The following is a 72,089-nucleotide window of genomic DNA, read 5'->3' on the forward strand; positions in this document are numbered from 1 at the left end:
CGTAGGGTTAAGGCCGAGCACCAGAGACCGCATGGTAAGTTGCAGCCCTTGGAGATTCCTGAGTGGAAGTGGGAACAGATTACTATGGATTTCATCACCAAATTGCCGAGAACTGCCAGGGGAGTCGATGCAATTTGGGTGATTGTGGATAGATTGACGAAGAGTGCACACTTCCTTGCCATTAGCGAGAGTTCATCAGTGGAGAAGTTGGCGGAGTTATACGTGAGAGAGGTAGTATCTCGGCATGGAGTGCCGATCTCGATTGTTTCAGACCGTGATGTACGCTTCACTTCTAGGTTCTGGAAGAAATTCCATGAGGAGCTGGGTACTAAACTGCATTTTAGTACCGCATACCATCCCCAGACAGACGGTCAGAGCGAGCGGACGATTCAGACATTGGAAGACATGCTTAGAGCGTGTGTGTTAGACTTCGGGGGTAGCTGGGATGCGTATTTGCCTTTGGCTGAGTTTTCCTACAACAACAGCCATCATTCGAGCATTGGTATGCCACCTTTTGAGTTGTTGTATGGTAGGAGGTTTTGGACTCCCATTTGCTGGGGAGAGGTGGGACAGAGAGTGATGGGCAGTACAGAGATCGTACTCCAGACGACAGAGCAGATTCAGCAGGTTAGGCAGAGGTTATTGACCGCCCAGAGCCGACAGAAGAGTTATGCGGACAGACGCCGGTCCGAGCTGGAATTCCAGGTTGGCGACTTCGTTCTCCTGAAGGTTTCTCCTTGGAAGGGAGTGATCCGGTTCAGAAAGAGGGGCAAGTTGGGGCCCCGGTTCATAGGTCCATTTCGTGTAATTGCAAGGGTAGGTCGGGTAGCTTATCGGTTGGAGTTGCCAGCAGAGTTGGGACAGATTCACAATACCTTTCACGTATCACAGTTGAGGAAGTGTATAGCCGATGAATCGGCAGTGGTTCCGTTAGAGGATATTCAGGTAGATGCGAGCCTGAATTACGCCGAGAGACCGGTAGCTATCAGGGATCGGAAGATCAAGGTTCTGCGGAACAAGGAAGTACCTCTGGTGTTGGTTCAGTGGCAACATTGGAAAGGATCGGAGATGACTTGGGAGCCGGAGCGTGAGATGCGGGAGCAACATCCGGAGTTATTCGCAGAGTGAGACTTCGAGGGCGAAGTCTAGTTCTAGTGGGGGAGAGTTGTAACAGCCCGGAATTTCAGAGCAGGAGTGAAGGCTATTGGAACCTTGAAGAATTTGTTAGGCAAGAAGAGGAAGGGTTTTGGCCAAAGGAAGATCAAGGGGATCGAGTTCTGAGGTTTGGGGACACAAAGAGTACGTTTTTCAGGGAGTCTGCAGATCGGCGGATCGAGTGCGAGTGATTTCAAGAGTTGATAGTTTTCATTACCACGAGGTGAGTCTTCTCACTATACTACACCCGGAAGGGTTTGACTGTGAGACCGGAAGGTCGGATATGATATGTGTTATTTATGCTATAAATAGAAAGGTAGTTGCTATGCATGCTATGTGTGTTTATGGGCCGGAAGGCAATATGTTATGTGACAGAAAAGTCAGGTATGATATATGATACATGTGTTATATGTGTTAGAGTAAATGTATTATGTGCTGTATATGTTTATGGGCCGGAAGGCAATACGTTATGGGCCGGAAGGCGATATGTTACGGGCCGGAAGGCAATATGTTATGGGCCGGAAGGCGATTATTTTACGGGCCGGAAGGCGAAGTGTTGTGAACCGGAAGGTCAGGGCCTGGAAGGGCGTATGTGTGTAAGTCGTATACTGGGGAACTCACTAAGCATTTATGCTTACAAGTTGTTATGTATGTGTTTCAGGTACTAGCGAGGACCGTGGGAAGGCGCCGGCATGATGCATACACACTGCTGCTATTTGAGATCTTGGGGGTTTTTATATATGTATTTGATATGAAACATGGAATAAATACTATTGGTTGAATGAAATCACTTTATTTTAAATGAAAAATTTATTTGAAAATTTGCGTTGTTACAATAGTGATCATGATTACAAAGACGTGAATATAAAAAAAAATGCCAAAATCTGACTTCGTATGAAGAAAATTATGATTTTTCAAAGTTTCTCGTTCAACCCGATACAACAATGTGTATTATAAAATATGAAATGGAGGTTGATTGCCCATTAGGCAAAACAATCTAAACGCAAGTTGATATCCTCATAAATACAAGTCTGTCGATATAGAGAACGTCGATAAATGAGTTCGTACAAAGGAGTTATGAATCTCGCAAGGTCTTTTACAATGTAATTTTTATAGTTTGTGAAATTAATGAGAATTAGTTGTAGTTGTAACATCCCGAGATTTTGCAAGTATTTCCAAAACCCAACACTTACACGCAGACTGATTCCCACTAGCACTAGCAACCTTCGCAAAAACACATTCCCACACTGATCATTCTGCTCAAAAGTACTCAATCCTCAGCTAACCATTCCTCAGACTGCAGATGCTACCCGACATTCAACCAACGCCATATCTCCACTAATACCCTCACGAATGAAATCCATCGATAGCTCGAAACACCAATCCATAACCATACCAAACCTTCAAGGAACAACGGATACCAAAACGAAAACCCGAACACTAACCCATAACCTTACCAAACCATCACGAAACAACGGATACCAAAACGAAAACCACTCGACGAGACTAGCAGATAAAGGATACTCCACAATAATCATAAATAGACAAGACAACAAGAAAGAAACATACCCGTTGCAAGCTGAAAAGCATGACCCTAAGCCCTTGGGGGCTCCGATCCGCTCTGACCTCCATCGGTGATCCTCAAAGTGGCCGGTGCTGGAGCCTGCACCGGTCCTGCAACAAGTTGTGGACAGTTGACCCTCAAGTGTCCAACCTGATGACAATGATAACAAATCCTCAAATCCCGGACTGGCACTGACTGCCGACAATCCCTCGCATAGTGCCCCTCCTTTCCGCACTTGCGGCATGTACCACCGGACCGACAAACTCCAGCGTGACCCCTCCCACACTTTCCACAAACGTGGCTGCCCTGATCCCATCCTGGAATCAATGGTCTTAGACTGTTTCATCGCCGGCTGCGACTGAACCGGAGCTTGCCTCAGCTCACGCAACTGCAACTCAATCTCTAACTCACGCCGCCTGGCGGCCTCCTGCAACTCCAACAAGGTCTCGCACCTCTGCGCGGACACAAACTGTCTGGTATCTCTCTTTAGCATACTCAGATATCGGGACATCTGAGCCTGCTCCGAAGCGAACTAAGGGCAAAACATTCGCCCTCTCAGTAAACATCCTGGTGATTTCCGTCACCGACTCTGAATCCTACTTCAACTCAAGGAACTCCTGAGCCAACCTCTCCCTCTCGCCCTGCGGAACATAACGAGTGCTGAACATCTCTCTGAACTGATCCCATGAAATCGCAACCCTCTGCGCATCCGAGTATGCCCCGTGGTCAATCTCCACCAATCCTTTGCCCCGAGCCTTAACAGGTTCAGAGCACACCTCACCCTCTGATCAGCAGGGCATGAAAACGTGAAGAAACACCCCTCCATGTCTGATAACCATCTCATAGCAACGATCGGATCCTGAACTCCATCAAAGGTGGGAGGCTTCGTATTATCGAAGTCCCGATACTTAAAACCTCTACTAGCTCATCCCCTTGCCACTGCTACAGCCGTTGTAGCCGCCGCAACGGTCGTCTCCGTGAAAGCTGCATAGCGCTCATCAAAATACTCCACCATGGCGGTCTTGATCGACCCAAACAGTTCCGGTAGCTCGGCCCGGAACAATGCAGCAACCTCATCGTGCAGGATCTCACGAATCCTCGCATCCAACTCGCGCGTACTCATCTGACCGATAACCTCAGGCGATACTAACCCGTCCGCAACTCCTTCTCCTGCACCTGATCCTAACCCGGATCCACTCCCAGCATGCCTCGAAATCTCCATACTGAAAATAAACCACAAAACCTCAGACTCTTCCCACTATCCCGGGAACCAACTCTCAACCCAACCCTAGAGGTCATGGTTTCCCTGATACGCGTATGGGTCCTGTGCTTTCAGTAGTACGGGCCCATACTACCTTCCACACCTACCCATATTTGTATGAAGTACTTCCACAACACCCTAGCGACAAATATACATAACAACGCTTTACCCTCACTACTAGAGGAACACTGAAAATCTCAAGCAGAGGAAAACCCTAGGTTAGCAGGCATCACAAAACAGGCAACATTATCATGAAATCCTGAAGATCCCTAGCCTAACTAGCATGCTGTTCTATCAAAGCTTAATAAAACAAATATCATGAATGGTAATTTGGGGTTACTTACTGGCTCCGGCTGATCGTACCTCCGCGTCCTCCTTTTACTTAATTTGAAAACCATTTTAATTTCTCTTTTTAAAACCCTCCTCAATTTGAGATTGGAGTCACACGAGTGTTCCTCCAATTCACTCAAACCAAGGCTCTGATACCAACTTGTAACGACCAAAAATTTCAACATAATTTAAACTTTTCAAAACAATCCATTTTAATAACATTATTACAAAAAGGTTTTCAATACATTATTTATCAGAGTATTCCCAGGTCCATTTCATAAAACATAAACGCGAGGAACGGTACGATCACGCCTTTACCTTGCCACAGTCTCCTGAAGAACCTGAAAAACATTAAACCACAACTGTAAGCCCGAAAGCTTAGTGGGATACCCCCAAAATACCAACCACATATATGCCCTTCTAGGCTACGACCTTCCGGTCCGAAACATATTGCCTTCCGACCCATAGCATAAAAAAGCATACATAACATTACAGAACATAGAACAACCATGCATATTGGGTTTACTGTGTGACTGGTCCGCCGTATCGGGCCTTCAGTCCACCGGATCCACCCTCCGAGTCTAGTCATGTCCTTCGAGTCTACAGTGTGGTTGGTCCGCCCGCACCAGGCCTTCAACCCACCTGGTCCACTCTCTGAGTCTACAGTATGACTGGTCCGCCCGCATCGGGCCTTCAGTCGGCCTGGTCCACTCTCCGAGCCTCAGCACATCTGGTCCGCCCTCGTGGGGCCTACAACCTATCCGGACCGCTCGCTGGGCCTTCGGAACAACCGGTCCACCCTGGGTATCTTGGCTACAGCACAAAGCAGGACCCGCCTCAACTCATCTCCAGTCCAAAAAACCATGTGCACATAACATACAATCATATAACAATCATAGTCAACAAACCGATCAAGCAGATCACATAACATATCATTACCCTAACCAGGTTACCGACCTAACCGGTCACTAGCATAACATCACTCTACGTATCGGGAAACCGACCTTAAACAGGTCTCTAGCATATACCATCCTAGCTACCAGGATGCATACATATCAAGCAATAACATAACAACCATATTCGAATCACAATCCAATAAGGGCCGGCCTTGGTGCCTTAGACCCTGTCGATATAGTGAGGATAACTCACCTCGCGAATGCTGATACTCTGAACGGAAGAAGCAGACTCTCGAACCACCAACTCACCGCAAATCCCGAACTAACCAACATAACAAGCATAAGCATCAGGTCAAACATACTTCCACTTATCGGACCAAGACCAAAGTCCAAATCTCACACAAAGTCCAACATTGGCCCAATTTACCAAATTGGGCCCACCTCACCAAATGGGCCTAGATCCAATATCCATAATATTAATTGGGCCCAAAATACTCTATTCATAATTTCCAGACTTGGCCCAAACACCAACAACCCACAAATGGCCCAACACAAAAGCCCAAAAGAAAGTCCACAGGAGGAGTACGCTGGCGGTACTACAATGAAACGCGAATGAAAACGGGGCACTAGCCGGCTACGCGGGGCGTACTGGAAGGTTACGCGGGGCGTAACTGCGAGATCCATTAAGTCATTCTAACTTCTTAATGGCTTAAGCTCTTAAGCCCAAACTTCAGATCCATAGGTCAAATATGATTAGAAATCATAAAGTTTCAAACTTTATCACTTGGGGTGTCCTTAAGCTCTTAATCCAAGGTCTTAATCCATTAAGACCTATATAACTCATACATGGAACAACTACAGCCCTTGGGACCTCATTTTTATCACTCAAGACCTCTCCAAGGGTCTGAAAGGACAGATAATCTTAACCAAATCGAAATATGCAACAAGGTGGGGGCTTTTGGGACAAGAATGATAACAAAGCTTCAAAATACATATATCTATGCAATATGAAGGTCAAGCAAGAAGCTTTATACCTTAAACCAGATCCAAAGGGTGGTATTTCTTCAGATCTAGAAGCTCCACACGTTCTTCTTCTTCTTTGACAACTTCCCTTTTCTCCTTCAAGCCTTTCTTTTGCCAACAAGAGCTTTCCAAGGTCAAACACACCCAAATATGCAAGAATATGAGATCTAGGGTTTCTCTGAGGTTGAAGATGAGCATAAGGAGGCTGAGGGGTGAACCAACATGTTCCTTATATAGTGGCTGACCCTAAAAATAGGGTTTGGGGTTTCTTAGAGTACGTTGGGCGTACCTCCCTGGTACGCTGGGCGTACTCACCCGGCCACCCGCAACCTTTCGTTCCTTTACGTTGGGCGTACGTCCAGCTTACGCTGGGCGCACCCATCCACCTTTCAAAAATTACATGCATGCCATGCATGCATGGGATCCTTTTTCCACTTATACCACAAAGAGCTATAAACAATGATCAACTTCGAAGCACCGCAACTCCTCTTATCTAAACCCACTCTCAAATTGTAACACCCAAAGTCTTAAAGGCTATGAAAGGAAAGAAAGCCCTGATTTTAATGGTCGACTCGGCGAGTCCAAGGAGGGACTCGGCGAGTCCGAGCGGGATCCGGCTCAAGGTGTAAGTGGCCAACTCGGCGAGTCGGCCAAGTGGACTCGGCGAGTCTGGTCTGTGCGAGGAAAACCTTAAGTCTGGGACTTTGGGCGCTATTTAAGCTCCTTATTCTCTCCATTAGGGTTCCTTAGAGCCTCCCTTGTTCAGAAAACGAAGCCTAAGCCTCCATTGTTGTGCATTCAAGCTTCCAAGCCATTTTTGGGTGATTTGAAGGAAGAAGAAGGAGGGGAATTAGTGAAGCTTCAAGGATTTGCTTCAGATCTGGAGTTTGTGGAACCTTTCTGAAGTATTGAAGGTATTAAGTCATTTCCTTCCCTTAGATCAAATTTTGGTTGTGAGTTTTGGGGCTTTTAAGCCATGATTAGCCACCCTTATGGGTTAGAAGCCGAATCTGGAGTTGCTACTTCAGATCCAAATGTGTTATGGTCTGGAGAAGCATAAAGTATCAGCCATTGAGTCGATTTTGAAGACCCTTGGCCTTAAACCCTAGTTTATGGCATATTTTGCCTAGATCTCCTCTACACGTAAAGTTTGCAAATTTACGTGAGGAATAGGCTTGAAGGGTAGATCTACAATTTGGAGTCCATGCATGACTCAAAAGTCCTCTGCATGTAAGGAGAACTGAAGGGACTCGGCGAGTCCTTTGAGTGGACTCGACGAGTAGCATGAAGTCGTGGAGAAAATCAACGAGTGAGATGAACAACTCGTCGAGTCGTATGAAGATTGCCTTGTACTCGGCGAGTCAGGTCGCGAAACCCCAAACCCTTCGAGTTGAGACTCGAATCAGTGAGTCGGGTGGAGACTCAGTGAGTTGGACAGGTCAGGACTCAGAAATCGGTAGACTCGGCGAGTCATAGACTGACTCGGCGAGTCGAGTCGCAAATGAAAGGAATCTGATCATTTTGAACTCGACAAGTCAGTAGGGTAACTCGGCGAGTAGGGTTGACCTAGAAGGTTGACTTTGACCTGGACTTTAACCTTGACCAGGGTTGGCTTGGTTATCTTTCGGGGGTCAGTTAGACTCAGTGTTGCTTTGATATTGGTAGTTCGGGGAGCAAGGGGAGTAGGAGTTCAGTGAGTTGTCGGGCAGCAGCCAGTGAGATCATCAGCAAGTTCAGCCAGTGCAGGTGAGTTTCCCTTTGTGTGAATGGGTCTAAGGCCATAATGTCGGCCCATGTAGTTACGAGTAGAAGACCCGGGGGTTAGCCCTAGGCACATTATGCTAGTATGATTTTCAGGACGAGGTCCAGTAATAGTGGGCGGGTTCCCAAGGATTGTTTATATGATATTTTGTACTTGTTGTCTGTGTGATACATGTATGTGCCTGGTAGGGAGGTGAGTGTGGGCGAGGTCCCGTATCTCACCAATAGTAGAGTGTGGATGGGGTTCCACATCTCAACAGTCGCATAACAGGGGCGAGGCCTAAGTTAGGGAAGGAGTGAGGGTGGGCTGGGCCCGTACCTCACTACCACTAGTAGCGTGGACGGAGTTCCATGACTCATCAGTAGCAGTACATGGGCGAGGCCCAGGATAGGCGAGGCCTTAGGACTGAACCAGTTGTATGTGTTTAGTTATGTGTTGTGATATGTTTATGTGATATTAATTGTTGGCGGGTGAGGCCCTGTAACAGGCGGGGCCTAAGTAAAACAGATCTGTATCCGAGCGGGGCTCGAAGCCAGGCGGGGCCTGGAGCGGCGGGGTCGTTGTAGCGGGCGTGGCCCAGTATGTGTAGTATGTGGTTATGCATGGTATGTGGTAGGGTGGGGAACTCACTAAGCTTCGTGCTTACGATTTTCAGTTTTGGTTTCAGGTACTTCCGGTAGCGGAGGGAAGAGCTCGGGGTGATCGCATGGCACACACCATAGATTAGACAGCCTGGGAATGTTTACTCTGATAATAAACATGTGTTTTGAAAACTTATACTCATATTATGTTTTGGAATGATGACTTTACTTTAAGTGATGATGTATTAAAAGAAATTTTTGGTCTTAAATTTTGGGTCGTTACACAAACAACTTTACATTCATACGAGGGTGACGAGAAGCCCAATACTTCTAACACATATACCCGCCCGGAACCTTCTCGGATGAAACTCATTTCTTGAAAGGGACCAGAATTACCTTTCTCTTAATTCTCAAGGACTCATAATTAAACACTTAAAGAACGGGGTGTTACACTAGATATGGTGAAATGTTTAAAGTGGATTTTCCAAACAGTATACTTTGTATACCAATTGATAGTAGTAAAGTCCTATTGGGTTACCTTCAAGACTAGCAACTAGACATGATGATTTTGGAGAAAGAGGTTAATTTATTATTTGATTAATAAATTAAAATAAATAATTTATTAATATATTATATATTAAATAGAAATAATAATATTTAATCAGAAATTAATTGGAATTAAGTTTAGGTTTAAAATAATTAATTAAAAGTGTAGGGACTGAAGTGCAATTATTCATGTTGAGCAAGAGGCAATCTAGAACCCTCTATAGGCCTTGACGATTTTCTTATGGCCTAAGGGTTTCTAGAATGGTCTTTGGTAGATAAACAGGAAAGTGGATAACTGTCTGGTTAAAGATAATCTTGGGTTAGGGCTTATCTAAGGTTTCCTAACTGCACTATATAAACAAGCTAAACCCTACAATTTTTGGCTATTTGTTCTTTGGAAGACCTAGCCGTAACTTTGAGCCTCTCTCCTCTTTCTCAATCATTGTCCTTTGCTAGTGTTGGGTGTGAACCACTAGAGGCGTGACATTTGTGACACTTGCTCTCAAGGTTTCAATAACACAAGGATTTGGATTCTTATTACTATATAACAATCAAGGTATGAATCTTCTAAACCTAATTGTGTATTTCAATTATATACTAGTATGCTAGGGCTTTCTATTTTGTTGTTCAAATTGTATGTTCAATTAGAGAAAACATAGATCAAAATTTTTTAGGGTCGCACGCACATATAGGATTACATGTTTTGCATATAACCCATCGTTATATCCAAGCGTAGGTTTAGTTTTATATTGAATTGATATAATGGTTGAACTTGAAGAAGAATGAGCTAACAAAATCATCATTTTGTTCCGCAAACACGGCGTGGTGTTGTTCTACCACGACGTGTTAGCCTGCGAATTCGTCTTAACATGGCATGCAAATTGTTTACCACGACATGTTGGACTGCCAGATCCTTAATTTATGGTTTTAAAGATATATCATGAATTGATTAGGATAATTACTTTTAATAATTTTTTTAATTGTATAAAAATTGAATATATTTTAAAGTAATTTGATATTCTTATACTGAATTCATGATTGGTTTATTTTAATTTAATTAATTGAATATTAATTTTGAAAATTTAAAATATAACCTAGTAGTTTTGAAAAAGTTTAAAAAATACACCCATATATATATGTAACATTAAAATTTTAATATTACTATATATATATATATATATATATATATATATATATATATATATATATATATATATATATATATATATATATATATATATATATATATATATATAAGATAAGTCAATGGAACTGCTAGTATGCCTCATTCACGAGGCCGGTCTATAAGGGGAGTTTAAGGAAGCGGTCTATAAAATGACCGCCATTATGTATCCACTCTTACCCACTGCTCCCTTGATTTGTGGAGGGTTTTTAGCTGAACGGGATTGATAGGACAAACTAATCCTCATAAATAATTATAATGAATTATAAAGTAACTAAACATATTTTTATAAAAATTCTCAATTTTAGTTACTTTAGAAAAAATGTGAAATTGTATGCTAATCCATGAAATTACACATTGCACTTTATGAGTTGTTAGTTGAGCGTGTGTGGTTAACCGACACACTAATATGGACGAATAAAGAGTGGCAATGTGTGTCTCGTAAATTATCGTTGATTAATGGAGCGCGTGTGACTAACCGACACATTCAAATGAGATGATAAATGTAACACTGTGAATTTTCACCCATTTTTATTTTTAAAACATTTATTCAACAGAATATGTTGCAAAATACTTATTTTGATTATTTTGAAAACATTACCAATGTCACTTTCATGTCAAAACAAACCCATCACAACTTAAAGTTCACAAAAAATATTAATGAAAACCCAACATGTCCAAATGGTATCATAACTAAAGATACTTAATAAAATTACCCCATGGTTCTCATCCTCACAAAGGCATCATGTCAAGCTACCTGTTCAACACACAAAGAAAGTCAACAAGCAAAGAACAAGTGTTAAACATAAGCTAAGTGAGTCAATATAGCACAATGTTAAGACAACACACACATCATAGATGGATTCACACAAAACATCTACACACAGTCAAAGACTCACTAGCAAGATATACAACATCACACCACATAACAAACACACATTTAGCTCAATTTTATTTTAATTCTTCAGTTAGAGCTTGTTTTATTTTTTACTCTCCTCAGTGCCACTTTAACTAATTTAATCTTATCGATTCACCGCTTAAATATTAAGATATAATTTTTTGTTTCTCGGATTTCCATTAATAATTACTCACCACTCACCGCTGTAAAGTATTACCTCCTAGTTGGGGTCTATTTATTCACCTCAAAAACCCCAAAGCAAGACCCCATTCGCTACTAACATGACCGACGCGACCCAATGCACTAAGTGAGGCACGACTCTCACCCATAATCATTGCTCCCGGTGTGCTCCGTTCGCTACTCTGACTGTGTACCTATGTATACATAAGTTGTCATTAAGGATTGGTACGAGCGGTGCCAATTCCAACAGATACACCTCCCAAATCCCATGTGATGTTTGCATTGGTCCTACTGCTTGACCCACATCACTCCAGTCCCGGTATACCAAGGTGTACTAAGACCATGTCCTGAGTGGTTGTCTAGAGAAACCAGTCGGCATCAAATTTGGCTTAAGCTCTTTATCCAATAGGTATCTTTCAACCCACTAGGCTATCATAATATACTGATTGGTTATATACCTATGACTAGGTTACTACCCTTCGCCCCCACTAGTGTGTTCCCCTTTTTAATTTAATAATCTTTAATTAAATAAGGAATTACACTTTTATTCTATTAAGTAATCACGTAAATATTATGAATTTTCTTTTATTAACATATTACCTCTTTAAGGGTTATTTTCATGCAAACAAGTAATTTCATGAAGTTATTACAATTTACATCACACACTACTTTCATACACAACACATCAATAATGATTATACACTCTAGAATGCTTGCCCTAAAACATCTTAAATAAATATTTTCAAACAAGTATTAACATGCCCACATCACATAGTGTTCATACACATCATTCTAACTAGTATGAGCCTAGCTCACATCTCACATCAACCAAAGAGGAATCTAGCATGCAACATCCTAGATACCATTACACATAAACCATATCGACAATAATGGCATAACAATCACTCATCAAAAGGGGCACATGCATCCTAGATGACTAGGTTCATCCCAATCCATCTAAGATATGGGATACTCCTAACAATGTACTTTTAAAACCACAAAGTTGACTCACCTTTGCTAAAGATGTGACCAATTCACACTTCAAATCTTGTATTGGTTGAAGTATCACCCTTTCCCCTATTACATTTCAAATAACAAGGTTACTGGAGTTCTACAATGCCAAAGATGATAAATTTATAACCCAAACACATAAATCAAATAACAATTAGAAAATTCCCAATTTTGGACCCCAAAATAGCCACATATCTAGAGCTATTTTAGCACACTTGGAACCTGTTGACTTCCATTTTTACTTCATATTCCCGAAGTTCAGACCTTTATCTTTTCATAAAGTATTTTTTAAGGTCCAAATCGCTTTTCTACAATTTTATATGATTTTTACAAAACTGCCTATCAATGTAACTAAACTTTGCCAGCTGGTGAAAAAGGAGATTTTCACCTAACTTGGAGGCAAAAAAAGGTCCTGAAAATATTCATGGATTAACTAGACTCAAAATGAAAACTTTTAGAATTTGTGGATCATTAATTCGATTCCTGGTGAGTTTTCTATAATTTTTCCAATACAGGGACAAATTGGTAATTTTTGCTGTTTTCCAGCTTTGGATTTCAAGGACTTTTTGCCCACTTAACCCATTAAGTCATCACCCAAATCGACCAAAATGGCTGAGAAACTAGTCTATATCAGTAGAAATATGTCATGGATGTAAAAAGATAGTTTTATCCTCCGACCATGGCCCAAAGTACATTGTCTTTACAGGAAAGACAACATATGATGTTAAAAAGAGAAAACCAACTTGGGTTTGAACTTCTCCCACTAATTAACATATCTGAATATACTTGAAAACTATTTTGATGATCTTATGAAGAGTCCAACACATAACCATTAACCAAAAATTCCTTCATGAATATGAGATAACAAAAACGTGAATTTTGACAATCAACAAAAGAGTAATTCAAAGAGATATCAAAATCATTCTTGAGTGTGTTCAGAACATGATTTGGGCATCAACAAATCACCAAAACACACTCAATAAGAATGGAGTTACCCAATAGAACATTGAAGGATTTCAAGGAGGAAGAAAGAATTGACAATAACATCAAAGAGAGAAAAATTGACAATACAATTAACCAATTATCATCAATTGGTTAATGAATTTCACAAGAAAGAAATTAGAGGCTTACCAAGGATGATTCCTAGACCCCGAATTGTTCCAAAATTGCAACTCTCTACTTCCTCTTTTCAAGGTTCGTCGCTGCCTCCTCCTCCCAATATACAGATCATTTTTTTCTTTCCTCCTTGATGCTTTCATCGCACACTCACCCTCTCAAGAGACGGTTCAATTTTTTTTCTTGGATTAGGATCGATCGAAGTAGACCATAAAGTAGTAGATGGCGATTGTTTTTTTCTTCCCTTATGAACGCACGTGAATGGAGGTACACAAGGAGAAGGATCGATCCTTCTCCTTGGGGGTTACTCCAAACTTTTTCCATCTACCCCCTTAATTCTCCACAATGCACCTTTTTTACACTAACCCTAGTATTTTGACAAATTCTGATTTCTATAAATGACACCTTATCCCCTCAATTCATAAAACACCTTTAAGCGAATTATTTTTACCCTAATAATTATATAAATCAATTTCATTAAATTTCACACCTTTTAATTTCGATTAATTCTTTTAGATATTAAATAATACTATTTTAGTTAATTTATTCCATTTTGACCTCATAAAGCTAAAATATTTTTCTTAAATAGTCATTTGAGTAATGGAAAAACTAACATCGTTTATGGTAGGATTTTTGTATCGTTACAATAAATGACATCGAGAGTACCAAGTTAATTTGCGCGGTTATTCACATCTTGTTTGTGATCCTCGGTATCCCAATCACAAATGGAAGCACATAATCGAGATTAAACATGTCATTGAAAAGTTCAATGATTCTCAAAAGATCTAGGAATTTCTTTTTAAAAAACTAAATTCATTTAAATTTCGTTTTTCGATAGTGAAATTGGTAAATCGTCATTTACCTACCTTTATGTAATTTACAATGAGATTACGACATCCCTTTTCTAAGTTGTAAATTATTTAGTTGGATCCCAGCCTTGATATTTCATTTTGCATGTTATATTGAGGATTGTTCTTATCTAACTAAAACTTTCTTTCCTACTCTTTCAGATGTCTACTCCAACTGATGCTTCTGGTTCCACTTCCTCCAACAAAAAAAAACAACTTATCTCTGTTAAACATCTACCCAAAGGTGCAGTTGCATGGCACGAACTACAACGATTGGATGCATTACATCAAAATGGCTCTTCGCTTCAAAGACATGGAATACGTCCTTGAAAAACCTTTGCATGAAATTGACGAAATGAAGGCCACTTCTAAAGAAATGTTCGCCTACAGAAAATACTATAATGTTTCCATAAAAGTTGTGTGCATCATGGTGACGACAATGAATCCAGAATTGCAAAGGCACTATGATGATTACTGGCCGTACGAGACGATCAATGACCTTACGAAGAAATATTATTAGTGAGCTCGTCAAGAAAAGTACAAGGTGGTAAAGTCCCTCATTGCTAGTAAGATGAAGGATGGAGAGTCTGTGAGCAACCATGTTTCTAGAATACAACGATACGTGGATAGGATAATCAAGCTCAATGTGAATTTTTATGAAGAGCTGGCAATCAACATAGTGTTGAAATCTCTGCCAAGTTGTTATGATCAGTTCATATTGACCAATTATTTGAGCAATAACAATGAAACTACTTTGTCACAATCGTACAACCTCCTTCAAACAGCTAAAGTGGGAATGAAGGGAAAAGTTATTGCTTCATCTCCTATAGGTGCACCTGTTCTGGCCATATGGCAAGGGAAAGGGAAGAAGATGAAAGGTTCTCCCAAAAAAACTGGAAGGGAAAGTCTCAAGCTGGGTCGTAAAGTACAAGACCCAAAGGAAAATCCAGTTCTGATGCTCCTCTTGTCTCTGATCCTAAGGAGGCCACTTGCTTTTATTGCAATGGAAAGGGAATTCAAAACAAAGTTGCCCAAAATACTTGAAGGATATCAAGGATGATAAGGTGAAGCTAATAGTTGCAGATATTTACAATATCTTATCTGATAACTCATCATATTATCATTCTTAGGTCCCTGATACAGGATGTGGGTTTCATATTTGTTCTGATTTGCTGGGGCTAAGAAGAAGTGATGATGTGGAGCATGGAAGGGTGAACTTGATCATGGGAAATAGGCGATCTTCACCTGTCACCAATATTGGAGTTAATAGCTTAGCGCTTAGTATTGGGTTAGGTTTATATTTAATAAGTTGTTACTACTCATCAGAGATGACACGAAACATAATTTCATTTCATGGTTTATTTAAATAAGGTTTTAGATACTCTTTTGATGATAAGAATGGTTCTATTTATGCTTATAAAAATGGTGTGTTTTATTTTGAAGCTTTACCTTATAAAGGTGTGTATGAAACTGTGATCATTGTAGACAATTTAGAAAATAGTTTTTTTTCTTATTGATTTGTCTAATGTTATAGACAAAGCGTGCTTGTGTCACTATCATCTTGGAAATGTCAAAAATAAACACATGGCCCAACTCCAAAAGGATGGAGTATTGGAATCATTTGAATTAAGGTCAGATGACACATGTGAGTCTTGTCTATTGGGAAAGATGAAAAAAAATCATCTTTCACTAGTTCTTGTGAAAGAGGTTAAGGATTGTTGCATCTCATACACATAGATGTGTGTGGGCCCTTTAGATCCACAATAGGGATGCAAATCGATTCTATGTGACTTTTGCTAATGATTATAGCAGGTATGACTATATCTACTTAATCAAGCATAAGTCAGAAACCTTTAAAAAGTTCAAAGAGTTCAAACAAGAAGTCGAGAATCAATTGGTCGGAAAAATAAAAATGCTTAGATCCAATAGAGGCGGTAAGTATCTTAGTATTGAGTTCCACGACTACCTCAAGGAATGTGGAATAGTTTCGAAATTGACCCCTCCTAAGACACTGCAACTTAATGGTGTAGCTAAGAGGTGTACTCGAACCTTGTTGGACATGGTTCGTTCTATGATGAGTCGAGCTTCACTTCCAGTCTCTTTATGGGGTCTTCCTTAGAGATTGTCATCCATATTCTTAATCTTGTCACAGGAACGAAAGTTGCCAAAACACCTCACAAGATGTGGACAAGGAAGGTTCCCTCATTAGCACATATCAAGGTTTGGGGTTGTGAAGCTTTCGTTAGAAGAGAGACTCACAAAAAGCTTGAACCACGAAGTGAGAGATGTATTTTTATCGGCTACCCACAAATTTCCTTTGGAAATTTGTTCTACAAACCTAGTGAGAATGTGGTTTTTATAGCACGAAGGGGAGTATTTCGAAAGAGAAAGAGAGAGAGAGAGAGAGAGAGAGAGAGAGAGAGAGAGAAAGAGAGAGAGAGAGAGAGAGCTCATATGCAAAGAGGATAGTGGGAGTACTATTGATCTTACAGAAATTTAAGAGTCAAACGATAAAAGAACTTTTGAAAATACTAGGGCTCAACCTGAGGAAGAAATTCCAATTGAACCAATTGAAAAGTCATTAACTCTTAGGCATTTCACTAAAGTTAGAATACAACCAGTGTTGTATGGTATCCATATTACTGTAGAAGGTGATACGTTTATCAGTGATAGTACACTGGTAAATTTGTATGGAACCAGTTAACTACATGGAAGCCATAGCAGGCCCTGAGTCAGCCAAGTGGAAAGAGGCAATGGACAGTGAGATCAAGTCCATGTATGGCAGTCAAGTTTGGAATTTGTTTGACAATGTACCAGGTCGTAAGACAGTTGGGTGCAAATGGATCTTCAAGAAGAAGACCGACATGATGGAAAGATACACACCTTCAAGGTTCGACTGGTTGCGAAAGGCTTTACTCAAATCTTAGGGGTTGAATATGATGAGACATTCTCACTAATAGCTAAGATTAAATATATTAGAATACTGATCGTCGTAGCTGTATTTCATGATTATGAAATTTGGAAGATGGATGTCAAAGCTGCTTTCCTTAATAGGAAATTGGCTGAGGATGTTTACATGAGTCAGCTATAGGGTTTTGTGGATGCAAAGTATCCAGATAGAGTGTGTAATCTTGAAAAATCGATATATGGATTGAAACAAGCTTCTCACAAATGGAATTTTTGTTTTGACGAGAAACTCAAAGAGTTTGGTTTGTCTATAAGTGAAGAAGAATCTATTGTATATGTCAAAGCTAGTGGGAGTATAGTAACTTTCCTAGTTTTGTATGGTGATGACATACTTCTTCTAGGATGTCACACCCCCAAACCTGAAAGGTGGAAACGTTCGGGGGCGGAGGACGTCATGTGCAATATCATAAAAATTAAATAGTAAAGAAAGTAAACACAACCTTCATATATGTAATTGAAAAGCTTACATCATTGTATGTGTTACATGTTTCCAAAATGTCAATTACATTATGATGTCAAAAGATTTCTTTAACGCCTTAGCGTCACTTCTTCAAAAGTTGTTGATAACCTATTTTACTGATTTCCTGAGAATATAAGTTATTTGAGAAAAAGTGTCAACATTTAAGTTGGTGAGTTCATAAGCATTTCTATAAATAAATATATTCCATTTAATGAGATGAAATCATGTTTGTTTCCAGAAAATCCGATATTTTCTATAAGATGAGTTGCAATTCATTTGATTATGAAAATGAGAGTGTTTATCCTGGAAAATCCTATATTTTCCATAAAACTGAACTGTAGTCTTTTACGTTTCCAAGACCGAAAGATACAAGTATATATGCCATACTTAGTTTAATAACATGTAGTTTTATTTGTGAATACAACCGTTTGAAGAGCTGGGTATTTACGTAAAATAAGCGTATTATTGATTTCACGTAAAATAACGTACTGTTGTTTATCATGTGAGTTTACATAACCATGATATTATAGAATTGCCTGCCTCGACGTTCTTCAGGCGTCGAAGAGATATGATGTTTTTCACCCATAATCTGTCGGTCGTGCTGTAGCTAACAGCCAGGGTGCGAGATCATCAGTCCTGTATAGATCTATACACAAGTATCATGCTCTCCGGGAGGAGACTCTGGTTATAAAACAGGACTTCCATGAATACCTTTGGTAGGTACAATGAAGACAAATGAGTCACAAATTTCCATTGAGATACGTGTTTTGTTAATGAAAATATTCATCCATGAAACTGTTACCCATTTCATCATATTTAATATGTATATAAAAATTACGGTATTTTTATATAATCATTTCATTGCTCTGAAAGGTAAAATAATGTGCATATTTCTCAAACTATACCTATTACATTTTAAAAGGTATTGTTTTGTTGAAAATGATAACCATTTCGTTTGAATATGTTTTGCATTTAACCGTTTGTAATTTGGATAAACGTTATGTCGCATCTTTGATATTCTTACGTAAAAGATATTTAAACGTAATAAAATATAAACCATAATTTTTATATTAACACAAACCTCTTGTGTTTTACTTGTATTCTCCCCCTTAAAACATAGAAAAAGTTATGAAATTGTAGGGTATGAACTCACCTCGAATGTGATAGCGGTTTAGTTAACGGGATAGAAACAGTGAACTTCGAGTTTAGAACACGTAACAATAGTCGTATCCTAATAGATTAATCACATATTAATGTGTAAATTATATGGAACTAGAAATGATAATAGTAAGATGGTTGTGAAAACACTATGATTCTATAGGAATCTTGCCAAAACTTGTGATCAAACTTGAAGTAATGTCTCATGCAGTAGTTGGATCTTGTAAATGCAAGGAAATCAGTTTGAGACTTGAGAGAGAATGGGGAAGCTTTTCATTTACTGGAGATGTTAAAGTGAGAATGTTTCTAAGAGTGGCTTATATATGAAATAATAGATAAGAGGTTAAGTTGATGTTTGCATTGGTTACTGGAATTATCACATAGGGAAGTTGAATTAGGATAAGATATCAAGATATTTAGGAGTGTTTTCAGATGAAACAATATATATTAAAGGAGGTTTTCGGATCTAATAACTCCTAGTGATGAGTTTTCGCCCCTTAAGGTCAACAAGGAAGAAGGTTTCGGTTTTGAGTCAAAAGGGAAAAGGTTTCACGGTTTTGAGTCAAAGGGAAAAGGGTTCACAGTTTTGAGTCAAAGGGAAAAGGGTTTACGGTTAAGCTTTCCATCATCTCGGGTTTTCGGATTTGATTATTCCAAAAGCATGTGTTTACGGTTTGGTTTTAGGATAAGATTCCCAAAACCAAAAACTACCTTAAACCCTTAATAACCTTATATTAAGTTAAGTATTGGACTAGTATTTGCTTGCGTTAAAACTATTTTGCATATATACTTACATATAGGTTTAATAAGCATGCAATCTTGGCATTTAAAGTTACTATAACAACAAGTTAGGTTGTGAATTTACTTGTACATAGTTGTAGTTTAGACTTTTATTGATTTGAAAAAATGGGTTGTCACATATGAAACGACATTCCAACTTTGCAAGAGGTTAAGTCTTGGCTTGGAAAGTGTTTCACTATGAAGGATCTGGGTGAGGCTACTTATATTCTATGGATAAGGTTTTTTAGAGATAGGAGTAAAAGGCTGATTGGACTTAGTCAAAGTACATAATTGGATAAGGTACTAAAGCATTTTAGTAAGAAAAATTCCAAGAAAGGAGAACTGCCTATACAGAGTAATACTAAACTGAGTAAGACTCAGAGCCCGAGAACTGATTCAGAGATAGAAAAAATGTAACATCCAAGCTTATAGTGCACATTTGGAAGGGGAGTGAGGAGCATCAAGACTTGGAACGAGAAGAGGCTTGTGGATCAAGTGCTTCCCTGTGCTAGCTTCAGTTTGGAGGTAAAAAACTACCACCTTTAGAATTTTGTTTGATAGATCTCTTTCTAAAGAGTTTTAGGGCATTTTCCCCTTATCTTGTGGTTCCTGAGTTGCTGACTTGCTGGAGCTTTCCATGGAGATGAGACTCCAGATCTGGACAACAGGAGGTCCCATGAGCCCAAAGATCCAAGCTCTATCAAGCTTTTGGCATTATGAGCCCTAGATTCCATGCATGAAATTAAAGCTTGCAACTTTATGTGATAAGTGAGCCTTAGAAGGCGAGATCCAGAGTATGAGACATCACTTCTGCCTAAAAATGTCTGAATGAGGAAATGGTCAGAAGGGACTCGACTAGTCGGTGAGCTGACTCGATGCTCTGACTCGACGATTCGGCTAAGGTTTTTCCCCAATGAGTTTGGATATGTGTAACTCGGCGAGTTGATGAGACAACTGTTGGATTTTCATGACACTTCTGAGGAAACAAGGGGACTCAACGAGTCACATAGATGCACTCGACGAGTTGGGTCAACAGGGAATGTTGACTCGAGTGTTGACTTCTGTTGAATTTTAGGGTTTGGTCAAGACTTGGATTATGGAGACCATGGAAGGGTAAAATGGTCTTTTACCCATTCCAAGAGTTAGAGAGAGATGTTGAATGAATTGTTTAGAGTTGTGGTTATAACTGTTAATTAGAGATGATTATGACATGTAGGCGGGGATTAGACCGTTGTAGGGGTACGAGGTTTACTTGCTTGCTTACGAGGTGAGTCTTTTCATTATACTTACCATGAGCGGTAACTTTGTGTGACCGGAGGGTCTTGTATGCTATTACTGACTATTGTGATATACTGCATTATGTCTTTGTGATTTATGTTGTGTATTATTTTGAGCTTCATTGAGTTAGGATCGGAGGGTCCAACCCGAGTTGTGGGGCTGGAGGGTCTCCACTGAGACACATTGACCAGAGGGTCTTTATTGAGATATAGCCATGAGAGGATAATAAGATACGTGTGGTATTTTGGGGAACTCACTAAGCTTTGTGCTTACCGTGTTATGTGATATATATGTGTTTCAAGTACTTCTCAGGATCACGGGAAGGAGCCGACTTGATTGTACACACAAGATAGAGTTGATGTTTTTAGAGATCCTGGATTTTATCAGACAATTTATGAATCTGTGTTTTTGACAATTTGACGATTTTAGTTTTGAAATGTGATATTGATAATTATGTGGTTTTGAAAATGAAAAAAAATTGTTTTAAAATTTACGGTGTTACAAGTTGGTATCAGAGCATTGGGTTGAGGGATTCGGATGTGCCTTCGGGTATGTTTGAACTCAAACTAAGGATTTGAGAGAAATTTTCAAAGAGAAATGATTTTTTCTAAAAATGAGTAAGAGTTTTTAAATAGAAACAAGATGGAGCAGTGTGTACAATCAGCCATAGCACAGATGGTGATTTCCCAAAATACCCTTAGTTGTTTATATTATGAAATATTTATGAGATACTAAGGATGCATGCTAGAGAATAGGCTAGGTATTTCATATTTTAGGTCTAGAGTTGCCTGATTTGTGATGGATTAGCCTAAGAGATATTGTTATCTGTTATTTGCCCTGAGTATATGTTGAGTAGGAGTATCTAGTTGGAATCTCTTAGAAAAAGTTTCAGATGAGGGATAATCTAGGAGAGAAACCTAGTAGGAGGAGCCTACTGAGAGAGTAGTTGATATCCACGAGAGATAGAGTACTTGTGAATTAGGATCCTAGGAGGAGGACTTGGGGCAACTATCGGTTCGTGTGGAAGGTAGTATTGGGCCTGTACTACTGAAAGCACCGGATTTATATGCGACCCAAGTAAGCATCCTTAGGATACTAAGGAGCATGTAGGGATGGGAATCGAGTGTAAGTATGCTCGAACAAGTCTTGGATGATTTTTTGTGTTGTGTTTTAGAGACATTATAGTGGGTACACGCTACAACCTCGAGAGCAGCAGTGTCAGTGATGAGGAGATCCGTAGGATCATTCATGAGGAGGTGGTCGCAGTCATTAGAGAGGCTATACAGAAGATGTTTGGGTTTATTAATACCATGTTGATTGACACATTCGATGAGCGTTATGCTACCGTTATGGAAGTTGCTACTGCTGTAGCTGCTAGTAGGACACAGGGAGGTTACTCGTTGTTCTAAGAGTTCAGCAACATGAAGCCACCATAGTTTGATGGGACACAGAATCTGATTGCTGCCATGAGATGGATCTCTAATATTGATGGATGTTTCTATACGTGTTCATGCCCAGATCACCCGAGAGTTCGATTTGCACTGAACCATCTTCGCTTGGTAGCGAAGGACTGGTGGAATTTCGTGACTACTAGGTTTACTCTGCAGATCATGTTGTAGTGACATGGGAGAGGTTTACATAGTTGTTCCGAGATGAGTATGTTCCCCAGGTGAAGAGGGAACTGTTAGCCCAGGAGTTTCTATCTGTTGAGCAGAAGACAGAAACTGTGACCGAGATCACGAAGATGTTCCATGAGAGGGTGTTGTGTTTCCCTAAGCACATGTCTTCAGAGAAGGCACATGTGAGCCAATATCTGAGCATACTGAGGAGGGATATATTGGAGTTTCGTGGTGAACTCATCATACCAGGTATTAGCTAAGCTTCAGACCAATGCCAGGTGGAGGGAGATTGAGTTAGAGTTATAGGCTAGGGAGGAGGGAGAGACCGGAGACCAGTGTAGTTGCAGCCTATGACGAAGCGGGATAAGCCCGCTGATGCGAGGGCGGGAGGCCAGAAGGGCCGCACTTGTGGAAAGTGCAGCAAGAGCCACGCGGAGCCTAAGGGATTCCCGATCTGTTTTCATTGCAATCAGACGGGCAACCAAAAGGTCGAGTGTCCTCAGCTTACTCAGAGATCAGTTCAGGCTTCTGATCCCTCTACCTTGTGTACTACTGATATCTGTCCGAAAAAGGCCGAGACCCCAAGAGCTAGTGGGAGAGCATTCCAGCTGACAGCGGAGGAGGTCCCGGTAGCACCTGATGTCGTGGTTGGTACGTATATTCTTTATTCCTATTATTTTGAGATTTGTTTATGCTTATATTGTGTTATATATAGGTATTTTTCTTGTGATTTATGTGCCTGCTTTGGTGTTATTTGACTCATGTGCGAGTCGATCCTTCGTGTCCTTATCCTTTAGTCGACACATTAGTGTTAGACGCGAGGCATTGATTCGACCTCTGAGGGTTTCTATAGCCGAAGAGCATGCGGTTTTTGCCACTAATGTGTTTTGGGGATGTGTGTTAAAGGTTTTTGGTGTTAAGTTTCCTATAGATCTGGTGCCAATAGCGATGGGTGATGTCTGTGTCGTAGTGGACATTGATTGGTTGAGCCGTTTTGGAGCTGTAAATGACTGCGAGCGTCAGTTGGTGACTATACGAGACGCTAGTGGGGGAATCCTTACTGTGTATGGAGAGCGAACCAAATATGGATCGGCTTTCTACTTTGCTGCTAGGGAGAGATAGAATCTACAGCAAGGGGTGTATGGGCTTTTTAGCGTACATGATGAATACGTGAATTGCCACGGGAAGGTCAACTTCTATCTCTGAGGTTCCGATAGTGTTTGAGTTCCCCGATGTTTTCCCCGAGGAAATGTCGGGTGTGCCTCCAGAGAGGCAGGTGGAGTTCCGGATTAATTTGGTTCCAGGTGCGGCGCCTATTGCCAAGACACCCTATCGCCTTGCGCCGCCTGAGATTGAAGAGTTATCCTCGCAGCTCTAGGAGCTGCTGGGTAAGGGTTTTATCAGACCGAGTAGCTTACTGTGGGGAGTGCCGATCCTTTTTGTAAAGAAAAAAGATGATTCATGTCGGATGTGCATCGATTACCGGGAGTTGAACAAGCTGACAGTCAAGAACCGTTATCCACTACCGAGGATCGATGATTTATTCGATTAGTTGTAGGGGGTATCTTGGTTTTCAAATATTGATTTGAGATCTGGGTATCATCAAAGGAGAGTTTGTGAGGAGGATATTCAGAAGACGGCCTTTACGACTCGTTATGGGCACTATGAGTTTGTGGTGATGCATTTCGGGCTCACCAACGCACCGACAGCATTCACGGATCTCATGAACCGAGTGTACATGCCCATGTTGAACATGTCAGTGATCATGTTCATCGATGACATTTTGGTGTACTCGAGGTCCAGAGAGCAACACGAGGAGCATCTTCAGGAGATTATTGGGGTATTGAGGTCGAAGATGTTTTATACCGAATTCTCCAGGTATGATTTCTGGTTACGAGAGGTCCAGTTCTTAGGATACCTTGTTAATCAAAATGGGATCTTGGTCGACCCGTCCAAGATTGAGACAGTTATGTGATGGGAGGTGCCGAGGTCCCCATCCAAGATCAAGAGTTTTATTGGCCTGGCAGTTTACTACTAGATATTTATCAGGGTTTTCTCCAAGATTGTCGTTCCACTTACCAGATTGACCATGAAGGGTGTTACTTTTGTCTGGGGGCCTAAGCAACAGGCCTCATTTGAGACTCTTGGCCAGAGATTGTGCAAAGCTCTAATGTTAGCCCTTCCCGAGGGAGTGGAAGACTTCGTAGTTTATTGTGATGCATCTATATCAGGGATGGGTGTTGTGTTGATGCAGAGCGGGAACGAGATAGCATATGCATCGAGGCAGTTGAAGCCTCACGAGACAAGGTATCCCACCCACGATTTGGAGTTGGGGGCGGTGGTGTTCGCCCTCAAGATTTGGCGCCATTATCTCTATGGTGTCTGGTGTACCATATATACAGATCATAAGAGCCTGAAGTACTTTATTGATCAGTCTAATCTAAATATGAGACAAAGGAGGTGGTTGGATGTGGTGAAAGACTACAATTGCAAGATTTTGTATCACCCCGACAAGGCTAACGTGGTAGCCGATGCCCTGATTTCCAGAGCAGTGAGTGCTCTGATCTGAGACGTGTGCATGAGGATGACAGTGATGACTCCAGTCTGAGATACCATTCGGGAGGTCCAGGTGGAGGCCATGAGACCAGAGAACGTACGCAAGAGCGGGTGATTGGGCATATTTCTAAGTTTGGGATGGATAGTCAGGGGCTTATGACTTTCCATGGTCGGATATGGGTACCATATACGGGCGAAGCTCGACGTATATTGATGGAGGAGGCCCATAGGTCGAGATTCTCGATTCATCCGAGAGCCACCAAGATGTATTTGGACTTGAAGAGGGATTAATGGTTGCCCTGCATGAAGAGAGATGTGGCATGGGTAGTTGAGAGGTGGTTGACCTGTCGTCAAGTCAAGGCAGAGCACTAGCATCCACATAGCCCTTTGCAGCTTCTAGAGATTCCCCAGTGGAAGTGGGAGCAGATTTCAATGGATTTTATCACCAAATTACTGAGGACTGCGTGAGGTGTCGATGCGATATGGATGTTTATGGATCGGTTGACGAAGAGCTCTCACTTTCTGGCTATCAGTAAGGGCTCTTTTGTAGAGAAATTGGTTGAGATCTACGTGCGAGAGATGGTGGCATGGCATGAAGTGTCGACATCGATAGTTTTAGATCGTGATGTGCGTTTTACTTCCAGGTTCTGGAAGAAATTGTATGAGGATTTGGGTACCCGGTTGCACTTCAGTACTGCATATCACCCACAGACAGATGGGCAGAGCGAGCGGGCGATTGAAACACTCAAGGACATGCTATGTGCATGTGTTATGGACTTCGGGGGAAGTTGAGGCACTTACTTGCCCTTGGCTGAGTTTTCTTACAACAATAGCCACCATTCCCGTATAGGTATGCCTCCCTTTGAGCTCTTATATTGGAGGAGGTTTCGGACTCCAATTTGTTGGGGGGAGGTAGGGAAGAGAGTGATGGGCAGCACTGAGATAGTGCTCAAGATGATAGAGCATATCCAACAGGTCAGACAGAGGTTACTAACGGGCTAGAGTTGTTAGAAGAGTTACGTAGACCGACGATGATCCGAGTTAGAGTTCCAGGTTGGATATTTTGTCCTCCTGAATGTTTCCCCATGGAAAGGGTTATTCGATTAAGGAAGCAGGGCAAGCCGATTTCCAGATACATTACTCCTTTCAGGTTGACCACCAGAGTGGGTAAGGTCGCTTATCGGTTGGAGCAACCTGCAGAGTTGAGTCAGATTCATAATACCTTCCATGTGTCCCAGCTAATGAAGTGTGTAGCCAATGAGACGACAACGATCCCATTAAAGTACATTCATGTGAATGCGAGCTTGAACTATATTGAGAGGCTAATAACGATCTAGGATAGGAAGGTAAAGGTCTTGAGGAATAAAGAGGTGCCCTTGGTTCAGCTTCAGTGGCAACATCGGAAGGGATTCGAGTGTACTTGGGATACGGAGTCCGAGATAAGAGAGAAGTACCCCAAGTTGTTTCCGGAGGATGATTTCGAGGGAAAAGTATGATTCTCGTGGAGGACAATTGTAACATCCCGACTCTCAGTGCACATTTGGAAGGAGAGTGAAGAGCATCAAGTCGAGGAATGAGAAGAGGCTTGTGGACTAAGTGCTTCTCTGTGCTAGCTTCATTTTGGAGGTAAAAAGCTACCACATTGAGCATTTATCTTCATAGATCACTTTCTAGAGAGTTTTAGGGATTTTCCCCTTATCTTGTGGTTTCTGAGTTGCTGGAACTTGCCATGGAGTTGAGACTCCAGATCTGGACAAAAGGAGGTCCCATGAGCCTAAATATCCAAGATTTATCAACTTTTGGGCAATTCTCCATGCATGGAACCCTTTATGGAGCTTGTTTTGGCATTTTTGAGACCTATATTCCAAGCATGAACGTAAAGCTTGCAACTTTACGTGATAAGTGAGCCTTAGAAGGCTAGCTCCAGAGTATGAGACATCACTTCTGCCTAAAAACGTCTAAATGAGGAAATGGTCTGAAGGGACTCGACGAGTCGGTTAGGGTTTTTCCCTGACGAGTCTAGACATGTGTAACTCGGTGAGTTGATGAGATAACTCAATGAGTTAAGTTGGATTTTCATGAAACTTCTGAGGAAATGAGAGGACTCGACGAGTCACATAGATGCACTTGACGAGTTGGGTCAACAGGGACTGCTAACTCGAGTGTTGACTTATGTTGACTTTTAGGGTTTGGTCAAGACTTAGATTATGGAGACCATGGAAGGGTAAAATGGTCTTTTACCCATTCCAAGGGTTAGAGAGAGAGAGAGAGAGAGGTTGACTGAATTTTTTAGATTTATGGTTATAAGTGTTAATTAGAGATGATTACGACATGTAGGCGGGGATTAGACCGTTCGAGGGGTACGAGGTTTACTTGCTTGCTTATGAGGTGAGTCTTCTCACTATACTTACCATGAGTGGTAACTTTGTGTGCGGAGGGTCTTGTATGCTATTACTGAGTATTGTGATATCCTGCATTATGTCTTTGTGATTTATGTTGTGTATTATTCTAAGCTTCATTGAGTTAGTATCGGAGGATCCAACCCGAGTTGTGTGACTGGAGGGTCTCTACTGAGACACATTAATCGGAGGGTCTCTATTGAGATATAGCCATAAGAGGCTAATGACATGTGTGTGGTATTTTGGGAAATTCACTAAAGCTTTGTTCTTACCATGTTATGTGATATGTGTTTCAGGTACTTCTCAAAATCACGGGAAGGCGTCGGCTTGATTGTACACACGAGATGGAGTTTATGTTTTTGGGGATCCTTGGTTTTATCAGACAATTTATGAATCTATGTTATTGACAATTTGACTATTTTGGTTTTGAAATGTGATATTGATAATTATGTGGTTTTGAAAATGAAAAAAAGTTTGTTTGAAAATTTATGGTGTTACAAAAAAAGAGTAGAGTTCTATATGCTTCCGTCGTTGGATCTATCATGTATGCTAGGACATGTACTAGCCCTGATGCGGCTTTTTCTTTGAGCATGGTCAGTTGTTATCAGGTTAATCCAGGTATAGCTCACTAGATAGCAGTTAAGAATATTCTTAAGTATCTGCAAAGAATTAAGGACTAGGTCATTGTGCTTGGTGGCAGGGATAACTTAAGAGTAACTGTGTATAGTGACGACAACTTTCATTCTCAATCTGACTGGGTGTTTACCCTTATTGGAGGAGCAATAACTTGAAAAAGTTCTAAACATGAGATATTAGTTGATTATACCTGTGAATCAGAGTACACAGAAGTGAGCAAATCATTAAAGGATGAAATTTGGTTAAAGAACTTCATTGGAGATCTTGGAATTGTTCCATCTATCAATGAACCAATGGAGATTTTCTGTGATAATGAAGGGGCAATTGTCTTAACAAAGGAACCATGAGATCATGGCAGATCGAGGCATATCGATAGAAAATACCATTTCATCAGATATAGAGTAGAAGAAGGTCATCTAGTCGTGAAGAGGGTGTCATCAAAAGAGAATCCAATAGATCCCCTTACAAAGGGTCTGAGTAGGGCCAAGAACATTCAATATGCTAGGAGCATTACTCTGAAGGATGATATTATTTTTAGTAGTTAGATACATATTTAGAAACTTGTAACAAATTAATGTAATTGCTTTTTGGTGATTAAGTAATGGAGATTTATTTATGAGTTGAATTACTACCTTTTGTCTATTATTTATTTTTTATTTCATTTTGCGTTTTTTACTTCCCGAATAATTGAATTGTTCAAACATCCACCGTCGATCATACTTTTGGAAGTAAGTAGTGAATCAAGACTATCATGAATTGAATTGTAGATTGTCTAAAGGGGTTTTAGACGTAGCAATGGTATTGCTGCAATATTCGTGAGTACTTTGAAATAGAGAAATTAAGTATTTGATTAACCCCCAATCAGATAATTACTTCATGGAAGTTACCATAATTAATTATGAGACGATAATATCTTATAATCTTTAAGCGAAGATATATGAGTTGTTGTTTACGAGTTGGTTGTGCATTGAGGATGTGTAAACGCATTAGTAATTTGATGTTATAAATTGTATTGTTGTGCATAATTTGATGAGTAAATAGTACAAGCATATAAGTCAAAGTTTATATGTTCCTTTGCATCCATAAGGAGAAAAACCGATATCTTTGGACCCCTTGATGATTTGGTGTTGATTATAGTGTTGAGCCAGGCCAGGACTAAATTGTTTTGTTTAGTTAGTAGTCCTTTGTTATTACAAATAAGGAATCGGGAAACAAATTATTGGACAATGAGATTGATTATGTTCCATTTCTCATGTCTACATGATATCTTGCAGAACGAGGATTATATGATCACTTATCTTAGGACATGTAACTGACTAGGCCAAAATTCACAAACGGCTTTTAAGAGCAACAATTTGCTAATCGGTTTTGAAGTGATACTCACAACTATAGTTATTTTGACTTATCTAAGTGGGAGATTGGTTGATTAGGTGTCTAAGACTATAACTATAATTGGTATATACTTAAATTGATAGTACCACAATCCTTTTGGGTTTCCCTCAAGACTTGCAACTAGACATGATGATTTTGAAGAAATAGGTTGATTTACTATTTGATTAATAAATTGAAATAAATAATTTATTAATATATTATGAAGATAATATATTAATTAGAAATAACAATATTTAATTAATATTTAATCAAAAATTAATTATAATTAATTTTGGGATTAAAATAATTAATTAAAAGTGTAGGGACTGAAGTGCAATTGTTCATGTTGAGCAAGAGGCAATCTAGAACCCTCCATAGGCCTTGGACGGTTTTCTTATGGCCTAAGGGTTTCTAGAATGGTCTTTGGTAGATAAACAAGAAAGTGGATAACTGTCTGGTTTAAGATAATCTTGGATTAGGGCTTATCTAGGGTTTCTTGACTGCACTATATAAACAACCTAAACCCTACAATTTTTGGCTACTTGTTCCTTGGAAGACCTAGCCGAAAGTTTGAGTCTCTCTCCTCCTTCTCAATCATTCTCCTTTGCTAGTGTTGGGTGTGAACCACTAGAGGCGTGACATTGTGACGCTTTCTCTCAAGGTTTCAACAACACAAGGATTTGTATTCTTATTACTATATAACAATCAAGGTATGAATCTTCTAACCCTAATTGTGTATTTAGATTATATACTAGTATGCTAGTGTTTTCTATTTTGTTGTTCAAGTTGTATGTTCAATTAGAGATAACATAGATCAAAATTTTTTAGGGTTGCATGCATACATAGGATTACATGTTTTGAATAATACCCATCACTTACCTGGTTATTCCTTATTTGATAGAACTTTGTATTTCTTGGGATTATTGAAAAATCAGAGAAAAGTTGAAGTGTTAGATGAGGAGTTAAACTAACCATGGATCTTTCACCTCAGTCAGGTGAGTGGATACTTACTTTCATGAGCACGATTTAATATAAGTATTGGATACTTAAAGGATTAAATATATGTTGAACGTTTGTTATTTGTATTCTATGTTGATAGTATAATTTGTATGTAAATTAAATGTCTATTATTTGGAATAATACTACATATCACTTTGTGCGATCTAGATACAATTGTATAAGTTCTAAAAGTATTCTTAGTTATATAACGTGACAATCTTATCATAAGTATTATTACTTAAAAAGATTTAAGATATAGCAAATGCTTATCGGTAGAATTTTGTGATGAATATAAATATTTGTGGATGGAAAGTATTTCATAAAACTTGGGTAAAGGTTTTGGATGTTAATTACATGCATCATAGTCTTGTCTAGTGATAAATTAAGACTTATAAATGATCCTTAATTTGAAGTAAGTTGAATAAGTGCTTAGTTATACCCTATGTCGTAATGATTGCATTTGCATAAATTCATATTGAGAGTCGACTATTTATATTATAGTTTGGTCTAGTTATAAACTAAGACTTAAAAGGGACATTGAATTCAAAATAAGTTGAATAAATGGTTAATAAGCATAAAAGCGATGTTTGCGAGATTGGAAGGGAGAGTACAGCTCTGTTTTATGGCATTATCACATGTTGGGGTACGGGTTACATAATAGGGTTATTTGATAAATTAGATATTGGATAGTATTAATTATAGGGTGTGTGTGAGATTGGAATGGAAATGAGATTTATGTTTTTGTGACACTATCTCGAGCCTAGGTGCGGGTTCCGTACAAGTCATCTACCGGAGTAAGATGACGACCACGGACCATTCTAGACAATCTGATAGAACACTAGCAGGCTCATTACCTATAGGTGTTAATGAATCATACTATCCAGGAGAAAGGATTGTGTATTCATTCGTTGTACCCCATCTTCCTCATGGTGACCTTTTATGACTTATACTGGCCAAGGAATCCCCTAGCTGTATAGTCAGACAGTTGTTTAAATGATTCATCAGGCAAGGCAATTCTTCCATATGATCGTTGATTAGGATTCGTGATAATCAACTGGGCGGGGTATGTATGGGTACATTTCCTTATAGACATCTTCATTTGATTATATGTCTATATTGTTTTGTAACAATTGGTTTTTCAGGTTTATTGATTATGGAATATTATCATAATAACATTGTAGGATTGAAAATCCTATTCATCTCACCAGGTTTCCCAACCCGAACCACTCAATTTATATGCATAACAAGTAGCGGTGTTAAGGTTGTTGGAACTTGAATAACATGCTAAGTGATTAAAGAGAAGACCTAGCAATAGTGGTGAGGACTGTAACGTTTTTATGCTATAACTTATGTTGTGTATTGATTTTGACATCTTTAGATTTTTCTAATTTTAAAACGATTTTTTTTACTCAAAATGTTTTAATATATTGGGTATTTTAGATAATTTAATGAATATGCAAAATCATGTACATGATGAAATATGAATCCATCTTTTTTCCTCTTTTAAGTCCCATGTTTTAGAATATCAAAGTAAATCTATTAAAATAAAAGAAAATAGACTTACCAAACGAACGATTTTGTGGCAAAACATTTTCCTTTTAAATATAAGACCAAGCAATTTGTATAATATCATTTGCTTTTTGCTCTTCATCTTTTGCACACTTTCCGACTGATGCATTTCCATGGAATGGAATTCGTGATTCCTTCAGTCATTTGAATCCTTCCAAAAAAAATTAGCATATATTTTTATTGTACTTTTATAAAAATAAATTATGCATACAATAACATATCTACTATGGACACGACCTATATGAGGAGTTGGTGTATAGAGTTTTTCAAATTGAATGACACCTTGAAATAACACCCTTTCTGACTGAGATGGTCACTCCAATCATCATTCTTAGAAGCTGCAACAGAACCATTAACAAAGTTTGAGTGGATCAATCAGCAATATCAAGGACAATGTCAAGAAAATTGTTTTAAACGAAAACAGAGATAAGGAATTAAGATTTCAAAATTTGAATCCCACAACCTATGATGTGTATGTATGAACAATCAAGATAGATGTAAAAGATTTGAAATCATAGAATAAATATCATTCTTCAATATCAACGAATGCATTCTAATTTGTTATTTCAAAGCTACCACATATTCATGAACATAAGTGATATATTAAAAAGAATTTAAGAAAGACTAAATTATGAAGAGAAAGTGAAAGAGAAGTAAGGATTTATTACCAGGTTTGTAAAGTTTACCAATCTAGTAACCACCAGTGCCATCTACATGAAATAACCGCATCAGTTCAAGTCATAATCTAGTTTTCTTCCTTAAGAACCAAATCTTATATGCATACACCTATATATATCAAACCGGGTAACATATAAATGTTCTTACTTTAAGAGTTATATAGTGGAAGACGTAAATTCCTGACAGAAAACATAAGTTAAGAGTGGAAATTCCATGAGGAAATTTCAACCGTCACATCTCCTCCAGCCACCGCTATCAGGAATCGATATCGTCGTACCACCACCGACAGCAGCGTCAATATGCATTCTTCCTTCTTACTGATTCCGTCTCAAACTCGTCTACTAAACGAAAGAAGCCCCCAATCGATTATAGTGAAGGACAAATACCTGGTATTGGATCTTCAGTCAGACGCACATCATGAATCGACACTCTTGGCTTGTCGGTTTTCTTGGTTTAGGGGAAATCGCCAACAAATGAAGCGACGTCGACAAACGGTTAGGGTAAATAAATCAAAACAAAAGCAATAACCGGTCATAAATAAATAGAAAAACATTTCATAGAACACCTTATGTACATACCACATATACATCTTTAAAAGTACAAACAGAGAGCTATAGAGAAGGCGATTATAGGACCTTACCTGAGTCCATCGACTCCTAACCACATATGGAGATTAGAAATAGGAAAGCAACCCCAAATAGTAAAGGGTAACGATATATATATATATATATATATATATATATATATATATATATATATATATATATATATATATATATATATATATATATATATATATATATATATATATATATATATATATATATATATATATATATATATATAGGGAGTGGTTCAAATGAGAACCATCAAAGATTTTGAACCCTAAGAACCCCAATTAATTAGTAAATATTTACAAGATATTCTTATTAAACATGTTAAAATCCTAATTTTTTGTGTTTTTGGACGAAAATGGCAAAGTTATAATTTTTACAATCTAGTATTTTCATTCGTATATGCTCACATACTTTAACACAAAACTTATATAAAATACAACTTTACACAGTCAATTTATAGTTTAATACAAAAAAGTCACAACTTAATACAAACTGTTTTACATTAATTTACAAATTCAAAGAAGTCAAAAACTCGAACTCTACCACCACATGCTGCTACCAACCACCTGTATCAACATAGTAGCCGTCATTTCTTCCAAATTAGATCTGTAAAGAAAGTCATGCATCAACAACTTAAATACTACATCCACAGTCTAATTAAGCCTATTAATTCACTCGTTTTGAATTTGATGCAAAACAATTATAAAAACTAGTGGATTCTTACAAATTTATATAACAAAAAAAATAAATATATTCATAAGAAAATTAACACAAAAATTTATAAATAAATCATTTATATTTTAACACAAATTATAAAAAATGCACAGCAAAATGTAGTTAATCTACAGTTTAAACGGAAAATTCATAGTTTAATGCAGTCAATTCATATTTTTAAACACAAAAATCACAATGTAATACAAAAAGTTCACAGTTTAATATAGCCAATTTCACAATTTAAATAAATATTCACAGCTTAATGTAGTTAATTCAAAGTTTAAAATAGAAAAATCACAGCTTAATACATAAATTTCACAGCCATTACAATAAATTTACAATTTAATACAAAAAATATAAATTCACAACCATAATATCAAGTTGAAACCCTTAATACAAATAATGTACAGTTTATTATATAAAATTCACAGCTTAATATAATAAATTCACAATTTAAAACAAAAAAAAAAGTTATATTAACAACCATATTTTCAAATTAAAACTTATATTTATATATTAATATATGGAGGCATTTCTATGTATTAAATTGTGAATTTAATATATTAAGTCGTTAATAAAATTCACAACATAATAAACAATTCACAGTTTAGTATACAAATTCAGAGCTTAATATAATAAATTCACAATTTAAGACAATTTTTTTTTTATATTTACAACCATATTTTAAAATTAAAACTTATATTTATACGTTAATACATGTAGACATTTCTATATATTAAATTTAAAATTTAATATATTATGTCGTAAATAAAATTTACAACGTAATACACAAAATTCACAATTTTATACAATACATTCACAAGTCATTTACAAGTATAATATCATATTTGAAGGTATTAAAAAACTCATTCACAGTTTAATACATAAATAAATTATATCATATTTCAGAAGCAAACATAAAAAAATACATTAATCATAAAACATAATAACTTATCTGAAATCGACAAAGAAGATGCTTACTCTACCACCACCACCAGTATCAACACAGCCAACTATCGTACGCAGCTATCAACAAGCACCACCATCAACCATCAGTCCTAACATCGCCAATATCCTTCCCTTTAAAATCAGATCTGGATAAAAAAAAATCCGAATTCATAGTTTAATACAACATTTCAAACACTAATTCACAACTTAATTCAACATTTTAGACATTAATTCAACACTTAATACATCAAAAAAAAATACACATCCTAAGCTTTAATAACTTAGACAAATTAATACATAGAAAACACATTTCACATCTTAATGACTTGACTTACCACAATTCATTGAGGCATTTCATCAAACACTTTGTATCTCTCTTATCCATAATCACCATAAAACATTAGAGCTGACCAAATATATCAGATTTTCATCATCTCTGAAGTCAGGTGATGTTTTTGTTTCTCCGGAGAGGTTTGACGGTAGTGATTTTAACGGAAAGAACAGATCCATATCTTCTGAGGAAAAAAACAACCAAATTTCTTAGGTCTGAGATGAAGAACAAAAAAACAAATGTGCAACATGAAGAACATGTCACAAGATCTCGTTTAAACTCTTTCAATATTGTCGGACCTCACAGATCTGGACATCGGTGGTGGTAGAAATCATAACTCTAGACCAGAGCTTGCAGATCTAGACAATGATAAGGAATATCTAGTGTTCCGGTGACAAAAAGTATTAGATCTGAAGGTGGAGGCAGAACTGATGGTAGATCAGTAAGTGGAGGTTCTAGATCTGACAACATCTCGAAAGATCTAGACTAGGAACACAATCAGAGATGAGAAAAAATCACTAGAATCATTCAGATCTGGTTAGATCTGAACAAAAAACTCAAAAAAAAAAAAAAAAGAGTCACCAGAATTATGTCGTCGGAGATGACAGGCGGTGGACGGTAGATCTGAAGCTGAAACACCTCGATAATGTTGTTTTTTGTTTTGGTTCCAGATCTGAAGAGAAAAAAAACATGATTGACTTGACATTCCGGCGAAGCTTAAGCGGCCGGCTACGGTTGTGCCGGCGTTGGTAGATGGTGGTGGTAATAAGGAATGAGTGTTGTTCAAAAAAGGTGGGAGAGTTTGAAAGAATTTATCATTTGGAAAGATAGATTTGATTTAATGGTTCGTACGGTTCTTAATCTTTTTTTATTCTTATTTGAACCTTTACCATATATATATATATATATATATATATATATATATATATATATATATATATATATATATATATATATATATATATATATATATATATATATATATATCCTAAATATAAAACTATTCATTATAATGTTATGTTTAGGGTTGTATACAAACGAACGAACACGAAAAATGGTTGTTTATGTTTATTCGCTTAAATTAGTCGAACAAACAAACGAACATGAACATATAAACGAACCGGTTTTTTTTTTAATGTTCGGTCACTTAGCAAATTACTTTGTTCATGTTCGTTTGTTTATGTTCGTAAATATGCTAAACGAACATAAACAAATGAAGATTAAAAAAAAACACAATTAAACATTTATGAACATAACAAACATATGATATATTAATGTAATAAAAAACAATTACGCATATATAAATACAAACTAAATTAAATGGACGAACATAAATGAACGTTCGCGTACATAAATAAACAAAGAGACCATTGTTTATGTTCGATCTTTAACTAATCGAATAGGAATTTGTGTTCATATTCATTCATTTAATAAATAAACGAATACAAATGAACTTCCCACCAAACAATTCATTGAACGTTCGGTACGTTTACAGCTTTAATTATGTTGCATATTCAATTCACATTAATTAAATATAACTATACAAAAAAATTTCGTAAATATACTTTTATTATTTAAGACATCCCATTTTAATAAAACTACATCTAATTTGAATTAATAATACAAAAGTAGTTAATATTGTTGTCGTTTTTATAATAAAGTATTTTATAAAATTTTATACAAACATATAATATAAATAAGCAAGAAGATAGTAAGTTGAAAGATGGTTTATTGGAATGTACGTTCTGATGTAAAAAAATATATGGTCGAAGATGATCCTAGATAACTCGGGTCGGTCCATAGACCAAGGCAAGCTAGGCGAGTGCCCCGGGTTCCCAAATGCCAAAGGGCCCCCTGTTTTCTCTTTTTATGTTGGATTATATTGCGAGAACCCACTGTTTTTAAGCTGAATTTATTGGACAATAGTCCTTATCATATGCCAAAAAGGATTCGGAAGCGAGATTACGATTACCTAGCGTGTTGTGAGTTATTTATTTCCTATTTTCAAGGCTCATAAAAACCATCAATAATAATCGATTTCAATCGAAACTCCAAAATCCATCACATCCACTTCTCCAAACGATTTCTTATTGATCCCTTCTTATTTGTGATTTCTTGAGTCTAAAATCGCATTGCTTTACTAGATGAGAGCCATTAACATTTATTTTTTTTAATATGAACTTGTAACATCCCAAAAATATTAAGTAAAAATTCTGTTTAAAATCAACCAAACCATCAAGTATGTCACCGTAGAAAAACCATTATCAAATTACAATCCCATATTATAAATTGTCAAACACAGATGGATGCGATGCGATCATGTCGGGCCATTCCCTTTAGAACCGGAAGTACTTGAACAACATTTAAATATAATTCTTAAGCACAAAGCTTAGGGAGTTCCCCCAAATACCACATACCATACATACACATCATCCATACATATCATACTAAATCATGTAACGAGTTTATTTCACCCCTGAGTCCCTTTCGACTCGGTGAGTCTCTTCCAAATCTCTAAGTCCCTTCGGATCCTTTGTTATCTTTCAACCGGTATGGGTCTTTTCACCCCTATAGCTAAGCATACATTTATACTAGCAAGAGTAAAAAAGAAAACAAGCACCTACATGCATATCAGTAAGTCTCATAAAGACCACAACTATCCTACTACATAATCCAGTCGGGCGGCGTTGGTGCCTTCGACCCACAAGTATAATGAGGAGACCACCTATACAACCATACAAAGTACACCCTTAGATTTCCTTCCAAGACTACGGGTTTGACCAAAAGTCAATGCAAGTCAAAGTCAAAGTCAATTGTCAAAGTTTACTCTCCACTTTGTGGTCATCCTTAGCCACATCGTGGCCCTCAAACGACAAAATAGACGCATTTTACCCAGTCACCACGCTGTGGCAACATAGGCCACGATGTGGGCACTAGGTTCAAAGCATCTTAATGGGTTAAGTCGAATCCTCCAATTCCAAAGGTTCTAAAGACCAGATTTGATCATTTTTGTTGTCTAAATGAATAAAGTTTCCAACTTTATCACTTGAGACTCACCAAGAGGTATAGATCATAAGTCTTAGGTTCATGAGGCACAACCATGACATGGGCTTAACTAAGAATCACTTAATCCCTTAAGTCTCAACTCCGTTTGGTCCAGAAGAGCTTATAACACCAAAACCAACTTAAAGTTTTGACTCAAATTAGGTCAAAATGGGGTTTATGACCAAAATCTTATACATGGCTAAATCAACGTACCAAACTTTAAATCTAAACAATGAACTACTCCAAATGATCCAAAGATTCATAAAGTTGTAACCTTTATGAAATCTCACCATCCCAGCTAACAAGATCAAGAAGAAAATGGGACAAATTCAAGACCTAGCAACCTATAATCAAAACAGTGGAGCCTTGAACACTTACAAGGGTCCAAAATCGAGTTAGGAAGGGAGATGGGGACTTTCTTGCTGATCCTTGGCTTAATCATTCATGCTTCTTCCTTGAAAATCTCTCAAAAGCACTAAAGAAAGCTTCAACAATAGATGAAAAGGAATTAAGGTTTCATCTGGGTTAAAGAGTGTGGTAGATGAAGGTTTTTGATGATCAGATACACTTCAAGTATAAGAAACAAGAACAAAATTACTAAAAAAATATACAACATAAAAAGTAAAGAACACAAGGAATTCACCAAATTGTCTTTCACCAAGAAAGACGTTTGTTTTCACCAAGAAAACGGGTTGTCACAAAAACGTTTACAAGACGTTCTACGAGACACACATTAGGGTTTCACCCTATTATAGAATATATATATACTAATATATACAAGTATATCCCTTGATTCAAGGGATTATATATATTCTAACATAAGAACCGATCTTCATAACATATCATATTTGCTATGTACTCTATTCTTATTTGTATCATCACCTAATATACAAAAGATTACATAAGATAATATGGCTACACACTAACACTGATACACTTGCTATGCTAATGCTGATCTAAACGCTGGCGTTGGTATTTAGCATATAAAGTGCTTGACTCATCAGGTCATAAGGTGTGACCTCACAATCTCCCCCAATCTGATGATGTCAAAACTAATCTTCTTCTTCAGATTCATCTGAACCACTGTATAACTTATCATCTTCTTTTAAGATCTCAGGCTTAACCCATACGAATTCATTAATTTTAAGTTCCTTCAATCTTTTACTAAGCTCCAGGGAGATCAGCATACAATATCCTCTTTCCATTTCAAAATGACTGAGTCCTTCCATTCAGCGGGAACAACAGGTAGATCATAAGTACGTTGAAAGCAAATTTGATTTTGACTATCAAGATAGAAAATGCCATGCTCCGATTGTCGAATGAACACGTACTAAATTGGTTCAACACCCGCTGTAATTTCATTGTTGATGTAGCGAGTTCCATATGGAAGGAGAAATTTAGTATTCTTGGACTGTCTAGGAGTGCCTGTTCTCCCTGAGGTGAATGGTCTAGAAGGAGTAGCTGGTGGCACAAGATTCAACTTCCTGACTTTATTGAGTAGCTGATGAATTGCTAACTTCACTTCTTGAGCATGAACACCTTTATGTTTGTCGATAAGTTCATGAATTTGTATTCACTCTCTATATCCAAATTTGACTAGCTCACAAGCGAATACAACCTTAATATATTCATTCTCAATCTTCCTTCTAACCAAGTGCAGCTTTAGGGACTCAATCTTTTTTTGGTGCATCTAACCCTGATGATTGCATCAACGTCTATAACAACAATTTATTTTTGATAATCAGTTTCAACCCTTCCAACTTCAAACATATCAGGCTGAGATGGATTTGATGCGATAACCACCATTTGCATTTGCTGATCAAAAGTCTCTTGATTATTCTCCCCTTTTTTGGCAGCATCATATTGGGGAGGAGAGTTTGGAGTTGGTAAAGGAGTACGACGAGGAGGATGAGATGGTGATAATGGGCGTGGAGGTGGAAGAGGATTATCATTTGGAGAGTTTGGTGGGGTGTCACTAATAATCATGTCATCATCATCACCACCCAAAGCCATAAATCTCTTTATATCAACCACATCCTGTTCAACCTTAGACAATCTTTCTCCCCGAGATTGAGTTATTTTCACTTGTAAAGAAAGTTGGGAGATCATAGCTTTTTCAAAATTAGAGCTTGATTCCCCCTGATAAACAATAGCAGTCTGAATAGGTGTTGGCATAGGAGGAACATTCTCAGCTTGAGGTGAAGTTGATCAATGGCTCAGCAGTTACCACTAGAGGAGGAGTTGATCCAAGTTGCACAACATCATCAGTAGACGGATTGGATGAAGAAGTAGATGAAAACAAATATGCTTGTTTACTCTTGGAGGAGATTTCATTCCCTGAGCAAAATCATCTTCTTCGTCACTAGAGTCTTCTTCTTCATCAGCTTGGTTAGCGAAATTTTCATATAACAACAGTTATCACGCTAACATTGATCAACCTCCGTTTGAGATGCTCTACGGGAGGAAATGAAGGACCCCGATTTGTTGGGGCGAGGTGGATCAACGGGTTATGGGGAGTACTGAGATTGTACTCAAGACCACTAAACTGATTCAGTAGGTTCGGAGCAGGCTTCTGGACAAACTAGAGTCGGCAGAAGAGTTATGCCAATAGGCGCCAATCAGACGTAGAGTTTATGGTGGGAGATATGGTTTTGTTGAAGGTGTCACCTTGGAAAGGTGTTATCCGGTTTAGAAAGCAGGACAAGTTGGGCCCCAGGTATATTGGTCCGTTTAGGGTTTTGGCTCGGGTGGGCCAAGTTGTGTATCGTTTAGATCTTCCAGCCAATCTCAGTCAGATTCATAGCACATTCCACACCTCTCGCTACGGAAGTGTTTAGTGGATGATTCTACGGTGGTACCATTGGAGGATATTCAAGTGGATGACCGCCTGAATTATATTGAGAATCACGTGGCGATTATGGATTGGAAGACGAAAACCTTAAGGAACAAGGTTGTCAAGCTAATGAAGGTGCAGTGGCAGCACCACAAGGGATCAAAGTGGACTTCGGAGCCCAACAATGAGATGAGAGAGTATTATCCGGAATTATTTGGGGTAATGGACTTCGAGGAAAAAATCTGATTCATGAGGGAGAATTGTAACACGTGAATCATGGTAAGTTTCTTCTTGGCCCTTATTGTTGCTTTATTTCATTTTTGTCCTTGAGTTGTACGCGGGGTGTACCACATGGTACACTTAGCGTACAAGTTGTAAAACGAGTACACAGGGCGTACCACATGGTACGCTTAGCGTACTTAAGTGAGGCGAGATTGGGACTCCAGGCACGTATGCGGGGCAGACATCTTTGTACACGGGGCGTACATGCGAGATGATGAAACCCTAATTTATGGTGTTGAACCCTATATAAAGGCATTAAGTCGTTATGGCTGGCCTCCTTACCAGCCTCCATTTCCATAAAACCCTAAATTCGATCCCTAAGTCTCTTGGTGGTGTTCTTGAGCTAATAGAAGTTCTGGGTGCTCATTTTTGGTCTTTGTGAAGGAGTGATGAATCTTGACCTTGTCTTGCTTGGTGGAAAGGCCTTGGATAAAGAATCATCTCCTCTTGTGCAAGCTTTCTAAGGTATCAAGTTTTAACCTTGACTTGTAGATGTCTAGATCTCTTCATTTTGTGCTTTGTTATGCTTTTGGTCCCTTTTTGGGTTGATATGAGAGTGAAATCGTTTTAAAGGCTTGTTATTCCAGATATAAGTTTGTTTTGGACTTCTTAAGCATAAAGGTGCAAGCTTTATGAGTTAATTTGTCACATGCATGCATTAAGCCATTTATTAAGTCCCTTTTTTGCTTAAGAGCTTCATTTATACATGCATGAATGTAAAGTTGGCAAGTTTACGTGGTTTGCTACCTTAAGGAATTCAAATCTATGTTTTGGGGCTATGTCTTAAAGGATTAAGGACTGAAATGAAGTTTTGGCCGAATGGTGAGTATGTTGGGCGTACAAGTAGGTACGCTTAGCGTACAAGCCCTCAAGCGAGTATGTTGCACGTACGTGTTGAGTATGCTCCGCATACTCAGTAACGTGGGCTTCGTATAGTTGGGCTTCGGATTTGGGCATTTCTTTGGGCTTAGTGGCTTGTGGCCTTGTTGGGCCACCTGAAAATAAGAGTTTGGAGTAGGGAAAATTAGTGGCCCTTAAGGTATGGCCCATATAGGGAGTTCGGTGCAATTTTGAAAATTGGGCCATAATTGGGCCTTAGTCTTGGACCAAGCTAGGTTAGGGGTAAAATGGTCTTTTTACCAAAAGTATGGATTTATGGTTATGGTTTGGAACCCAAATGTTGATTGGGTGTTATGTTGGTATTGTTTAGCTCGGGTTAAAGGCATCAATGTCGACCCATGATTTGTTCTGTTAGATTAATCGTTATTTGTGTAACACTAGTATGTGTATGTGCTTGTGTGTTACTGGGTGTGGTCTGATGATTATCATATATGCTATTATATGTTATTAGATATGAACTATGGGCGGGGACCGTTATGCGAGCTAGGTCAGGGCCCGTTATACTCATTGGGCGGGACCCGTTATGCGAGTTAGGGTGGGGCCCGTTATACTCTTTGGACGGGGTCTGTTATGTGTTTTATGTTTGGTAGGTGGTATTGTGGGGAAGTCACTAAGCTTTGTGCTTAATAATTTCAATTTACGTTTCAGGTACTTCCGGTTCCAAGAGGAAGAGCTCGGGATGACTGCATCGTACACACCATATGAATTCTGCTTTATAGATATTACTCTAATTGATATGATGTTTGATACACTTATTTTCATTTGGTTTGTAAGGATAATGTTTTGGAATACTATTTTATTAAATTAAAAATGAAATTTTTGGATCATATTTTTAGGACGTTACAAATTGTTTTGGGGGAAGATACATACTTAAGTATTGTGAAATAAGTTGATGGCCAAAAGATTTATATTTTACATGCATGCAAAGTTCATGATACATACTACAACTAGTAATAGTTATATATGTTACAAATAAATATTTTGACCACTAAAGTTTGTTAAAAATATTGTAATTAGTATTTGATAAACAAAAGAGTTTTTAGAAACTATTAGACAGCTTTATAGGTACTTGCGAAAATAAAATGTTGGAAAAGAATAAGTTAATGAAAGTAATGTTATACGATTTGTAGGGATGAATAAAAATATCGTTAAAAACTTATGTCGTAATTTTGATTACCAATATCTTGTCAATATCATTGACACGATATGTATAATCACATGACTTGGATATATTAGGTTAGTAAGCTTAGTTCTCATACACGCTTAATATGAAAGATTTGAATTAAATTATAAAATATAAATATACAAATAAACTATAAACTCGTATCTAGAGTATGAAAATAACCCACAAGTATATATATATATATATATATATATATATATATATATATATATATATATATATATATATATATATATATATATATATTATAGTATAATACGAAATTTCATCGATAAATAATGTGTATGTATTTTTTAGACTAAGTTTACTTATGAACAAAAACAATATAATTTCAACAATAAGTAAAAGTTAAAAATACAATAATGATGGGTTAAGGTGACAAACGGTCAACTGACGCAATACCAACATATGAGTTATTCGACTACGCGAACGGAACGCCCTCCCTATTGGTTTATGTAAGAAACTACTCAAGTTATTATCGCAACATTATTCAAACGCTAAGTTAAATTCATTATTTAACAAATTTCACTAAGCCTTAAAAATATTAATAACCTAAGATTCACATTAGTGACCCTAGTAAGTGACGGATTTGTGGGCCGATGAATTGTTGTCATGGAATTTATGGATTTGTATCTTGTGTGTGTTTGTGTGAGGATTTTATGAAATGGGTGAAAGATGGAGTTTTGTAATGGGGTGTTTTTCTTTCATTAGGAACTAAATCCTAGAATCGAAGCCTACCACTATAATTGTTAATCCATGAGGGGTCTTACATTGTAGGTCTATGTACACCGCATAGATTTATAATAAAGAATTTTGGTGTAGATCTATTTCTTATTGAAAGATTTATACGAACCGCTATTTTTCGTCTATGGTTGCTAGCTACAACTTCGTCTGACGAGGCAACAGTTGTCAAGTGTTTCTTTCTTTGTTACTATACGGCAATTTGAAACGTTAGTAATGATCCCGATTCCTCCTTTTTGTTGTGCATGTGTTGATTTAGGAACGTCTATAGTGTCGGTTATAGGCTAATTGTTAGAATGAAGATTTGTATTCTAGAGAAGTATAGGTCTAGGGTAAGTTAATCCTCCCAAAATTTAGGTCGAATGTTTAAAATTGTTCGTGTCGATAACCACATCTCGCTATGGCATAATTATCCGTAATCGTATATGTTTTAGCAATACAGCGGTCACGAGAATATCAAATACTTGTTAAAATTACACGATTTATAAGATTATGCATTATTAATTACCAGTTGTCGAAAAAAATCATTTTTGAATTACTAAAATGATAGGAGTCAAAATAAAACCTATAAAATTCACCAATATTATTGTTGACGTATTTTTATAATGTATGTATCTCTAGGTGTTCAAAGTGACCAGAAGAACTCTCACCAAAAATGAGAATGAATGACTGACTTTGGAAATAAATAGTCGGCTCTTTTGTAGCCTTCGCTTCTGTTATTATCTTACAAAAAGTTGTATTCCGCGTTTATCGCTTCTGAATTTACTATACAATGTATTTCGTCGCATTCAAATTCTAGAATAATGTAGTGTTCTGTAAATCTTGGTATTATTTCAATATATGTTGTTGACTGTGATGTTTCCGTCGTTGGTAGGGGTGTGACATATCGGTTGTAAAATATTATTAATTAAATCAATTCGATTACAATATCTTTTGACAGATATTTGAGGATTAATATTAAGATAGTATATCTACCTTCAAATATCACCTTTGGTTTACTGACATCTTACACATTTATCACATAATTATTTTAATCTCACAACAGACAAACCTAATTAGTATCAGCTTTATCATAACTTTAAGTTAAATAAACCGAGTTTATAGGTATATGTGAATATATCAAAAAATAAAATCAATCATATAGTTAATGGATAATTTGATTGAATTGAACTTTAGAACATCTGGTTATGTGAGACAAGTACAACATAATGATGATCATAATCTGGGTCCCAAGTGACAATATTCCAAAATCAAATACTAGTTAGCCTTTGAATTAGAAACGATAAACCATAAGCTAAAGTCGTTAGTCAACTTTCTCTAACATGCCAACAACTCACTCCCCAAGTCCCCGTAGATCAAAAAGTAATTTTTGTAATTATGACACAATGATCCTTTTTTAAAAGCAAATCCTCTTCACTTATTTTAAAGTTTTCAACACCATCATAAGATAGTTAAATAAAAATATTTCATTCTTTTTACTACAACTACATATATGCAAAACAAATTGAAAATATGTTATATATATATATATATATATATATATATATATATATATATATATATATATATATATATATATATATATATATATATATATATATATATATATATATATATATATATATGTTCATTTGATATCATGCTAATTTTGTGAGATACTGAAACGCAATCTAAAAAAAATTTAAAAATGCAAAACAAAAAGAAAATCTGAAATTTTTTTTTTTTAATTATTAATTTCATCATTTTCTTTACCTAAAAAAGATAATAAAAAAGTTACCGTTTTTTTTAAAATACATGAAATATTCTAATAAAATATTATACTTTAAATTTTCCAATGTGATTTTTAGAATGTTAAAATATTCTACTATTCTAGTAGATTTGTCAGATATGTAAATATTCTAATATTTTACGAGAATATTTTAATATTCTACTAGAATATTTCACAGATAATTCAAAAAAACGATAATTTTTTTTTTTGGATCAAAAAAGTGATCAAAATAATATTTTAAAAAAATTCAAAAATTTTCAATTATTTTGCATTTTAAAAATGTTTTTTTATCTATAAAATGAGTAGCTAGGAGTGCGTCTCTCCGTCTCACAAAATATAGTGGTCTCACATTAACTTAACCCTATATATATATATATATATATATATATATATATATATATATATATATATATATATATATATATATATATTATACTTCTTATTGTTGGGTTTTAGCCATAAGAACTTTCCTATGTGCGCATGCAAAACCCTATTGCTTGGATCTAGACTTTCTATCCTAACATGCTTTTGAATCCAAGACTTCTAATGGCTAATTAGGTTAAACAATAACATTAAAACAGATCTAGAATCATACCTTTGAGTTCCTTGTTGATCTTCTTGTCTTGGAGCTTCTAGAGTCACAATTGTCACTCCTCTAATGGCTTACAAACACCAATAGCAAGCAAGATGATTTAGGAGAGAGGAGAGGGGATGGAATTCGACCAGAGGTTCCTTGCTTTAGGTTCTGAAAGGTTGTACCCGAATTCCACACTCCAAAGGCCTATTTATACCTTTAGACTCCTTAAGGGTTTCACCCTAAACCCTAATTGGATAATCTTCACTTAAGGCTATCCAAATCCATTCATAGATATCCTTATGGACTATTTTGAGCTATCCTAAAGCTCTTAGAAACCGTCCAAAGTCCATCCTAATGGATTTATAGTCCAAAGTCTAACTATCAAACAATTGACAGTTTATACCCTCTTATTTAATTAATCTCTTTAAGTCACCAAATTAATACCAATTAATTTATGACTTATATTAATCAAATAGCTAAATATTATTCCTTATAACATTTACTCTCTCTTAACAAATCATCCTTCAAGTTGCTATGGTGAAGGCAACCCAAAAGGACCATGCACCACCGAATATAGTTATAGCCTTAGACACTATTCCAACAGTCTCCCACTTGGATAAGTCTAGTAACTATACAAGTATAATACGGTTTGCAATCGTAGCTCTCAAAGACGCTGTCAACTCTGATCTAATCAATCTTGTCCTTTAGATAAGGGATCGTACAGTCCTCTGTTAGATATCATGCTGACAATCCTATGGAATGGTTAGTCTAGCATTTAGATTTCTCGATCTTCGATTTATTTGACATAGAACTTAATCGAACACATCAATTCAGTTCTGACCGGGCCCAGCACATAAGTCAAATCAAATCATCGAGTGGCCAAGATATCTCTTCTACCCTCTTAGGATAAAATTTACAGATAAACTTCGACTTATATGCATTTACTTATTCATTAACCAACTATACACAACAATGCGTTTTATAACATCAAGTTACTGATGCGTTTTCGCATTATCAATGCACAATCAATTAACAAATAATAAACCATATATCTAGGTTTTAAGACCATATGATATTATCGTCTTGCGATCACCTTTTATATCGTATTCCATAAGGTGATTCCAGCAAGCGCGGGTTTATTCCAATGCTCAAAACCAGTTCGTAAGCACTCATGAACGTTGCAGCAACTCTTGCTATGTCTAACACCATTTAGACACTCTACACACCAATTCACGACAATCTTCATTCATATCTACTCCCAACATATGAACGATTGTGGACCATTTAAATAATTCGATTATTCCTAATAAACTCAATTATTCTGGAAGTCAAAACATGCAAAGTGAAACAATAGTTAAACAACTAACATGTGATAGTAATAAAACTTCTTTATTTAATCATCAAATGTTAATTACATTTATCTATTATACGTTTCTAATACAATCTAATCTATGCTAATATCATCCTTCAGCCCAATACTCCTAGCATGCTGTAAGTGCTTAACCCTACTCAGTCCCTTCGTAAGCGGATCTGCTGGGTTATCTTCTGATGATATCCTCTTCACTACGAGTTGTCCTTCTTCTACACGATGTCTAATGAAGTGATATTTTCTGTCGATATGTCGAGATCTACCATGATCCCTCGGTTCCTTGGTCAAGGCAACCGCACCTTCGTTATCACAGAAAATCTCCATGGGCTCCTTTATGGCCGGTACAACTCCAAGATCACCGATGAAGTTCTTCAGCCATATTGCCTCCTTCGACGCTTCGCTTGCTGCGATGTACTCTGATTCGCACGTTGAATCAGCTACGGTTTCCTGCTTGGAACTTTTCCATGTCACTGCTCCTCCATTTAGGGTAAAGACCCAGCCCGACTGCGAACGATAGTTGTCCCTGTCGGTTTGAAAGCTGGCGTCACTATACCCTCGCACCTTCAAGTCATCACTCCCTCCAAGGACTAAGAACCATTCTTTCGTTCTCCGAAGGTACTTAAGGATGTTCTTCACCGCAATCCAATGTGCTTTGCCAGGATTCCCTTGATATCTGCTAACCATGCTCAAAGCGAAGGCTACATCAGGGCGAGTACAAGTCATAGCGTACATGATTGAGCCAACTGCGGAAGCGTATGGTACTCGGCTCATTTCTGCTATCTCGGCTTCGGTACTCGGACTTTGAGTCTTACTCAACTTGGCATTTCCTTGTATCGGTAGTTCTCCCTTCTTTGAGTTTTCCATACTAAAACGTTTTAGTACCTTCTCCAAGTAAGTATTCTGACTAAGTCCAATTAGTCTCTTACTTCTATCTCTTACTATCCTTATTCCCAAAATGTAAGAAGCCTCTCCGAGGTCCTTCATAGCGAAGCACTTCCCGAGCCAGGACTTAACCTCCTGCAGAGTCGGGATGTCGTTTCCTATGAGTAATATGTCATCGACATATAGAACGAGGAAGCTTACTACACTCCCACTGGCTTTGACACATACACAAGATTCGTCTTCGCTTCGTACAAATCCAAACTCTTTGACTTTCTCATCGAAGCAAAGATTCCATCTGCGAGACGCTTGCTTAAGTCCATAAATGGACTTCTCAAGCTTACACACTCTATTCGGATGCTTCGGATCCACAAACCCCTCTGGCTGAGCCATGTAAACATCCTCAGCCAACTTTCCGTTAAGGAAAGCGGTCTTGACATCCATTTGCCAAATCTCATAATCATGAAATGCGGCAATTGCTAGCATCACTCTAATAGATTTAATCTTTGCAACTGGCGAGAAGGTCTCATCATAGTCAACTCCAGGAGTTTGAGTAAAGCCCTTCGCAACCAATCGCGCTTTGTATGTGTGTACGTTCCCATCCACGTCGGTCTTCTTCTTGAAGATCCACTTGCACCCTACGGTCTTACGTTCGGGCACGTAATCAACCAAATTCCAAACTTGGTTATCGTACATGGATTGGATCTCGCTATCCATCGCCTCTTTCCATTTCGCAGACTCCGGTCCTGCCATGGCTTCCTTATAGCTATTAGGTTCATCAAGATTTACTAGTGTACCATCACTAATATACGTGTCCCCTTCGGTAGTAATATGAAAACCATAAAACTGGGGTTGAACTCTAAATCTATCGGAACGTCTAAGAGGTAAGGATTCGTCAATCGGTTCAACCGGAGTTTCCTCCTCGGGTTGAACGCCAGCAGTAGAGGTTCCTTCATCTATCGATCCTTGAATCTCTTCAAGTTCGATTTGCCTCCCACTGTCTCCTTGGGTTATGAGTTCTCGCTCTCGGAAAACTCCTCTCCTCGCAACAAAGATAACATTATCTTTCGGTCTATAGAAGAGATATCCAAAGGAAGTTTGCGGGTAGCCGATGAAAATACATCGCTCACTTCGAGGTTCAAGCTTGTCGTGAGTATCTCGTCTTACGAAAGCCTCGCAACCCCAAACCTTGATATGTGCCAACGAGGGAACTTTCCCCGTCCACATCTCGTGAGGTGTTTTAGCAACCTTCTTGGTAGGGACTCGGTTAAGGATATGGGCGGCAGTCTCTAAGGCGTACCCCCAAAAGAAGATAGGTAGTGAAGCACGACTCATCATAGAGCGAACCATATCCAATAAGGTTCGATTACGCCTTTCTGCCACACCATTCAATTGCGGTGTCCTAGGAGGCGTCAATTGCGAAACTATTCCACACTCCTTAAGATAATCGTGGAATTCAAGACTTAGGTACTCTCCTCCTCGATCGGATCGAAGCATCTTGATTTTCCTGCCCAATTGATTCTCCACTTCATTCTTGAACTCTTTGAACTTTTCAAAGGTTTCTGACTTTTGCTTGATTAAATAGATATACCCATATCTACTATAATCATCGGTAAAGGTCACATAGAAGCGGTTCCCATCCTTCGTGGTTGATCTAAAAGGTCCACATACATCGGTATGTATTAGGTCTAATAGTCCCTCACCCCTTTCACAAGTACTCGCGAAGGGTGACTTAGTCATCTTTCCAAGTAAACAAGATTCGCATGTGTCATCTTCCCTAAGGTCGAATGACTCCAACACTCCATCCTTTTGGACTTGGGCTATGCGTTTCTTGTTGACATGTCCAAGACGACAATGCCACAAGGATGCTTTATCCATACTAGTGGAAGAATCAATATTCAAAACATCATTTCCTAAGTTATCAACAATCATAACAGTTTCATATATTCCATTACATGGTATAGCTTCAAAATAGAAGACACCATTTAGATAAGCCAAAATAGAACCATTCTCATTATTAAAAGAAAATCTAAAACCTTGTCTATATAAACCATGAAATGAAATGATGTTTCTAGCCATTTCTGGCGAATAGCAACAATTGTTCAAATCTAAAACTAAACTATTCTTAAGCACCAAAGAATACACTCCAATCTTGGTTACAGGCGACGATCTTCTGTTCCCCATGATTAGATTGATCCTTCCTTGCTCCACATCCCTACTTCCTTTTAGTCCCTGCACATTAGAACAAATGTGATAACCACAACCGGTGTCAAGAACCCAAGAAATAGCATGATTAGAATCGTTAGATTTTATTGCATATATACCTGCGAAAGATGGCTTGATCTTTCCTTCCTTGATGGCTTGCAGGTAGTCCGGGCAGCTTCGCTTCCAATGTCCTATCTTGTGGCAGTGGTGGCACTCTGCCTCCTTCGGGTTAGAGCAGGGCTTAGAGGGATCAACTTTTGTCCCACTAGAAGAGGAACCATCTCGGGCTTTCACCTTTCGATAGTTATTTGAAGAAGCTTTCCTCTTCTTTCCCTTCCCTTGACCAATTGCCAAGACAGGAGCAGCAGACGGATTGGGAGTTGGTGCAACAGACTTGTCCTTGAAATTGCTCTCAGCAACCCTCAAGAGACCTTGGAGCTTACTTAGAGTGACCTCCTCTTTGTTCATGTGGTAGGTCATCCTAAATTGATTATACATCGGAGGCAAAGAGTGAAGCACCATGTCGATCGCCAAGTCTTCGCCGAAGTCAACATTTAACTTGCGAAGGCGGTCGACATACCTTTGCATCTTTTGCAAGTGCACGGTAAGAGATTCTCCATGACCCATCTTAGCGGAAATCATGTTGGTGAAGATCTTGTAACGCTCTTGTCTCGCGTTTTGGTGGTACCTCTCCAACAAGTCTTGATGCATCTTGTATGGATACATGTCCTCGTAGGACTTTTGGAATTCGGAGTTCATGGTGGCGATCATGATGCAATGTACTTTCGTCGCATCTCGCTCATGGGTTTCAAAGGCGGTGATTTCAGCGGGAGTAGCAATTTCGGGGTTGATTTTCTCGAGCTTCTCGTCGAGGACATACTCTTTATCCTCATAGCGAGCAATGGTGCGAATGTATCTTATCCATTCGCCAAAGTTCGTTCCATCGAAGGTGACCTTTTGGCAAAGGCTCATCAACGTGAAAGAACTAGCAGCAGCGTTGTTTGCGTTTGACATCTATAGAAAGGACAAAGATAGATTAGAACAAGAATCCCTAATTATCACCCAATAAGAAAATTAGGGCTAGGATCCAACAATAACATTTACACACTAGAAAAGGGATGCCGTAATCCAACATGCAAATAAATTGAAGGTAAGTGAATGACGATTCACTAATTCTCCATCACAAAACTTAAACTTTTAGTCCTAAGTGTTTTTGAGAATTCCTAGGTTCGGATGAGATTCATTGAACTATTCAATGGCATGTTTAAATCTCGATATGCCCCTCTTGTTTGTGACTGGGATGCCGAGGATCACAAAGCGGGTGTGAATTACCATGCAAATTTACATGGTGCCTTCATTGTTACGATCACCTATTCGATGTGCCGGTAAACCACACACGCTCCATCGAACTATGATAAACAATGAATCACCCTTCGCCACCTTCGCTTAGAACCAATTAGTGTGCCGGTAAACGACACACGCTCCACTAACATCTTAGCAAGGTGCAAAGTGTAATTTCATGGAATTGCATCAATTCACTTTTCCTAAAGTAACTAAGATTGGGAAATTTGAAAAAGATTTAGTTACTTCGTATTTCTTATTAGACTTTTAATGAGAGGATGAGGTTGCCCTATCCTACCCGTTCGGCTAACGACCCTCCACCAATCAAGCAAGCGGTGGGTGTGAGTGTACACCCATTAAGCGCCATTTTATAGGCCGCAACCTTATACCCACCTTATAGATTGGCTTCGTGAATGAGGCCTACTAGCGGTAAGACTAGCATTTAGTTATACATATATATATTATTCTAATAATATCATATAAGTATAGGGTTGCATTTTAAACTTTTCAAAATCTAGGGTTTGAAATTTAAGTTGTCTAAATTAAAGCTTTTAATCACAAATATAAATTTCAAAACTATAGGGTAGGTTTTAAACATTTAAAAACATGGAGGATCAAATAACAAATAATTCCAATTAACAATTTAATATTCCAATTATCTTTATTTGATTTATCTTGATTTCTTTGAAGATAATTACCAAAAAACAATTAATTATTATCATATAAAGAAACTAAATATTTAATTAGTTGATAATTACCTTTAACTAGATCAAGATAACACTTATATTTATCAAGAAATCGGATTCATATTGATCTAATTAGTTTATGGAAAGTTTGGATAAGATAAACACAAAGAAATCCCGAATCTGGCCCTTCCTGACGCTTGGACTCGCCGAGTGCACAAGGGGACTCGACGAGTCAGGCCTACTCGACGAGTCCACCTTGGAACTCGACGAGTCAGTGACTCAAAACCCAAAAAATCGAATTTTGCAGGTTTGTTTCAGTTATTCAAGCAACAATTTGTAGAAAACCAATCTAGGCTCTGATACCACTGTTGGGTTTTAGCCATAAGAACTTTCCTATGTGCGCATGCAAAACCCTATTGCTTGGATCTAGGCTTTCTATCCTAACATGCTTTTGAATCCAAGACTTCTAATGGCTAATTAGGTTAAACAATAACATTAAAACAGATCTAGAATCATACCTTTGAGTTCCTTGTTGATCTTCTTGTCTTGGAGCTTCTAGAGTCACAATTGCCACTCCTCTAATGGCTTACAAACACCAATAGCAAGCAAGATGATTTAGGAGAGAGGAGAGGGGATGGAATTCGACCAGAGGTTCCTTGCTTTAGGTTCTGAAAGGTTGTACCCGAATTCCACACTCCAAAGGCCTATTTATACCTTTAGACTCCTTAAGGGTTTCACCCTAAACCCTAATTGGATAATCTTCACTTAAGGCTATCCAAATCCATTCATAGATATCCTTATGGACTATTTTGAGCTATCCTAAAGCTCTTAGAAACCGTCCAAAGTCCATCCTAATGGATTTATAGTCCAAAGTCTAACTATCAAACAATTGACAGTTTATACCCTCTTATTTAATTAATCTCTTTAAGTCACCAAATTAATACCAATTAATTTATGACTTATATTAATCAAATAGCTAAATATTATTCCTTATAACATTTACTCTCTCTTAACAAATCATCCTTCAAGTTGCTATGGTGAAGGCAACCCAAAAGGACCATGCACCACCAAATATAGTTATAGCCTTAGACACTATTCCAACACTTATAACATCATGAAAGGTGATTTTTTATTTTTTTATTTTGCTTGTTTTTGTTTTGAATAAAAGTTTCCAAATATACAAATAAATATTTCTTTCTTTTTTATTTTATGTTTTCATACATTTAATTTTTTGACATTTGGAATATATATATATATATATATATATATATATATATATATATATATATATATATATATAATAAATGAAGCCATTCTAAATCATGTGGTTAGAAATATTTTGTTCTCTCAAACCGTATTTATTTCAAACATAAATGACTTTTTATATTCCGTAATTAATATTATTCATATTATTTATAAATTTTCAATAATGTTTTGCATACTCTCATTATATATGTAGCTAAATTAGTACACTTTTCTTACAAAAAGTCTTCATGTGGTTGAAGTTCTTGTGATTCAAAAAGCTTTTACATAGTTTAAGTGTTTATGATTCAAATTTTGTAAGAAATTAGGGTTTGTAGTGGAGATCTGGATACCAACTTGGATCGTATGAACACTTTCTGAACTGATATTTCTACTGTGTGCCTGGGTTACAAAAAATTGAGCCTAGGATAATCCAAGAGGACACTTACGATTCTAGGCACAAAAATCATAAGCCAAATTGCTAGAAAGATTCTATGAGTGTTTGAAGAAAAACGAGAGCTAATTTTCGTGTGTACCTTCTCAAAAGGAAGAGTCATTTATATAATAAATTAAATTAGGGTTTCATTAGGGGTGGGCCGTCATGAGTTGCTTTTGAAGCAAGGCTGGGTAATCCGAATTTTAATGAGGATTTAGAGTTTCCAAAATTAATGAGTTTTGTTAGTTTTACCATAATCACCCTCAAGAATTTGAATTTCCCACTATGTTCGCATATGTAAAATTTGAAGAGTTTTTAGGGTACTACCCCTCGACCCCGCTCCCTGACCTGGTAGCAGGACCCCGGCCAGGGGCTCTACCCCTTGGACCCCGCTAGGGGCGCTACCCGCGGACCCCCGACTTGTCGTCGAAACGACTTCTAATTTGATCTTATACATGCGTGCACTCCGCACAAACCCGTATATATATACATATATATATATATATATATATATATATATATATATATATATATATATATATATATTAGACTATAAATTATGAAACGCATTAGCTCATATGTTAGTTCCAGTCACATAAAATGACATGGTGACACTAAAATCACCAAAAATCCTCCCCCATTTTACTGTAACCCTTAAACAAACATAACCTTATCAAACAAACCAAACTAGTACATAATGAAAATATTGAAATGATTAAATTTCCACTTAATATCATACATTTTCAAATACTCAAGACTCAGGGTGTTCTAAGAATTGAACCTGTTAAGCCATTTGAATAACATAAAGTAAAATACATAATAGTTAATTGAATTTCTAGCAAAATACAACTTGACACTAGTATAAAGCCTTGTGACCCAATCCTCTCATGAACGTATCAAGGTCAAGTCCACAACCTCTTGAAATGTGGCTACACTTTAAAATCACTTAGGTAACTCTTTTCCATGTATCTCCACATACATTTATCAAAGGAATTATTAAGAAGTTAATCTTCAACCTGGCTAACTTGCAGAACAAAACACATACCTGGGATGAATACTTCATGTGTTCCAATTTATAAATATGAGCTTTCCACATTTAAATCAACTTCTAACATTATAAAAGGATGGAATTGAGTGTCTCAAAATTACAAAATTAAATGGATTTTAATCCCATCTCGATTACAGACTTGTGCACTAAGGCTCTTTTCAGACCTTTAGTCCAGTGATCTGCCAAAATTTGTTGCGATTTCACAAGCACAACAGAAATCACACCATTCTTGATTAGTTCTCTAATCATAGTATGTATAACACCTAGGTGTCTAGACTTTCCACTATAAACCTAGTTATATGCCTTAGACAAAGCGGTTGCACTATCATAAATGATAGAAATAGGTGTTGTCGGTCTAGACCACAAAAGGAATCTCATAGAATAAATTCTATAACTATTGTGCTTCTTTACTAGCAGCTGCTAACGCAACATCCTCAGGTTTCATTGTCGAGTTTGTAATTCAATATTTCTTCTTGGAAGCCCAATAAATGAAACCTCCCCAAGCAAGAATACCCAACCAGATGTTGAGGAATGGTCCTCCATGTTGGTTATCCAACTTGCATTCGAATGACCTTGTAAAGCTAAAGGACTCCCAAGTAACTCAAACAATAATACATGGTTCCCTTGAGATACTAAAACACTCTATTTACTGCTTGCCAATGTTGAGCATTATGATTACTAGTATACCTGCTCAACTTACCCACAACGAAGCAATATCAGGTCTGGTACTTGTCATGGCATACATCAAGCTACCAATAGCCTTAGAGTATTCCAGTTGTTAAATGGGAACACCATTATTTGCAATTAGTTTCACACTTGGATTCATAGGAGTACTCACAGGAGAATAATCGGTAAAATTAAACCGCTTGAGAATTTTCTCAATATAATGACTTTGATTCATTAACAAACCTTTGTTCGTCCTTTTAATTCTTATTCTAAGAATTACATCAGCCTTTCCTAAATTTTTCATGGAAAACTTGGATGATAACAATTTCTTTGTTTCATCCACTTGATTTTGGTCGGTACCAAAGATCAACATGTCATGTACATATAAGCAAATGATCACTTTGGATCTAGTAGCATCGTTAAATCTACTATAAACACATTTTTCACATTGGTATGTCTTGAAACCAAAAGTCAAAATAACCTCATCATTTTTTGATGCCATTGTTTAGGCGCTTGTTTAATCCCATACAAGGATTTGACAAGTTTGCAAACCATATTCTCTTTACTGGGAATAATGAAACCTTATGGTTGTTTCATGTACACTTCCTCATCAAGATCACCCTTTAAAGAGGTTGTTTTCATATCCATTTGGTGAATAAACAGATAGTGGATAATTGTCAAGGCAATCAACAATCTAATAGTAGAGATACGTGCAACCAGAGCATACATATCAAAATAGTCAACACCGGGTTTTTGTCTAAAACCTTGAATGACTAACTAGGCTTTGAACTTGTCATTAGTCCCATTAACATTCATTTTCTTTTTGAAAATCCACTTGCAACCAAGTGGTTTAGAACCTGGAGGCAAATTAGAGAACACCCATGTGTTGTTCTCAAGAATTGATGACATTTCATCATCAATTGCTTCCTTCCAAAAAGCACAATCGTGAGGCTCCATGACTTCGTGATATGTATTAGGATCATATTGAATACTATATCAATAAGATTATTCAAGATTAATTTCATCCCTTGAACCTTCCACCAAATATATTTAGAAGTCGGGTCCGAAGTTTTTCATAATTTGGCCTCTTTTGCTTTTGTGAAGCTCTTGTGGTTCTTGTACATTACCAACATCTTGAATTTCGGGATTTTGCACTGCATTAGTACCAAAAGTCACATCCTTAGGCCTTTGAATTGACGAAAAACACATATCATCAAAAATTGCATCTCGTGATTCGATAACGGTGTTAATCGAAACCGAATCATTAGGTTCTATTACATAAAACCTATATGCATTGGAATTTTCAACATATCTAATGAATATACAATCAATTCCACGTGGAGTTTTACAATTTCCCGACATCCCTAAACCCGAAAATAACTTAAATTCTGCTTTTTCTTGAACCAAAGTTCATATGGGACTGTTTTGTTCCCTTTACTTGGAAACCTATGTAATAAATAGCAAGTCGTTAACATTGCCTCTTTCCAGAATCCTTCACTCAATCCCGAGTATGAAAACATTGAGTTTACCATTTCCTTTAAAACTCGATTTTTGCATTCGGCAATACCATTATGTTGGGGTGTGTAAGGTGCCGTGGTTTCATGAATGATACCCACTAATCGGAATTATATGGGATCCTTATATTCACCTCCCCTATCAGTCCTGAGACATTTAACTGGAACACCGAATTGTAATTTCACTTTGGTTTTGTATTATTTTGAATTTATCTAAGGCTTCATCCTTAGAATGTAACAAATACACATAGCAAAACCAAGTCCAGTCATAAATAAAAGTGAATACATACTTTTTATTTCCCATAGAAGGAGTGGAATGAAAATCACACAGGTCACTTTGTATAAGTTCCAAACAACTAAATTTCTAATAACACTAGGAAAGGGTTGTTTGGTCACTTTTGTAAGCATGCATGTCTTACATTTATCAGATGTCATATCAAAGGCTGGAAATAATCCATCTTTTGACATCTCATGTATCCTTTTAAAGCTAACATGACCTAATCTTACATGCCAAAGCATATATTTATCAACATTAGAAGCAGAAGATACAAATGTAGAATTTTGAACAGGTATTAATTTGCCAATAATATTCAAATGAAACATTCTATTATTTAAATATCCAAAGCCAACAAACATTCCGCCCTTAGATAAAATAAACTTATCCGACTAAATAACTTGTTTAAAACCATCAGATCTCAAACAACTAGAACAAAAAAGAATCTTGTGAATCTTGGAAACAAACAAAAATCAAATAACCTAATAGTGTTTCTAGAAGTAAATTCAAGATACACGACACCAAAAACACAAACAAGAATAAAATAATCATCTCCCATTTTCAGCACCGACCCATCTTCAAGCGGAGTTAATGTTTCAAACATCCGTTTATCCTTACGTCAATGGTTCGTTTCCCCGGAGTCGATCCACCAAGCAACATCATCATCCTGTACGTATGATGATTCAGGAATGAGTGACACATAGTAAACATAATTCTGATTAGAATTATCAAAGATAGTAAAAAACTTACCTCCGTTAGCTTGGGTCAAAGACCTGTTCACCTTCCCATTGGCTCCACTGTTTCCAGCAACATTGTTTCCTAAATTCACACGACAATCACACTTGCAATCCTCAACTTGATTGCACCTCCATCAAACCGGATCCTTTCTCTTTTTCTTTGCATTGTGTGGGACATATTCCTGTTTACGTTTGCCATGTCCTTTGTGGTTCTGATTCCTTGGTTTGTTGTCAACCATATGAAACGAGGGCTGTCCAGATTCAACTTTTCCTTTAGGTTTTTCAGATTCGTCACTTTCCTTCGCATGAAGAGATTCTTCAATACAAATGTGACTAGCAAGTTAGACCAAAGACAGTTCCTCCTTTTGATGTTTTAAGTTATGTTTGAAGTCTTTCTAGGATGGATGTAGTTAGGAAATGATGGTTGAAACAACAATAGATTCATCCATATTCTTACGATGTAGTTTAAACTAACTGTATATGCCAAGGAGTTCATTGTATTGTTCAGTAACAAACCTTGAATCATCCATTTTATAATTGTTAAATTTACTAACCAGATACTCCTTCCTAGAAGCATCCTCGGTGATATATTTCAATTCAAGGGTGTCCCACAACTCCTTGGCGCACAAGGCTTCACTATGGATATCAAATAAAGCATCAGACATACTGTTCGGAACGTGAACTTTGAAGATGTAGTCATCGTTGTCATACTTCTATCTCATCCTTATCTCTTCACTTGTCTCAACAACTCCTTCCTCAGCCTCCGCTAGTCTTGGAGTAGTCAGCACATATGCAGCTTTCACAGTAATCAACATGAAGATCATCTTCTTCTTCCAATGCCTGAAGTCGACACCTTCTAACTTCTCCAGCTTTGCAAACTTAGTGGTCATCTTGCGGATTGAGTCACCCATCTCCAGGAACAGAAAATATCAGTTTGATTGTAACGAACTAGGGTTTGTAGTGGAGATCTGGATACCAACTTGGATCCTGTGAACACTTACGATTCTAGGCACAAAATTCATAATCCAATTTACTAGAAAGATTTTGTGAGTGTTTGAAGAAAAACGTGAGCTAATTTTCGTGCGTACCTTCTCAAAAGGAAGATTTGTTTATATAATAAACGAGATTAGGGTATCATTAAGGCTGGCATGTCATGAGTTACTTTTAAAGCAACTCAGGGTAATCTGGATTTTAGAGAGGAATTAGGGTTTCCAAAACTAACAAGTTTTGTTAGTTTTACCATAATCACCCTCAAGAATCTGAATTCCCCACTATGTTTCCATATGTAAAATTCAAAGAGTTTTTGGGGCACTACCCCTCAACCCCACCCGCTGACCTGGTAGAGGGACCCCAGCTAGGGGCTCTACCCCTTGGACCCTGCTAGGGGTGTTGTCCTTAGACCCCGCCTAAGGGGCACCACCCCTTTGAAAACCCCGGACCCCCAACTGTTCGTTAAACCAACTTTTAATTTGATCTTATACATGCATGAACTCCGTACAAACCCGTACATATATTAGAGTACAAATTATGAAGCCCCTTAGCTCACATGTTAGTTCCAGTTACATAAAATGACATAGTGACACTAAAATCCCCAACAAATTTTAGTAGTGTTTCTCACAAAAAGCTTTTATTTATTACAAGCGGTTACGATCCAAATATTATGAGTTGAAGAAATGGTTTATGTCGTATCAATGGTAATTGTAATATGATTTTATTCCTTCAACCAACACAAATGAAGATTTTCTGTTCTTCCTTTATATTTGGTTTCTTATGTGATCTTTATATGTGATTTGTGTTTATTACTCAATCTTGAACATGACTCTCCAAACATAAATGTTTTGCTTGGAACGTCTTTATGATTCATCTTTGTCAAGAAAAATATATTGATTAGAGGTTAGTGAAGAATTTTCATCACGTTTCTATGGTTGAATGGTGTCAAAGGAAAAAAGAAGTGTTAGAAAATGGATACAGGTTTTGTTTGTTTGAGAAGACTAGACAGATGTGAGTTTTTTTATTTGGATTTAAATGTATATTTATGTAATATTTTTATTTATATATCAACCATTCAATTTTTTTATTTGATTGTAGTTTTTCTATTTTGATTATGTTTAGTTTCTATTATTTTTTTGTTTTGTTATCCTTAACAACATATTTACAACAATATTTAAAATATAAGATCATTTTTAACATTAGATATGTAACTGATTGACTTATCGTGATACGTTCTTCATATGAAAGTTTTTTCCATCTTACTACAACAAGAATTACAAATGACATTTATAAAAATATAGATTATATGTGATTTGTTAAACATATACATCCAACTTTGTATTTTATAAAATTAAAACTAAATATCTTTATGTTTAAGAATTGAAGTGATTAAAATGATGCATCAAAACTAATTATTTATACGGCAAAATACTATTTATACAATAATAACAACAATAATAATAATAATAATAATAATAATAATAATAATAATAATAATAATAATAATAATATATTTCCAAATACTACATTCATTTGAAACTCTCACTAAAACTTAACAGTTTTCTAATTTATATATATTTATTACTTACAACTCAAAAGTTTTTAACTTATGGTTATTAATTATTAATCACTAATAATTTTTATTGAAGTCCCACTAAACTCAAGAGTTTTCTAATTTATATATATTCATTACTTACAACTCAAACTTTTTAAACTTATGATTATTAATTAGTAATCATTAATAACATTTATTTTACTTTCATTTATAAGGTTCTAAAGTTTTTCTCATTAAAAATATCATGTATCTGAAGATATTTTTGATTTAAATATCAAGAGTTAATACATATATTATAATAGATGTTTTAGTGTATTTATGTTATTAAAAGTTATAGTGCTTATTTTTTTATATTTTTTTATTAGTCGTTGTATATAGATCTTTTTTAATACAAATGTTATAATGAATGTTTTAGTATTTTCATGTTACTAAAAGTTGTATTGCTTATTTTTTTTTTTTTATAGATTTGTGTTATTCTTTATGTATAGATCATCATACGTTTTATATATAATTTACACAATTTTAAATTGTTTACAAAGTTATCAAATAATGGTATACGTCGCAATAACTTAAAAGTTAAAACTATAACATTTAATAAAACTAATAGTTAACTATATGTTTGGTTTACACATAACATTGGGTTTCAGCAAAGAAATATTAAATAATAATTTGGTAAAAGTTATTATTTTAACTCTATAAATGTGTTATCGTGCGGGGATTCGTGTGTGTGTGTATATATATATATATATATATATATATATATATATATATATATATATATATATATATATATATATATATATATATAACAATTTTTTTTCACTATATGCAATTGAAACCTCCAAACTCTTTATATTTCATTCTAGTATATCTATCTTATTAAATCAAATATTTTATTAAATATGAAATATTATCATATTAATGACTTGTTTTTTGAATTATCAATATCATATATTTTATAAACTTAAAATTATCCAATGACTATTTCATAAAATTAGTTTAAAAGGTTTAAATGTAAATTTAAATCAACATGTCAAATTAACTATAAATATCCAAAACTAAGTTTTTATAACAATTGGAAATTTTCTAAATAAATAGTTTTTAAATTAAATAAAAATAATAATATTTAAATTTAACATGATCTCATAAATCTAAATGTACATGTATTTTTACCCACACGTAAGTTGGATGTAGCGGTAATGAAATAATATAATTTTAGTAGATGTTATAATGTGGTTCAAAGTCTTTACAAATTTATATTACTTAAAGTTATTTAAATACTATCTTATAAAATTAATTTAAAATGTTTATATCTTTTAAATGTAAAATTACATCAACATGTCAAATTAACTAAAAGTATGAAAACTCAAATTTTTATAACAATTCAAAATTTTCTAAATAAATCGTTTTTAAATTAATTAACAATAATAGTAACGTTAATTTTATAAAATGTCAAATAAGCAATTCCTAAACTAATTAATCATAACGTTAAAAGTATCATTAAATCAACATGTATATTTACTTTTTAAACGCATGGAAGCTACATGTATCGGTCGATAACATTCTAAAGGTTAATATTCAATAATCTTTACACCGGATCCAAAAAGAGCCCTTATAGAGAAAATATATATTCAACATATATAACGTCATATGACTATGTTGAGCTGATGTAAGATACGCTAATAGGAACCGATTCCTATATCTTGCTCAACGTAGGGTAGAAAAAATGAAGAAAAAATTGGAAAAATTGAACATAGGGAATTATACCTGAGGATACGGATGTTACAACTCTCTCTTACTTGAATCAGACTTCATCCTTGTAGTCCGTTGCTACAAATAACTCTCGGTTATGCTCTTTGATGTGCACAAAATATAACTATCAACTTTTATATTTATAACCTAACAAAACTTAACTAACTATGCACTTATAGGCACTGTACCTAGTCAGATTATATAATAGTAAAGTAAGTCAGGTGTCGATCACAGAGAATGATATTTAATTAATAAAATAATTATTAAAAGCTAAACTAAGAAAAACTACTAAATGGGGGGTTTTATTTGATTTTACAAGTTCAGGAAAACTTAAATTTAAATACCTAATTAATGACTAGAAAGACAATTTAAAACCAAGAAAAATAGATGCTTTCGTTTAGTTTCGAATCCTTCCTGTTTCCTATGATTGATTTCAAGATAATGGTTTAATTCAGTTAGTTACCAAATAAAGGTTACTAGTCATCATGATTATACTAACTAGCATAAGTCAATTCAATAATTGTAACCCCAAAAATAAATAAACAAGTTAAGAACACTAAATTGATTTTAAAGATATTTTGGACTCTAAATGATAAAAATCTATATACTACTATTCTATATAGTCAAGTTTAGTGATCAAGCAACAGTTAAGCAACTAACTTATCACCTATACTAGGATATGGTCAATCTCTCGCTCTAGCAATTTGATGGCCATAAACAACTAGGTAAACTAAGTTCATGCAAATAACTACAGTTTAACTACACATTCTTGATGTAAGGCAATAAAGATAGAAACTTTAACAAGCTAGGTTTAGATTTATCAAAAAATATTTAAGGAGAAACTAACATCATAGGTCCATCACTTATGAAATCAACACATAGTATTTAGGCGTTCATATAATCTAAACAAAAGCAAGGGTTATTAGCCCATAATCATAGCTAGAAAACACATAAACAAAAGGATAACTAGGATAAACATGAGTAAACAAGGCAAATCGAATGGATATGTGTGAATCCTTGCTCCAATCTCCTTATCCCTTGTTCTCTAATCGATTTTCACCTTCCAAGGGTTCTTGGAATGGTTTTTATTCGTCAATTATCGCAATCCTCATGCCTCTAACCTCTCAATACGACCTAATGATCAACATATATATACTTGCCAAATTATTGTTGCCATGATGTGCGGATAGGTGTCACGCCGTGGGCATCTTTTAAATCCCGTATATAGCAAGTAACTGGAAGCTTCTATGGCTGGAAAAGTGGCCACGTCGTGGCCTTTAGATTGCAATGTCATGGCGGTAGGATTTCTTGTCGCACACGAACTCGTAGACCAACACGGAGAATTTTAACCCACCCGTCATGGTAATTCCTTTACCACGACGTGGGAACTAGAATTCACTTTTTGGCACAAACACAAAAGTCGCCCGAAAATCGGTCTAGTTTCCGGAACATGTTGATTCTTGTTAATCGGAGTTATGAGTCATGAGATATGGCCAAAATAATGACGAGGGGTCAAGCTATCCAACAACATCCTTTTTGTGTCTTTTTCAACTCCTCCTCTTCCGAGTATCCAACGTTTGTCGGTATTAGTTCTTTTCTTCAAGAATGTCCATTTTTTGTTGCAAAATACAACTTAAACATTATAAGTACCAAATATATTTGCAATTAAGCAAATTATAGCTTAAACTGTATTAAAATAATGCATAGAAATGTGTATAAATATGGCACTATCACTCTTTCAACTTCTCCTCGGGCTCCCATGACCACTCCAAACCCTTTCAGTGTTGCCATTGTACCTTTACCAAACCCACCACCTTATTGCGCAAGGTCTCTGTCTTCCTATCCAGGATTGCAATTGGTTTCTCCAAATAGTTCATACGCTTATAAACGTGAATATCATCCAAGGGAACTATTGCAGAGTCGTCATTCAAACACTTCCGCAACTGAGAGGCATGAAATGTGTTGTGGATCTTGTTGAGCTAATCAGAAAGATCCAACCAATATGCAACTTTGCCAGCTGGGCAAAAATCCTAAAGGGACCAATATATCGGGGGACCAACTTGCACCACATTTAGAACTGGATGAAACCTTTCTAAAGTGATACCCTCATAAGAGCATAATATCCAACTTGTAACTCGAGGTATGAGCGTTTCCGATCTGAATAACTCTTCTAGCGACTATGTGCGATCTACAGCCGATCGAGCACCTTCTATGTCATCTTGGTGGTCTTGAGTACAACCTCACTACTCCACATAACCCAATTCCCAACCTCGCCCCAAAAAACCGAGGTCCAACATTTCCTCCCATAAACTATCTCGAAGGGAGATAGGCCGATAATTGCATGCTAACTGTTGTTGTAGCAGAACTCGGCCAATGGAAGGTAAGTATCCAAGATCCTGCCAAAATCTAACACACACACCCTTAGCACATCCTCAATTGGTATGGATAGTCTGCTTACCCCGTCTGTCAGTATTTGGGTGATATGCGGTGCTAAAGAGTAACTAAGTACCCAACTCCTTATGAAACTTCTTCCAGAATCTGGAAGTGAAAAAAACATCGCGGTTTGAAACCACCGGAACCGAAACCCCGTGTCAAACAACAGCCTCCCGGATATAGACATCGACCAAATTTTTGGTGGAAATGATCTCAATGATAGGGATTAAATAAGCACTCTTGGTTAATTCATCAACAATGGACCATATAGAATCAACCCAAAGTGCCTTCCTTGACAACTTCATGATTAAATCCATAGTGATTTCCTCCCATTTCCACATGGTAATGGGTAATGGCTGCATACTGATGTGGGTGTCTAACGTTCGACCTTGACTTTCCAGCAAGTGAAGCACCACTCCACAACCCATGCTATCTTTCACTTCATGCAGGGCTACCAGTAGATCAATATCAAGTCTCTATACATCTTTGTGGCTCCTAGATGGACCAAAGATTTCAACTTATAAGCTTCCTACAGTAACGTTTTCCTAACTCCACCAGCAACCAGGACCCAAATATTGCTGCACTGGGTCTGTAATCCATGACTATTCACGACAAAAAGAGAAATCTTGCCCCTGATACTCTCTTCCTTCCAAATTTCCCTCTTCAACCCCTCCACTTGAGCTTTCTTGATCAAATCCAACAATGATGAAACAATCATTACCTTCAAACATAGATCCATGATGGTTTTACTCGTCGCCTTGCGAATCAAGGCATCGGCCACAACATTGGCCTTCCCCTGGTGGTAAAAAAATCTCACAGACATAGTCCTTCACCATATCCAACCACCTACACTGCCTCAGGTTCAAGTTCAGTTAATCCATAAGATACCTCAAACTCTTAAGGGCAAAAGCCACAACCCCTAACTCCAAATCATGTGTAAGGTAATTCGTATCGTGAGGCTTCAACTACCTTAAAGCGTATGCAATCACATGACCCCGCTGCATAAGTATTGTTCCAAATCCTAAAATCAGTACATCCTAATTAACCATAAAATCATCCATAACCTTGGGAAGATCCGGAATCAGAGCCTCACACAACCTCTGCTTCAAAGTCTCATAGGCTACCTATTGATCAGGACCCCACCAAAAAGTAACATTCTTCTTCGTCAAACGGTTCAATGGTACAACAACCTTGGAGAAATCCTGAATAAACCATTGATAATAACCCGTTAGACCAAGAATTTTTTTTGCATCTTGGACGGTGTACTCATAACCTCCCACATAATCACTGCCTGAATCTTGGTAGGGTCGATCAGTATACCTTTCTAGATGATGATGTGCCCCAAAAACTGCATCTTATGCAACTAGAACTCACATTTGGAGAACTTAGTATAAAATCTCTCCATCCTCAAGGTCTCCAAAACCTACCGTAGGTGATTCTCATGTTGCTCTTTGGTCTTAGAGTAGACCAAAATATAATTGATAAGCACAATCATGAACCAATCTAGCTTCTGCCTGTACACTCAGTTCATGAGATCCATGAATGTTACCGGTGCGTTGGTGAGCCCGAATGGCGTCACCATAAACTTGTAATGACCATAACGTGTCTTGAAGGCCGTCTTTTTCACATACTCATCTTTGAACCTCATTTGATGATAACCCGGTCTAAAATCAATTTTGTAGAACCAAGATGCACCCTGAAGTTGGTCAAATAAATCATTGATCCTTGAAAGTGCGTAAGGGTTCTTCACCGTCGGCTTTTTCTACTCCTTGTAATCAGTACACATCTGATATGAATTGTCCTTCGTTTTCACAAACAGAATCGATGCTACCTACGATGAACTACTTGTTCTAATGAATCCCTTGTCTAACAACTCTTGTAACTATGTAGATAACACCTTCATCTCCAGAGGTGCTACACAACAGGGAGCCTTGGTTATCGGTGCCGCACCTAAAATAAGATTAATCTGCAACTTAACCTGACTCACAGGAGACACTCCCGTCAACTCCTTAGAAAATTCATTAGGGAGTTCTCGAACAATAGGTACATCATCCACACTTTTCTTACTCCCATCTCGCATATCCAGCACGTAATATAGGAATCCAGAGCATCTGGGCTAAATATACCTCCTAGCCCTCAAAACTAAACAAACCGCAAGTGCATAGTGAGCACCCTCACCATGAATAGCTAGCTTTTTACCACTTGGGGTTCGAAATCTTACCAACTAGTAATCACAATTAATCATAGCCTCATTGGGGACCAACCAGTTCATACCCATAATAACCTTCGACCCTCATAGAGGAATCAGAACCAAATAAATCGAATATATCTCGTTGAACATACTCTGAACACATCCCTGATGAACCTTAAAGAACTACCTAAATGATCGTCAGCTATCTCCACCTCCAACGAATAATCCAAAGTCCTTGGAGAGTTTCTAGACTTCTTGCTAAGTGCAAGAGACACAAAAGATCAGGTAGCACTTGAATCAAACAGAACATGAGCAGTCCCACATCCTTGTTCCTCAGAACCTTGACCTTCCGATCTCTAATTGCCATTGGTCTCTCAACATAGTTCATGCCCACATCCACCTGAATATCCTCTAACGGTACCACTGTTGACTCGTCGGCTATACACTTTCTCAACTACGACACGTGAAAAGTGTCGTGAATCTGACCCAACTCCGCGGGTAGCTCCAAACGGTAGGCTACCCTGCCCACCCTCGCGATCACCCTGAAAGGTCCAATATATCGAGGAACCAACTTGCCCCTCTTCCTGAATCGGATCACTCCTTTCCAAGGAGAGACCTTCAGGAGCACGAAGTCACTAACCTGAAACTCGAGCTCGGAGTGACGCCTGTCCACATAACTCTTCTGACGACACTGAGCGGTCAACAACCTCTGTCTGACCTGTTGTATCTGCTCAGTCGTCTGAAGCACAATCTCCATACTACCCATCACATGTTGCCCTACCTCTCCCCAGCAAATGGGGGTCCGACACCTCCTCCTATACAACAGCTCAAAGGGTGGCATACCAATGCTCGAATGATGGTTGTTGCTGTAGGAGAACTCTGCCAAAGGCAAATATGTGTCCCAACTTTCGTCGAAATCCATCACACACGCTTGGAGCATGTCCTCGAGTGTCTCGATCGTCCGCTCGCTCTGCACATCAGTCTGTGGGTGGTATGCGGTACTAAAATGCAGCCTTGTACCCAACTCTTCATGAAATTTCTTCCAAAATCTGGAAGTGAAACACACATCTCGATCTGAGACAATCGAGATCGGCACTCCATGCCGCGATACCACCTCCCTCACGTACATCTCTGCCAATTTCTCTGCGGAAGATCTCTCATTGATAGCAAGGAAATGAGCGCTCTTCGTCAACCGGTCTACAATCACCCAAATTGCATCGACGCCCCTCGCAGTCCATGGCAATTTAGTGATAAAGTCCATAGAAATATGTTCCCACTTCCACTCAGGAACCTCTAACGGCTGCAACTTACCATGCAGTCTCCGGTGCTCAGCCTTAACCCGGTGACAGGTTAGGCACCTCTCAACGAACCACGCAACGTCCCTCTTCATACAGGGCCAACAATACTCCCTCTTTAGGTCCAAATACATCTTAGTGTACCCGGGATAGATCAAGAACTTCGATCGATGTGCCTCTTCCATCAAAATGGTATGTGTCTCGCCAACAAACGGTACCTAAATCCGACCCTGAAATGTCATAAGTCCCTGGCTATCGGTAACGAACTCCGATACCTGCCCGATAACTCGCTCCCTCTTTTGGTTTTCTGGTCTCACAGCCTCAGCCTGGGCCCCTTAAATGGTGTCCAACACCGGAGTCATCACTGTCAATCTCATACAAACGTCTCGCATTGGGACGTTCTCCGTCCTACGACTCAGGGCATCGGCTACCACGTTAGCCTTACCCGGGTGGTACAGAATCTCACAATCATAATCCTTTACCACATCCAACCATCTCCTCTGTCGCATGTTCAGGCTGGGCTGATCCATCAAGTACTTCAGGCTCTTATGATCCGTGTATATGGTACACCGGACCCCATAAAGATAGTGACGCCAGATCTTGAGGGCGAACACCACTGCCCCCAACTCTAAATCGTGGGTGGGACACCTTGCCTCATGAAGCTTCAGCTGCCTCGATATATATGCTATCACTCTGCATAAGCACCACTCCCAACCCTAATATCGACGCATCACAATATACCACGAAGTCCCCCATTCCCTCCGGAAGGCCTAACACCGGGGCTTCGCATAACCTATGACGAAGTGTCTCAAAGGAGGCCTGCTGCTATGGGCCCCATGAGAAAGCAACGCCCTTCTGGGTCAACTTGGTGAGTGGCACGACGATCTTGGAGAAATCCCTAATAAATCTCTGATAATAGCCTGCCAATCCTAGGAAACTCCTGATCTCTGTAGGTGACCTCGATACCTCCCAACTCATCACCGCCTCAATCTTGTCCGGATCGACCAATATCCTTTCTGGTTAACGAGATTCCCTAGGAACTAGACCTCTCGTAACCTAAAATCACACTTGAAGAATTTCGCGTAAAGCCTCTCCGATCTCAAAACTCTGAGGATCACTCTCAGATGTTCCTCATGCTGTTCTTTGGATCTCGAATACACCAATATGTCGTCAATGAACACGATCACCGAGCGATCCAACATCGGCCTACATACTCTATTCATGAGGTCCATGAACACTGTCGGCGCATTGGTGAGCCCGAAAGGCATCACCACGAACTCATAATGCCCGTAACGAGTCCTGAACGTTGTCTTCTGGATGTCCTCATCTCGCACCCTCACCTGATGATATCCCGACCTCAAATCGATCTTGGAGAACCAAGATGCTCCGTCTAACTGATCGAACAAATCGTCGATCCTCGGCAACGGGTAACAGTTCTTGACCGTCAGCTTGTTCAATTCCATGTAATCAATGCAGATTCGGTGTGAGCCATCCTTCTTCTTAACAAAAAGGATAGGCACTCCCCATGGCGAACTGCTCAGCCGGATAAACCCCTTCCCCAGCAGCTCCTGAAGCTGCAAGGATAACTCTTGCATCTCTGGAGGCGCAAGGGGATAAGGTGCCTTGGCGATAGGCGCAGCTCCCGGAACTAAATCGATGCTGAACTCACCTACCTCTCGGGAGGCACACCTGGTAACTCTTCCGGAAATACGTCTGGAAACTCATGCACTATCGGAACCTCATCAACTGACCTCGGTCTCTTTGAATCAGCCCTCATATCCATCACATATGCTACAAAATCCTTACAGCCCTGTTGTAGACTCTGCCTCGCTCTAGCGGCTGAACAAAATGCCAACCCAGAACGTGTACCCTCGTCTTATGCGGTAAGAAATCCCCCACCAGGGTCTCATATGGTCACCAACTGTCTCTCACAGTCGATAACCATTCCAAACTTGCTCAACCAGTCCATGCCCACGATGACACAGACATCTCCCATCGCAATAGGAACTAGATCAATCGGGAACTTGACGTCGTAAATCTCGAGTACACATTCTCGGATCACCTCTGTGGCATACACCACTCTCTCGTCAGCTATGGAAACTTTCAGAGGTCGACTCATCACCTCTCGACTAATACTAATGTGCTGACTAAAAGCCAAAGATACAAAAAACTGACTCGCACCTGAGTTAAATAACACCAAGGCAGGTACATAATTCACAAGAAAAGTACCTACACATATGATAATATAAGCACAATATCTCACCATAAAAGTAAATATATGAAAGAATACATGCCAGCCATGACATCGGGTGCTGCACGAACCTCCTTTGCAGTCAACTGGAAGGCTCTCCCTCGCGCCTTCGGTACCTCGGCCTTCGCTGGCTGGCTCTCAGTAGCTCTGATAGCAACACGGGTAGATCCATGAGGTGCTCCCTGGGTAGTCACTCGTAATTGTGGACACTCTGCCTTACGGTGTCCAGTCTGGTTGCAGTGAAAGCATACTACAAACCCCTTGGGTCAATCCTTGGCCATATGCCTCTCCTTGCCACATTTGTAGCAAGACCCCGCTCTGCACACCCCTTCGTGGCTCTTTCCACACTTTCCAAAAGTGCGGCCCTTCTAACTCCAAGATCGTGAATCAGCGAGCTTGACCCGCTTGGCTGCCGGCTGAGACTGTGCCGGTCGCCGATCCCTCGCCTGAGACTCAGCCTCC

At 37.7% G+C, this 72,089-nt stretch overlaps 1 long non-coding RNA gene across 18 annotated transcripts; it reads right to left on the reverse strand.

Annotated features, from left to right (window-relative positions):
* Nucleotides 1-10,864: 10,864 nt before the first annotated feature.
* LOC145048159 (uncharacterized) lies at nucleotides 10,865-33,532 on the reverse strand. 18 transcript variants are annotated; one of them, XR_013682749.1, is made up of 7 exons: nucleotides 32,815-33,524; nucleotides 32,429-32,484; nucleotides 32,142-32,297; nucleotides 18,271-18,427; nucleotides 17,789-17,905; nucleotides 12,392-12,456; nucleotides 10,865-11,058 (listed from the first exon to the last, which is right to left on the reverse strand). It is a non-coding gene; the product is annotated as an uncharacterized LOC145048159 (long non-coding RNA). The 18 variants fall into 18 exon arrangements; XR_013682747.1 differs by having other exon boundaries at nucleotides 18,271-18,462; XR_013682748.1 differs by having other exon boundaries at nucleotides 18,271-18,492.
* Between the last annotated feature and the right edge of the window lie 38,557 nt (nucleotides 33,533-72,089).

The sequence above is a fragment of the Lactuca saligna genome, chromosome 5 (assembly GCF_052625555.1).
Source record: "Lactuca saligna cultivar CGN05327 chromosome 5, ASM5262555v1, whole genome shotgun sequence".
NCBI lineage: Eukaryota > Viridiplantae > Streptophyta > Magnoliopsida > Asterales > Asteraceae > Lactuca > Lactuca saligna.